General features: G+C 43.8%; 2 protein-coding genes and 1 long non-coding RNA gene across 12 annotated transcripts; 1 reads left to right on the top strand and 2 right to left on the bottom strand.

Moving 5' to 3' along the window:
- Positions 1-1,730: 1,730 nt before the first annotated feature.
- On the bottom strand, positions 1,731-9,576 carry LOC142597179 (uncharacterized). The gene is made up of 2 exons (XR_012831995.1): positions 9,540-9,576; positions 1,731-1,940 (listed from the first exon to the last, which is right to left on the bottom strand). It is a non-coding gene; the product is annotated as an uncharacterized LOC142597179 (long non-coding RNA).
- A 491-nt stretch (positions 9,577-10,067) lies between these two features.
- AAMDC (adipogenesis associated Mth938 domain containing) lies at positions 10,068-20,536 on the top strand. Of its 6 annotated transcripts, none has more exons than XM_075727875.1 (4): positions 10,068-10,098; positions 13,804-13,954; positions 17,960-18,055; positions 18,815-20,536. In XM_075727875.1, exons 2-4 carry the CDS (start codon positions 13,823-13,825, stop codon positions 18,953-18,955), a joined length of 369 nt encoding a protein of 122 aa, XP_075583990.1. In that variant the 5' UTR covers positions 10,068-10,098; positions 13,804-13,822; the 3' UTR covers positions 18,956-20,536. The 6 variants fall into 6 exon arrangements, with proteins under 6 accessions (XP_075583990.1, XP_075583988.1, XP_075583989.1 ...); XM_075727873.1 differs by having other exon boundaries at positions 10,082-10,098; positions 12,072-13,954; XM_075727874.1 differs by lacking the exon at positions 10,068-10,098 and adding an exon at positions 10,384-12,729.
- A 5,406-nt stretch (positions 20,537-25,942) lies between these two features.
- Positions 25,943-68,848, bottom strand: INTS4 (integrator complex subunit 4). 5 transcript variants are annotated; one of them, XM_075704906.1, is made up of 23 exons: positions 68,783-68,848; positions 67,915-68,109; positions 65,609-65,726; positions 58,259-58,365; positions 57,865-58,050; positions 56,152-56,202; positions 55,409-55,497; positions 55,020-55,140; positions 54,444-54,515; positions 53,235-53,409; positions 50,252-50,457; positions 47,548-47,690; positions 46,403-46,518; positions 44,307-44,440; positions 43,377-43,534; positions 40,358-40,451; positions 38,124-38,204; positions 35,685-35,815; positions 34,655-34,714; positions 31,047-31,206; positions 30,585-30,728; positions 30,172-30,292; positions 25,943-26,621 (listed from the first exon to the last, which is right to left on the bottom strand). In XM_075704906.1, exons 1-23 carry the CDS (start codon positions 68,834-68,836, stop codon positions 26,428-26,430), a joined length of 2,910 nt encoding a protein of 969 aa, XP_075561021.1. In that variant the 5' UTR covers positions 68,837-68,848; the 3' UTR covers positions 25,943-26,427. The 5 variants fall into 5 exon arrangements, with proteins under 5 accessions (XP_075561021.1, XP_075561030.1, XP_075561057.1 ...); XM_075704915.1 differs by having other exon boundaries at positions 67,915-68,106; XM_075704942.1 differs by lacking the exon at positions 30,585-30,728.
- Between the last annotated feature and the right edge of the window lie 542 nt (positions 68,849-69,390).

The raw sequence follows: 69,390 nt of genomic DNA, 5'->3' as shown, positions 1-69,390 counted from the left end.
TCACATGGCCACTTTAGGCCAGCTTAAGCTAGTTTCCTTTCAACTACCACCTCTAGGCAATACTGGGGGTTTTTTGGGTGGTTTTTTTTATTGTTGCATCCTGCCACACAGCTCTCCACCTTGGATGCTTTTCTGCAACTTAGTGTTTATAATTACAAGAATGCCACACCACAGGCTCTGGAATCAAACTAAAATTTCCACACTTCTATCATCCACTAATTAATACGGCTTTTGTGAACCATCGCAGTTTGTTCTCAGGAGGAAACCATTATAATCCTGGTAGTCATTAATACTAAAAGGCAACGAACGTGCCCTGGCACTTGCGCTACTAGATAGATGTAGATGAGTTGGAAAATAGCCAGGGCAGTACCAGAGGGACACTAAGTGGAGCAGGAAATCAAGCGATTACTCGCACACAAACTTTAACAACCAACTTCATTCAGCATACTACTGGTTCAGGACTTTGCCAACCAGAACTGACTGTTAGGATAAAAAAAAAAGGGTACAGCCTAAGACAACCAAAAAAAGACGCAGTGCTTCACGCTGATAGCCACCATTTTTTTTGGAAAAAGGGATTTGCAAGGCTGGGACTGGTGAGGTACGACTTGCGTGTTATCTATTCTTCAAATACCAATCAAGCCTGTGAGTTCAAGGGTAAGCAGCGCTTTTCTCCAAGGTACTACAAGATCTAAATGAACATAATGGGAAGAAATCTAATACCAAAGCACAGCTGCTGAAACACAGGAATCTTTAGAAATAGGCCTTCCTTCACTTTGAGAAATTGTTTGTTTTCCCCAGACCATTACAGACATCAACAGGGTCACAATTTCTACTGTAGTTCTGAGAAATTCACCGCTGCTCGAGCTTTAAGAGCTTTGTTTGGCTCTTGGGGAAGAGAAATAACTGTATCAGGCTGACGGCAAACTGCATATATGAGAGACTGACAAATGCTGGAGGGTACTAAGAAATACTTAATGCTAAAATGTTTGTCAAGGTTTGTAGAACAGCTGAAGCAAAGGAGAGTTCAGTGTTTTGGGGAAAAGAGGGGAGAGGAGAAAGGGTAATGAAACAGGGTAGAAAGATCATCTTCATGTTATGAACAGTCACAGACCCGGCTATTCCACAGCTGAAACAAACTGTGCTCTTACTGCAAGGCTGGAGGAAACAAAAAAAATATACACACCTTTGTATGAGTTTTATTATTGCTCAATGATTTTCACATTTGGAACCAAACAGAAGATTTTATTGAACGCCACAGCCAAAGCCACTGACACGTTACTCTGCCCCAGCACCGGTGCCCCAGCAGGGAATGATGACGAGAGCCTGCAGCGCAAGGGGAAGGTGCTCCCCACCGCTGGTCCCCAGGCAGGCAGTCAGCAGCTTCCCCGCCATGGGGTGGGCGATGTCCGCAGCGCACCGGTGCAGACTCTGCGTCAGGAGATGCTACTGGAATGCTTCAGCTCTCTCCCCAGCTGCACGCCTGCATTTCCTCCCAGAGCAGCAAAGCAGAGGTTGGCCTGTGAGGATACCAGAGGACGCTTGTCCCAGCTATGGCAGATACAGGTGAAGTCCTGAGTATCTCCATCAACTCCAACTGCCATAAACCTGGAGGAAGGCAGCTGTACCGCAAAGAAGCGTTGCATGGCCCGGAGAGAGATCTTAAAATGGATGCTTTCAAAGAACTGCAAAACAACTGGCTTCGAGGCAGCAGTGAGCACATAGCCACAATATTCTTCAGCAGGATCTTTATTCATCATCTTCCCATCATCTGCCCCTTCTTGCCAGTTCAGTCCTTCAGTAGCTCCTGTCCTCTCCTTCACTCCCCACAAAGGAAGTCCTTCTGTCATTGTCTTCTGCCTCCGGTAGGATATTACCAAGTCACTAAGTAGGTTCTCTTCCCCCCCAAATCTACCAGGTTTCTGCCTGCAGTCTATCAGCTACTGAAGAGCAAAGAAACACCACAAATAGTTACTTGGTTTTAATCTTCATAACCACAATATTGAGTTTTCCAGAAGTTCCCATGAGCTTCTCTGTTTAGTACAGGCCATAAACAAGCTAATCTAAATGTCAGCTTTGGGGTGGGCTCAGAAGTGTGTGTACCAGGCAGTGGGCACTAGTAACTGCACACATGTATCTGCTAACTGATCTCACACTAGACAATATTAGCGTGAAGTAATCCCAAGCAAAAAAAAAAAAAAGCTGCATTCACGGAAGGCGTGGAAAACTCAGGAAGCCCCTGAGCAACAAACATGGACGCAGAGAGAGTATTCTGAGAAACTCTTACAGCTTCTGCAGACCTCTGAAGTTGGCTGGGGCCAAGGACAAGGTAGAGCGCTGATAGATTGCTGGACAAAACATAATGTCCAGTTTACATGTGATGATGGTGTCACACACAACTCTGACATTTCTAAAGTTCTCTGACACAGATAGACCACAACACAGCTTCTTTCAGTAAAGATCATCTCACATTGGCCAGAAAAATGTCCATCAGCATTCCCGGATCTTACATGCTTGTCCTGAAATAAGCCTTAAGACTGTGATTTGGAAGTAATTTCAGAAGTTTTTCCTCCGGTTCTGTACCATCCAAAGCGCACTAAAATTCAACAAAGCCGCCTACCAAAAGCTACCATCCTTCCTCGACGGAGGCACACGGTGCAACAGAACCTGCATAATCCCTAGGAGGGCTGAGCTTTGGCAGGGGCCTCAGATGCCCTGCCATGGCTCATCCGTGCCTGGAGAGCGGCATCCCGAGTTCCTTTTTTCCATTCCACGTGGCATTTTGTCATCTCTTTCAGAGGGGCAGTGTTACTGGAAAGAGACTGGACTGCTCGTCTCCCCAGTACAGTGTTTTCCTGTCTTCTACGTAGAATCATAAGATGATGCAGAGTCTAGTTAAAACTGGCATTGCCAGCCTAAATACAAGAGCACGCTCAGGTGAGCTGACACGCCAGCTCAACGCACATAAAGATACGAAGTCTCGCCATGGAAAAACTAACAAAATAGGAGTAGTTAAAAGAAAGATATGCATCCATACCCTGAGATAATTAATTCCAAGGTAAACTTAATTCATTTCTTAGATGAATAACTGAAAAGCACATGTGGATAAGGCATGCTGACCGTAAAGTCATATTAATCTAACCTGACTGAAGTGTAGACAAGCGGAGTTTGTTCTGCATTAGAGACTTATTTGCCATGAAGTCGGTACAACAATGATTACCCCTGCTACTTACTTTCTCAGAATTTAACCCTGTTATGCTGCTTGAGAATTTCAGCTCCGAGCCACTGGAGTCTACCTTCAACAAATCGGTTAATTTGATGGCTAGAAACATTAGAGGTGTAGAACTTCCATCGTACTCAAAAATGAAACAAGCACAGAAGTAACACATCATGTTCTAAAGTTTACTAGATACGCTTTTATTTTCCAACAGTTTGTTGCTAAGTTAAAAATACTGCCTTTTACTAACAGGTGGTAGATTAATGGCTTTGACATAAATGTTTTGGTTCAGTCCCTAGGTGCAGCAGGAAAGCAACAATCTACTTATATTCTTGTAGCACACAAGTAAGTTCAGCCTGCATCCAGGTGGTAACTACTTGACTGATTCAGAACAGCAGTTAAGTTTCTTACTCATAAAGGAAAGGGTGTGAAACGATACGAATGCTCAGACCTGCAGAGCAGATGAAAAGTGTTACCTCTGACTAGCTGATACAGCTTTATGGAAGAAGCAAGCTTGTAATATTGCTATATCCACACACTTCATGTGTTTAATGAAGAAGATTCGGCAATATATACTGTGTGAATAAACTCCACCCACCCAGCATTACAGACACTATATCAGATGTCAGAACTTGTTCATTTACATAAGAGGACACCATGTGAATTTATCTTTCTGCACTGAAAACAGTTAATAAATCTCAAGTACAGTATCAATTATTAAATTTTAACTGAAATAGCCTTTGACAGTACTTCCATATCACATTTATCGCCTACTTGTAACACTAACCAATCTACTGTGGATATTACATGTTACTGCAATGTATCATGACTTTACCTAAGAGTCGCATCAAACCCCCTAACTTCTGATCAACAGTACGCAAACATGCCTGATATCAAACGTTAAATAAAAGAAAAATCAATCACATTAACAGAACACTCTGCTTCACTACCATCTTCACTAGCAATATACCTAATCTTGAGCTTGAAAGTCTGTCAAACCCCTTGTCATTAGATATGCTTGGCTTTTGCTTGCTCTATTAAACAGCTACAAAGCTTCAGGTGTGTTTCTCCCATACAGATATTCAACAGCAGTTTAAGTCAACATTAATTGTTAATTTCTTCAGAGAACAGCAAGAACCCTTAAGCTTAATGCTGTAAAGCTTTCCAGAGGTACTGGAATGACAATTAAAAAAACCTGACGCAACCCACTGAAACAAAGGACTTCAGCATCCGAATTCATTTGAAAAGAGATGTTCAGTGTCTAGAAGATTTAGAAAAAATACAGCAGCTTGTAGAACACAACTTACTGCTCTGAAGCATAGCAGCTCCAAAGACTATGTTTTTTCAGTTCTACAAAGCCATATCAGGTATTCTCTACTAAAAAAAAATTAAAGAAACTATAAATCGCTTGCACAGATTTTCCACAGCCTACCTGCTGCTAACCTCAGTTCTCATACAAAGACAGAAAAGGGGAAGGGGAGAAAAGATTTTAAAAAATGGGCCTACTAACCAGGCATCTGCATCTCACCATGTCTTTCTTTACACCTCTTAAACCCGAGCCAAGACAGGAACTATTTTTATTATCAAACCCCAAACAAATGCAACACATTCATGCTGTAATTAAGCGACAAACTTCTAGGCTGGGTCAATCTGTCAGGGTGATTGTCAAGAGTCAAAGGAGATAATGAAGTTTGAGCTGTGGTGAGGATACAGAAGAGTGCCTCAGACTGGAAATCCACACACCAAAACACACTTGCTGTTTTCAAGACCACCTTTAGCATGATCACTACTGGCAAGATTTTGATGCAAGTTCACTATTTTGCTGAAAGAATATGCAAAGCATGCATACTTGTTACCATTTCAATCAAGAACAAATCAAACCCCATACTGCTACGAAAAGCCTGCAAAAATTGATGAGCTAAGACAGCCTAACACACTTTGGAAGATGCCATTCACCTCCGGGAGAGGTTCTCCCATTCACACACTAGGGAACCTGGCAAACCAGCAAGCGTTTTGCGTAGTCATGTGTAAAATTAGATCTCTGTTGTGCAAGCTAACATTCTACTAATATTTTCATTCACAAGAGACCAAGTGCTTAATTAACATTTATACTGATTCTCAAGCTATTTACCGACACAAAGGAGGTGGTGATTTGATATCATGGTTCCTTAAACACAGCCCTAAATACAGATATAGTTCTTGCTCCCCTCTATCACATGCATTTAATATTTAAATTTGCAACTGCTCTTCTGTAGCAAGTAAAACTCTTTGTAAAAAAGACAACGTATATTTGTTAGAACAAGGAGAACAAGTATGGGTTTCCTCTGATGATTTGTTCCAGTTTGCACAGTTCTGCCTTTGGAAGCAAGCAGAGGCAAAAGAGATATGGTACCACGGCACGCTGTAGGATGATCTGTACTGTTACCTTAGTTTTGCATCTAAGAGTGCAGCAGTATGGGGGTAATGACATCTCCCAGCCCTCAAAATTTCCAGTTAAAATCATATATTGGGCTGCTTTTTAACAAATCCCACAAGAAACAATTTACTTTTTGAGGCATATCAGCTAGCAAATTTTGTGAGTTACCACTGTCACCATCTTGATCGACACTCGACTTCATTCTTTCCAAAGAAGCGTAAGAGTGTCGTAACTGCAACCCAAGTCACAACAGGGGTTATCCTTGCTTTACGTACATTCTCAAAGGGACTGTAATTATTCTTCATAAAATAAAACCTTCACTAGATCACCCCAGGTCTCATTACTTTGTTTGAATAGTTGCAACTTTCAAATAAATTACGAGCAGGAAACGTTATGCTATTTTATCGTACAGCCTTCCTAAAAATTAGACTATTTCCCTGGCTTCCAGTTTATCCCACCATTCGATAGTGATGGGCAAAATCAACACCAAGCATTCTTATTTTCCTATTCAAACATGATTTACATTACCCACCAAATCCCAAGGAACATTTTAAATTGGTTTGCACATTTTAAGACAAGACCGTACCTGCATACACACAGCTAAAACATCTAACCCGCTACTAATACAGGTTCGTTTGATATCTAAACTAGTCAGACTTCTAAGTAAAACCATTCATACTCGAGCGCTGCTGTCATTACTATTTGCCTTGAAATTCTCACGCAGGAGAGGTAATATGGCAAATTCAAGTGCTGTCTGAGCATTAACAAAAATCTAAGAAACATTTGATAGCTTCCTAGCTGTCAACATCCGCTCAGCATCCATGCAGCATACCTTCCTGTAAGGGAAGGCTATACCTTGTTTCCTTAATAATGAACAAGCTCTTTGTTCTAATTATTAATAGGAAAGAAACTACGACTGTTATACAACTACTGAACAACATTCACACTTGAGCTCCTAGTTCTCCTTGAGGCTCCTGCTATAAAGAAAATAACTTCTACTGGCATCTTCCAAGAGTAACTCTTCAGACAAGACAATACAGGCCATGTTTTTTTTTTAAAAAAAAAAAACCCCAAAACAAAAACCCCCACAAAAACCCACCAAAACCACTTTTGCAACTGCTGAGCATCAAAACAGTGTTACTCAACAAAACCCCCAAACTACTGATTCCCTTCCTTGATTGCAAAATGAATATGGAGTGGGGTTCCAAATAGCCGTTACCTGGCAGTTGAGATTTAAAACTTGGTCCAGATTCTAAGAAGTTCAGAAAAAAAACACTTCGAGGTTTTGTAGCCATTTGCTTAGATTTTGTTATGTGTTACTGTCAATGCAAATCCACTGTCAAGCAATGCTGGTATCAAAACTGAAACTAACTGTATATAACTGAAATCAAAATCCCTTTTGCAATCCAAGGAAAACTACATACAGTTGGCAAATAACAGATGTGCAGGAAAAGAAAAGGACCACTTCAGTTTTCAATCAATGTTTAGCAGCTTTATGACTTGTAGTCTTAAAAAAACACCGCTTTGGGGACTAATTGAAGTAAAAATCATGTAGAGAAATCTAGTCACTGCAACTGTTTTTCCAAAAGCATAAAATACACCAGGTAACAGCTACCAGCACCACAAACCAAACCCTACAACTTGGTTGTATCACAGGAAAAGAAAACCCCTGCCACCCAAGTTATCACACAAAGCGTCAAGAAATCACCCAAGTTTATTCTTCACACCTCCACACTTTTTTTTCTTAGAGATGAGAAAATGCAAGCAAATACATCATCTACACCAGCCACCAGCAAAAAAACCCAAGTAATTTAGAGATGACATTTTCAGAAGCTAAAACTGCTCCCATTTGGGGGGACTGTTCTAAAGCAGTGACAATAACCTGTCCCCTGCCAAACAGGAAGGGCAATGCAGAGAAAAGTTTAAAAATTTGGCAAGTACCAAATCAAACCGTATTGCAAACTCTATAATGCAAGTCATTTGAAAGCTTTTTAGAAAAGCATTATGCAGTAATCATTGTCCTATTGGTAAACCCCTTCGCAGTCATGCAGTTAAAGTCACCAGGAATTTTTTTTAATCAAATGCATATACTTAAAGCACAGGTCAGTATCTCGTCCTTTCATTTTAATTTATTCTGCAGTTCACACAATTACTCTTAGACACCCACTTACATTGTGTCACACAGTAAAAGCATTAGTTTGCTTTACAGACATCACTTTAAAAGGAGTATTTTCATTAAAAATTGCAACTTCTAAGTGCCTTGGTAGTTTCAATGAATAAGTTTTGCAACAGTTTAACAAAACAATGCTTTTTCTAATGAGCCCTTTATATAAGATAAGAAGTACAGGAGTGCTGGGGAACTGAACAAAAATACCTCTTTTGCAGAAAGTTAACCCTGTTTTTAAAAGTTACCAGATCTCACCTGTCTTTTTCATACTGATTAGGTGCTGGACAACATGAGGAGACAGTACATTAATCTCATCTCGTTACATTTCAGCAGCAGCTGTTGTGAACTCACAGATAGGACGTCTGCACTTTGCAAAAAGCAGCTTCCTTTATATGAGGAAGTACCTACACGCCAATTTAATCGCACAACCCCCCTATACAGGGTGGGTTTGGTGGGGAAAGAGGTGAGAGTGAGTGCATTTGGGGGGAAAAGCAGGGGCTGTTGGGCCAAAAGCAGCCCTGAGCTGGGCTTCTCCAGCAGCAGGAAGTTTCTATGGGGCCTTGCCGAGCATGCGCCGTGAGCTCCACGGTCTCCCTATGTGGCAAGAGTGCAGAGGCAACAACCAAACCAATAATAGAGACAAGAGACCAAGAGCAACAAGCACCTTCCCCTCTATATTCCTACCGCCGCCTCCACGCAGCCCTCCCCAGGCTGCTCTCTTGGCCCCGGGCCCTCCCACATCCATTGCACAGAGCAGGAATTAGAGAGTCTGGCAACCAAATCTGCTACTGGAGAGAGAGGAGAGGAGGAGCAGCTTGAAAGAAAACAGTGGAGTGCATAACCCATCCCTCCACCTCGCACAGCTCAGGTGGCGGTGGGGAAGGAGGAAGCAGCGAGCTTGTCCCCCCCCCCGCCCTAACTACAAGAAGGGGCCGAGGGGGAGGAGAAGAGAGGGATGGAGGTGGCACACAATGGCTGGCTGTGTCTGTGGGGAGGAGATGGCCTGCACCAGCAGCCGTGGGGAGAGCTCAGGGCTTCTCTATGACCCCCCCCCCGCCATTCCTCACCCCACACACACACAGAGGGGAGGAGGGGGGGTGAAGGAGGATCAGGACGGTGCCTTGTGTGTCTGTGCGTGTGTCTGTCTGTCCCCTTCTTGTTTCAGGGGAGAAGGAAAAATGGACATATAGATGAGGCGGGGGGAGGGGGGTGGGTGGGGTGGCGAAGCGACCCCCAAGCTGGGTGGAAGGGACGAGATGGAACAGCCCTGCTGCCAGCGTCAGGCCGAACACAGATAGTTATTTCAGCTTATCCCCCTTTCTGCAGGAGTCCCACCAGCACAGAGCTGGGGAGCAAACCCAGGGAAACGGGGCGGGGGGGCGAGGGGGGTACACACAGCCGGCACTGAGAGGGAGGGAGCACGGGGGGGGGTCCCCCACCTCCTTCCCGTGCTCCACTGTGGGGGAGGCAGCTCCCCCACACAAACAGCTGCTCCCCCCCCAAAAAAAAAAAGACGGGCCGTGCTGAGGGGGGAGAGAGCTCCCCCCGCCCCGGAGCGCCGCTCCGGGAATCCCAGGCCCCTCCTCTCCCTCAGCGCGCTCCACCCCCGGGGCCGGGAGGAGGCGGGGGGGGAATAGCCCCGGCCCCCCCTCCGCCCCCCGCACCGCGGCCCCCCTCAGCCGGTCGTACGGGGGAAAAGGGCCGGGGCGGGGGGTGGGGGGGGAGGCGTCCGGGCCGCTCACCCTGGTCTCCGGGCTCCTGCGGCGGCTGCAGGACGCGCTCCAGCTCGGGGAAGGGCAGCTCGGGCAGGTCCAGCAAGGCCCCGTAGCGCTCGAGGAAGGAGCAGACGACGGCGAAGTTAGGCCACGAACCCGGGCAGCAGGAGCCTGCGGGAGGAGGGGGAGGCGGAGATGGAGCCGGAGGAGCCGCCGCCGCCGCCGCCATCTTGGACCTGAGGATGGAGAAGGAGCTGGGGAGGGGAGGGGGAGGAGGGGAGTGGGGGGGGGGGGGGGCGCCGCCGAGCCGCCACTATCCCACAATGCAACGGGGCGGGGAGCGGCGCGCGGCGGCGGCTCGTGCGGCCGGGGGAATGAAAACAAGGCGGAGCGGCGGTTGCGGCGGGGCGGGGCCAGACGTGACGGGGGAAGGGGGATATGCCGCCGGCCTGGCCAATCGAAGCGGGCGGAGGGGCGGGGCCGGCAGGTAGAGCTGGCCAATGAGAGGACGGCGGGCGGTTTCCTCCCCCCGCCCCCCTCCCCGCGGGAGGTGGCGCCCGGCGGGGCAGGGGTCGCGCGCGTGGAGGTGAGTGCGGGCGCGTAACGATCGTAACGGATCCCCTCAGCGTGAGGGGCGGCGGCGGGAGGAGGACGAGGACGGCTCGGCTCGGCTCGGCTCGGCTCCGCTCCGCTCCCGGCCCCGCTTCCCTCCCGGCGGGGGAGAGAGGCGTGAGGCGGCGGGGCCTGGGGGCGCGTCATGCAAGGCCTTGTTTCGGGGGCGGTTCAGGAGCTGTGCCGCCCGCCCCCTGCGTCCGGGCTCCTGCCGCCCCCTGCCCGCTCGCGGTCGCACCCCCCCACGATGCTTCTCTCAGTTCTCCGTATTTTCCTTCTTCCCTTCTTTCCCCCCACGTTGTTTTCAAAATGCTGTTACTCCCTTCACCTCTTACAAGCACCCCACTCTCCGTGACCTCCCCCAATAACTCTCCTCCCTCAGCTCCCCAGCAATATTAACCTACCGAGTTCCCGAAAAATGTTTTCCTACTTCTTAAACTCAACATCTTCCCCCTCCCTACCCGGTTCACTTAAGCCTAGCCTGTCCTTTCTACTTGCCTTTCTGCTGTGAGCTTTTCAATCCCGAATTGCTTTTCTAGCTGCTATATTGCTTCTGAAATTGCAGTGGCTGCAGGGAAGTCGCCCACCTTCACCTGTTGACCCCGCTCCCAGGCAGCGCTGGAGAACTACGTTGTCTTTTGATACCTGACAGGAGTTGTTCTGCCCGAAACTTGACATACACGCATCCACTCTTTCACCTTTATCCTCTTCCATCTCAGGTTGTGCTTTGGATTTTATGAAACGCTCTTTCCTTTGCAGTCTCTCAATAAAATATTCTCTGGTGCGCTGCTCTTGTTCACCTTTTTTATTCTATTTGTTGCTGGTGGCTGCTGCTGTGGAACAACGTTTACCTTCACAGAAGGCAGGTGTGCTGGCAATTTTGAAATCCACCCGCCTGCCCGACCACACTCCAATCTCAACTTTCTTCCCTTTCGTTCTCAGCTATTTTTTTTCTTCCGCCATCCTGAGCCACTGCCTCGTTTCTTTCTCTCAGTATAGTCTTTTTGCATAGACTTGTATTTCACCTCCTTTTTAGCTCTTCTGCTTCCTTCATTTCCTATGTTTTTAAACTCTCGTTACTTTGCATATAGATTCCTGAACCATTTCTCCTCCTCGTCCCTTTGTGTTTGGACTGCTGCGATTTACAGAAATTGCTATTTTATGTTATACTTGTGAGCCGTATAGATATGGTGTCTTGTTGATCTTAAGTGGTACTGTACATTTGTCATAGTGAAAAATTAAAAAAAACCCAACTGATTTGTTGGGCAAATATTTTCCTACTCCGTGCTGATTGGTGATTGGACCATGCCCTGCATCAAGAATGTTCAAAATTCCTGTTAAAAAGTTCATTCTTATGCCAATTTAAGATACTCTTAATTCAAATAACCTGACCTTACTGATATTCCCTGGCAGTGTTATGGGAAGTAGTTTTAGATTACAAATTTTTACTTACGGCTTTTAAGTTTTGTTTCTCTGTTTCTGCTATTTACTTATTTTTGTGCTGTTTGGAAACAATAGTATGGAACCCTTGCTCTCCCATCTGCAGTCTGTGCCCATTTGATTGTGCAGTCCCAGCCTTGTAATACTGTTTGGGTTGGGAAATCTGATATTCCTAATCATTTTATTGTTTGTTCACCTCTGTCTAACCTCGAGGTCTAATTCTGCCGTTTCCTCTCAAAACTAGCACAGGCCAAAATTGTTTTCATTCTTCAGAGCCAGGTTCTGGGTGGTTTATTCAGCCTTTACACTTTGGTTGATGGGTGATTTCAGTCTGTTGGTTATTTCTTCCGCTATAATCTCCCTTCAAGCAGATTTTTGGAAAAATAGTCTTACAAACCCTTGTTTGAATCCACTGCGGTGCGGATATGTAATGAGAGAATCTAGAATATATGAATCCAGGCAAGTTTCGCTCCCCTGTAGCTACTTGCCTGCCTTCCTGTTTGGCAGGGCACATGTGCCACTAACTTGTAAAGGAGCAAGAAAGAAAAGAATCGCCCCGCTGTTCTGTGGAAGCAGTGCCTCTGGCAGGCTTAGTCCTGCGCCGAGTCCAAAGTAATGTGGCTTTTACTTCATGCGACGTTTGCAGCGGGATGCTGAGATCTGCTCCTGGCGATCGGAGAGGAGCATGTCCTGCCTGGCCATCCCTGTCTGGTTTGCTGTAGCGCGTGCAAGACAGGAAGGGAGGATTCCAGGAGGAGTGGAAGCCTGGTAATGCGAAGATTTCTCTTTTGTGAGGACTTTGTCTTTATTCTGTGCCACCAGGGTTCCTATGATCGATTTTTATTCCCCCCCCAATGAATTTGAACAATTAAAAAGATAACTGTGTATCTGGAAGGATCTGCCACTGAGGTTTTCTGCATCAGCCAGGAGCAGAGCTCTTCTTACTGCAGAAACAACCACTTTTCTTTGTAATGCGGATTTTGGACCATCTTCCTCCTGAACTGGAAGGGCAGAAAGGTGACTCCACCCTTGAGACGCATCAGCTGACTGCCGTGCTGGTCTAACGCATTGCCGGGGTATCGCTGCGTGATTCCTACCTTGCCACCGAGTGCCAGAACCGCACCGGCGATCGGATTGCAGCCACGTGAAGGACTGTGAGGCGGGCGTAAGCTTTCACGGTGCGGTGAGGCAGCACTTTCTGAGGCAGAGGCCCTGCCCTACTGATGCCCAGCTGTGATTGTGATGGCAGATCTAAAAATGACTGCGCTTAGTACCAAAAAGCGGTTGGTCTGGAGCAGCGCTGATGAGGCCTCAGCTGGAGCACTCGGTCTAGTTTTAGGCAACAGACACCAAAGAAAGATGCATGCCAGTTGCTGGCTGCCAGGGAAAACGGAGAAAATAAGCAGAGGTGTAGGAAACACGACTGAAGGGATGTGAAGTGTATCTAATCTAAAAGAAGGGGGAAAAAAGACTTAAGAGTTAAGTCCTCAGGAAAGCAAAAGATGGTAGAAAAGACAAAGATTAAGCCGTTCTCCTTGCCCACAACAGAAAGGATTAGAAATAATGGTTTTAAGTTGAAACAATTAAGATTGAGATCAAACATTAGAAAAGATATTTTTTGGGTGTTTAACTGTCCTGAGACATTACATAGGGACACTTAGCCTCTGTAAGGAGTGACCAGGGAAAGAAGGCTTCACCCCTTTAGGTCTCTGAAAGTCTTGTTTGCCATAGCAATATGGTGATGCCATTGTTTTGTTGATGGCTTTTCTATTGGCTTGGTTTGTTTGGGATTTTTTTTTTTAACCTCCTTTACTGTCTTAATAAACCTATGCATGCCAATATGGTTTAGAGGGCCGAAGAAACAGTGTCTCTCTCGGATATTTTAGGAAATTATTATCATCTTCGTTGTAGGTTTTAGGGAGAAGATTAAAACCCAGATATGAGAGGATATTGTGGGACTTGATCCCTGTTGATAGTTTGAAAAGTTGAGCACCCAATATGTGTACAGATTTAGCATGTAAAATGATTTGCCCAAAATCCTGCACAAAATCCCCAAGAGGACTGGTAATTCAACAAATCTGCTGATCCTCGGTTCAATTCTGTTGTCACAAAATCACGTGGATAAAGTCTCTAATAGCGTTTCTTTCCCAGCTCCTTGGGGCAAGGACAGAATTTTCGGGTTCTATTAACGTGCTGCATATGTTAGCCTGATGTTATCTATTAAATATCCTTTTTCCAGACTTTGCTTCAACTTTGTGATGTCTTCACCTGAAATTGCTTCCCTTTCTTGGGGTCAGATGAAGGTGAAAGGCTGCTCTACAACGTATAAGGACTGCAAGGTATGGCCGGGAGGAAGCCGAACCTGGGATTGGCGAGAAACTGGGACTAATGTAAGTTTGCTGTTTACTGTCCATCCTGCATTTTAAATGGGACTCTGAGAATGGTCCAGAGAACAGTTGTTAAAGTTCCAGCCAGAAATTCAGCGGGCTGCTTTTTGCTTTCATCTAATCGTTAGACTTTTCCTGGTGAGAACCGAGCGCGTGTTTCAGAAGTGAGTGTGTGGAGAGGTCAGGGCACTGCGGACGCACAGTGCCCTACGGGTGACGGGGTGTAGCGACTGTTGCCACCCGTCCTCACAGCGACCCTGGCCACACTGCCTTCACACGCCTTAGAGCTCTCAAACAGCATTCTGCGTTCCATTAAGAGTGCAATTGTCATCAGATGCTGGTAATAACCTCTTCTCAGGCTGTGCAAACAAAAGTTGTCTTGAGCGAGAGAGGAAAAAAAATTATGGGAAGTTAAAAAAAAATGACATAACTGACCTTATGCGTTTGGAAGACAGCAACGCATGTGGGCTTAGTTTACGTCCTTTTTCTTGGGGTCCCTTGTACTTATTTCAGAGGAAAAATATGGAGATACGGTGTCATACACACTAGTTTCTCCGTGAAGAGCTCGCGGTCTGGCTAACCACACAATGACTCCTCTTGGTAGCCATATACTAAGCACTTGCCCTCACAATTTTTCAACTTTTATCTGTAAGTGCTATCAGAATTATATTAAAGTATATGGAATAGTACCGATGTTCCAGATTTAGAAGCAGCGCAATGTCTATTGCATTAGGAACACGATGATAATTCTCCCCATGTTAGGGCTCACACTAGGATAGCCGTATTGGCTAGAAAAAAAAAAAAAATCCATACTTCCTAAGCCAAAGTTAAAGCACAAAAGAACTACATACCGATCAGCTCTTAGACCCAGCACCCGCAGCTGCATCTGCGCAGGGGATAGAGCTCTGTTGAATTCATTTTGACACAACTGAAAGGCAGAACCTTTGGTTTTGGAACTTCATCTATAATCTTTGGGGGAATGCAACTTTTTAAGCTGTCAAAGTTCAGTTTATGCAGAGTATATAACGCCAAGAGAAAGGTAGTGCTGTCATGCAAAGATATCTTTACCTTGCAGAGAGAAAGATAGCTGTGTCTGTAACCTTTTTAAATGTATTTCATTTATGGTCTGATTATAAAAAAAAAAAAAAGGAGTTTTCACTGGCTGTTCAGAGGTGGGGGTTGTGTGGTGAGAGTTGCTTTTTGTTTGACAGTATTGTTTTCCTGGTTTGTATGCACATATGACTGGAGAAGCAGAACAGATACAGGAGCTGAAAAGTTCCCAACTAGTTCCCAGCTCAATCACATTTTGATATTCATTCCGACCACTTGAAAACCTGGGTTTCAAATTATAACTGCCTACTAGCATTTAGGAGGCCATGCTTTCCTTTTAAAGTTTCTAACAAGGGATATCTTCAGGTGAGAGATAAAAGCTTTAAGTCCATTACAGTCCTCAGAGGAGTCCTCCAACTGAAACAAGAAAAACAAGTCTACGTTAAAATAACATCCGAGGAGATTAAAAAAAAAAAAAAAGTTGGGTTATTTGGAGAGATAGATTTTTCTGGCATCCTTTTTATATCATCAGGAAGTAAAAAAAATACCTATTTAGGTTTTGCCTTACATAAGTCACTTGTAAAGCTCTGGCCTTAGGTCGGTTCCGTACCCTTGCAGCTGTGAGGAGTTAGGTGATTTGGTTTAAAAATGATTAGCAAGTGATAAATGTGAGAATAGAACTAAGCTTTTCTAGACTGCATCCCCAACTCTAGAAGAACTATAAAAAAGTTAATCCGATCAGCACTGGGAATAGCAGGATTCACCAGGTGCATTTTCAGCACGTTTCCTCATGACAGACTGCAGTGTGCCTACGTTCTTTGAGCATGTTTTTCCTGGGGGTAGGTGGAGCTGAAGTTTGGGGAACAAGCAGTGCTGGTCATGTCCCACACTCTAGTTGGAAATAAATTACTTCCTTTCCTTCTCTGCTATCAGACTGCTGTCTAGTACGTAATTCTTTCATCGGGAAAATTGCATAACTGGCTCTGCAAGATTCTGTAACTAAGCACTACTAGTTCTTACGGCCTTAACCCTTGGGGATGAAAGGCAGCCTCCCTGGCTGGCTGCATTTCGGTGCCATCTGCTAACGGGAGAGAAGAAGTAGGAATCCCGAAAGGAAGACCAGAGAACCAAAAAGGCAAGCAATTCTGCTGCCCTTTCTCTTTCCCTCCAGCTGTGAAATCAGCATCGATACAGTTATTCCATCATGTTACGTGTTTCCTGTAATGACACCGGTTTCCTACAAACAGGTGGAAGCCTCCGCTTCAGAATGTCTTGTGTAACCGAAGAAAATCCTTTTGTTCCATGGCTTTAATGTCTCAGGAGTGCTTATCACATGACAGCAAACCTTCCCCAGCAGCCTAATTATTGTCACTGCAGTAAACTGTACCAGTTCTTTTTGTCTAAGTTTTGAGTCTACTTTAAAACCCCCAAAGGAAAAGCATTACCTCTTCTGTCACACAGATGTACTTGCGGTGACTTGGTCTGAGGAAGCTCTGCATATTGAAGTGACCTCTGCGTTCTAGGTGTGGATGTCAAATGTAAATGGACTAAGGGGAGCACGACTTGGAGAACCGTAAAGGTGAACCGTCTCTCTTGCTGAAATTCCAGATACCAGCCAGGCTAAAGACTTCCTGGTGGGATAAATTTAATCCCCTTATTGGAAGTGGTACCCTACCATGGAAGGTTTCCCTCACCTGCAACTTCAGGAGCTCACGTGTTCATTTCAGCTTGAAAAGCCTTGCTTGCTCTGTTGTGCGAGCCAAGGCATTGATGGGGCTGAGAAGAGAACTCTGACACCTTGTGAGAGGCTGCAGCATCAGCTGCCGATGACTTGGGCAGGGAAAAAGAATAGCAGAGGACCCGAGGACATCGAAGAGTAAAGCTCGCTAGCTAATGGAACAGCAGAAGCCAATTGTTAAGCTGGTGCTTTGACCTTAATTCATTAGAAGAATGTAGTATTTTCTGGAAGTATAAGGAATAAAGATGTATGGGCATCTCCATAAAAATAACATTCTCCAGGAGTCACCATGGCGTTGCCTACTTCAAGTGAGAAACTCATCTCGGTCCTCTCAAAGAACTTAAGAATCCTACCAAGAAAAAAAAAGGGGGGGAAGTAGTATTTATGGTTTAAAAAAAAAAAAAAAATGCACACCAAAGAGGGGCCCGTACAGTGCAGTTGTACAGTATCTTACTCTTGGCCATATAGAGATACATAGAAATTGAATCCAGGAGAAGAATTACTGTGACATAATGTTTTATATTAACATTACAGGGGTATTTGTGGATTCATATGTTTAAAGCCTACTAGTAGTAAATGGGCATACTTCTTTAAAAGCTCAATCAACGTGCTGTTAAAGCTCTTCTTTTTTTCTTTGAGGCGTTTGCTTTCAAATATTCCTTTCTCAAAATTAAGAATAGTTCAGAAATTGAAACTGTTGACTGAAATGAAGCTAACCAATATGTTTCAGCCCTCTTTGGTAAATGAGATTTGCAAAGTAAACAAGAAAAGAATTTAATAATTTTAATTATTTGAGGAGCTCTTGTAATTAAAGTGAGTAAACTTTGGCTTTATTACGAAAAGGTTTTGTTCACTTGAAAACAAATGGCAATATGTTGCAACTTACTGATTTCACTTTAACTTTTAATATTTATAAAATGGTAGTTGTTAGACATAAATGCTGTGGAAATGTGTAATGCATCTCTTTATTTTTAACTGTTTAATAAAGAATGATAATATTGCCATCGATTGATTAACTATCATCCTCTATCTGGATATAAAATACCTTTTTTTAATCACCAACGTTATCTACTCTGTGTATGCAGAAGAGAGGGTTGTGTTACATTTTGGTACTGCTAATTTACCGGCTACTCCGTGGACAGTTTCAAAACACACAGACAAAGCTTTCCGGGTTGATGCTGTCAGATCACAGACTATTATTTTCTTCTCCTGACACTCAGCATTCTCCAGGAGTGCAACCAGCTGACCTTGAAGAAGTTGTCAAGAAGGGTGTCAAAACTGTGGTGATTGGTCGTGGCATGAGTGAGGCTTTGCAGGTAGGTTTTTGTTCTGTGATAAACGTAAACTAGAATGGTTTGTTTTCCCTCTCCTTCTGATTGGGGGTGGGAACAAATCTATGAGGCTTTACTAAGAGGGGAAAAAATTCAGGATGCTGAATTAGCATGACTGCGCTCCTGCCAGGAGTCACTCTCTTCCTGAAAGAAACGTCATTTGAGCTCCTCTGCGTGAGTGTCAATGTCAAGCAGTAAACAGGTTTACGTTCTGCTTACAGGAACAATTTAAACAAGGAGAATTTTTTACAGTGTCGTTAGTCCCCCTCTTAGAATAGGTTATGGACTAGCTCTCTAGCCTGCTGTAAATACTTTGATAATTAGGTATTTTTGTTACTAATGTTGGCAGGGTGTCATTTCAGCAGATAAACTAGCTACAGAAAGCTCAGAAGTGCTGAGTTTCACTTCACAAGAAATATTTCTTTAGCTTTTTGGTGAGGTGAGCAACACCTTACTGAGATTAATTACGTTTAGCTCCCGTTCTATTTCCTTTCCTAAGAAAGGGCTGCATTTTAAACCGTGTTAAGGAGAGATGGGGGTGTGTATATAAAAGTAGCTTTATTGAAGAGAAAAAAAAAATTATATCAATCTTAGAAATACCTGAGCACATTACCAGTTTGGCTACTATCAGTTTCTTCAGTGCATCTGCTAACAAATGTCGTCAGTACCTGTTCTTCAGGCCTTGCAGTGTGTGGGGGGAAAGAATCTAATGCTTGCTCTTCTCATTTCCTTTTCTCTTCTGAGGTTCCACGAGCTACTGTGGACTATCTGAAGAAAAATGGGATCGACGTGTTGGTCTTGCAAACGGAGAAGGCGGTGGAAGAGTACAACGCCCTGGCTGCTCAGGGTGTCAGGGTCGGGGGAGTCTTCCATTCAACCTGCTGAAGCGTTACAGCTCATTCCGCCCTCCTTGACCGCAGCCAAATCACGGACACGCCTCTCCGCTGAATCAAATTACAGTCAACAGAGTGTGGACTTACGTGCCAAGGCATTTGTGCGCTGAGGAGCTAAAATAAAAGGACAGTTTATTGGTTCAGGATTTAAACAACTGGAGTGCTCACAAAAGGGGGCTGTTAATGAAATCATTTAATTACAGAACCATTTCCATACGTTCTTGTGATTGACCTAATCTTCATCTGAAGATTGTCCCTATTCTGGTTACTTAACTTTTCACCTGCTGGCTAAATTAAGATACTATGTTTTGAATACTTTTATTAGGACATGGCCTGAAATTACATTATTGGCTATCAGAATGCAGCCATAAGATAGCTGATGAGTACAATCAAGTGGTAGATACAAAGCTGTGATAAAGAAGCACTTTACCACCACTGTATAAATAAGTTAAAAATTGAAATAAAATGAAAAAGCGAACAACTTTGTACAACTTTGCCTCCTGCTGGCAACTTCAGTCAGGATATTGGCTATGCAGATCTGTTTGTGATGATTCAGGAGCATCACATAATTTAGCACTTTTAAATTTTACACTGAACCTGGAAAAAGGAAAAAAAAAGTGTACAGAGAATAAACATAAAATCTGTGCCTTAAAGAATTTTCCTATTAATTGTAAAGATTGACTTGTGCAATACATCTATTCAAAAGTCCCTATGTGCTTAAAATCATCAGGAAGATTTGTCACGAAACTAGAGTTTGCAGGATAAAGTGTTGATCTTTAGGCAATCAGTCTAAATTGCTGCTAGAAAGCTGGGGATGGATGCGAGAGTTCTTACTTGTCATTGTTATCTGATGATTTAGACGTTGTGCCAACCAAGCATACTATTACACTGAAAATTTAAAAAGTTCTCTTAGTTGCTGTTCTTGGTGGGCTTCTGTTAATATTACCAGTTAAAAGTTACCTACTGTAGATTTTTTTTTTTTCCCCACCAGGCTCACTAATCCTTGATCTGTGCATATTAAGTCTGTGTCTGTTAATGAAAGTACAGTGATGAGGCTATAAAAGCCCTGAGACGCTTCGAGCTATCCAAGTAGTAGCAGAGAGGCTTAGATTGGTGTGAGAACACACCGACTTTCCCAAGACCCACGAATAACCCTTCACAAAACACTACGTTCTTTTTCTGTTCGTTTGCTCTAGCAATCATTTAAAACCTTTTATCTGATAAAATACAACGTGGTGTAAAAGCCAAGGGAAAGTGAGCACTTGGAAGTTTTATCTTGCAATCTAATTACAGCAATGCTTTCTATTAGTGTAGCTATATTTGAGGCAACATCTTACCTAAACCAGCCAGAACTGCCTTTCCAGCTGCATCTGCGTTCTCTGACGCAGCAGCGGGTATAATGCTCCTCGCAACTGCTGTGACGTCGTTCTGAATGACTTGCATGGTGTGAAGTAGAAGATGAACCACTGACCCAGAAGACCGTCGTCATCCCAAGGGAATGCCGGCAGAACCAGTTCCTACCAATCTGCAGACTGTGAAGACTTTTTGCATTAAATGTCGTTATCGTATAGCAGAGCTGGTTTGACTTTCTTGATCGCAGTCATATATTTGCATTATTTCATGAGCTTTTGGGCCGTAAGGCAGCTTTAAATAGGAGGAGGCTTTGTAAGGCTTTTACTGAGAGGACAAGTCCTTTTTTTTAAGTACTGCAGTATGCGTGTTACACCATTAGGAGAAGTTGAGCAAACAACATCTTTCACTTGCAGGGTAGGGTTTTTTTTCCTTTTTTTAAAATATATTTTCATATTAATCTGGCACATTAATAACAAAGCCACATTCAACAAAACTGCTCAGCCCAGGTCCTGCATTCAAGAAAAATACCGTGGGCACCTCACACTCAGTGCCACGTGTCGTGTCCTCCCAAAAAGCACGAGAGGTGCACAGCCCGTCCAGCAGCATTGCCAGGTGACTTTTAGAGGTGCGCCCTACCCAGCTTTGTCCTGCAAATTGTCCTCTTAATTGTTCCTTTCATTTGGCAACTGGTAGGATATAGAAGATTCCACTCCTAAAACGGGGAGCTGCAGCATGTGCAGAAAACAGATTTCCCTTTTTGAAGGTAAACTGCTAAGTTTTGCTACCATCAGGACAAAATTTCGGTGTCAACAAGGAGATAATCTGCTGCAAGTCTTTTCTGTCTGTATCTTCTATTACTGCTCTCGTCACAGCTTCCTGAGTCAGCTTTGTCAGTTCCCACAAAAGCGTCCGCTCCACTTGGGCTGCTCCAGGCACTGAAAGCCCAATTTCCTTCTTGGTGCCTGAAATCGCCTTGCTACATGGTGGAAACAGCTGGGACTGATTCATCAAAACATTCAACCAGAGCTCAAAACGGTATCTTTGTTACATCGCCGCTTTCAGCTAGAGCCATAAATAATTTGTTAAAATTACGGGCTTGTCGCCTAAATCACGGGAACGCACTTTTACAGGGCAGGATTTCTCACGTACGCCGCTTCTCTGCCTCCCACCAGGAAAACGATCTCCGGGTAGGCAGCGAACTCCCACCCTGATGCTCTCATTAAAGCAGAGCCGCGGCCGGGCTGGGTGCCAGGAAGATTCCACCCCAGCTGCTCCGCCGCCGAGCCAGCGGGTCGCTCTCCAGCCCTTATCTTTGTGAAGCAGCACGCGCGAGCTGGCAGCCGGGAGAAACGGGCCGTAAAAAGGCTCACAGACACACCGAAAACACCACCACCCGTATTTTTAAGGGACATCGGGCAGCGTTTGTGCAAAGCCTAGCATCTGTGAGCCTTCAGAGTTTATTTTGAAGTCCCGTTGATACTGCGTTAGCAAACTGGAAAGTAAAAAGACAGCCTGCTCCTGCATTCCTAGTGCCTGCTACTAAGAATAAACTGGAAGATGCAAATAAAATAAGATGAAAATAGCAGTTGGATCTCTGACCTGGTCAAAAGATTTGAGAACTCAGACGAACAAGACAGGCATCCAGAGGAAACCCATGTCTGTGAGCTGGAACCCAAGATGATGTCACACGGTCCTGATTTAAACGCATGCCCTGTTCGTTCATCTTCCAAAGAACCTTCTTTGTACTTTTTGCAGTGACTGTACCCGCCCACTTAGGTTTTCTGTACTTTTTAAAATAAGATACATGAAAGCCACACCAGGTTTGAGTTAATATCTCATAATCTCCAACTCTGTACCAAATATGTTTATGTATTAAGCATTCTTGACTAGATCATTGCATTATTTACTTTCAAAGTTCTAAGAATTGGCCTAATGAATTTCAATGGACTTCAGCAATCTGATGATGAATTTCACGTTAATAGCATTCAGTGCTAGGCTTCCCCCACACACAGATGCCATGTATAATTAGAATCGTTTAGGTTGGAAAAGACCTTTAAGATCATCCAGTCCAACCGTTAACCTAACATTACCAAGTCCACACTAAACCAATTAAATCTGAAGAGTTAACGGTAAACACAACAACACATTTTCAGACCACTAAGCTACACCCCTTTCATGAGTTCAGCCTTTTCCTCTCTCTGCCAGATTCTTGACCCTCTTCCCTTATGTCTAACTAGGACATAAAATGCAGAGGCGAGGGGTGCTTGAATATTGGTAGTTTTTAGCAAATTATTTGCCCTTCTAGATTGCTCAGTCTCCCTGTGGCTGCAGCTCTGTACTGGCACCATGTTCCTACACTTGCAAACATCTGAGACAAGAGAATCTCCCCCTGCTTGGTGATTGTGCTCTGAAGGATCTTCAGCAGAGATGAAAGACGCAAATTATCTTTGTGCATGCGTACAGCCCTTTGCTTCTCTTTTCATTCTAAGATCCATCACCTTTCAGGCTACTGCAGTGCAGAAGTTCAACACGTAGCCAAAATTAAGGAACAACCCTGTGAATGGGTAGAGATGCTTCTGAGATGACACAAAGCCCTGGACCTCCCCAGAGAGCATGAATACTGGAGTATTTCTGAGAGCAGAAAAGCCTAAATGTCCAAACCTGGGGGTGGAAGGAAAAAGTCAACATCTGGATTTAAACAACTACAACAAAGTCTTGGAATACTTACCTTTTATACAAATTTCAGATTTCCTGTATGTTGGAACATGGTGTGAAAAAGCATTTAAAAGAGAAAGTAAGCTAAAAGAAATCGGAGATCAAGGTAAGCAGTTTAAAAAAAAAAAACAAACCAAACTACAACAATAAAAATAACAAAAAAAAGCAAACACATTCAGTAGTAAGGGAAAGGGTAGAGAATAGCAGCAAGAAAGTGGTAGTGTACTGTACAGAAAGACCTGCTACAACATGACATATTTCTAAGGGATGTTTTAGTAGGGCCTGTAGGGACAGGACAAGGGGCAACGGCTTTAATCTAAAAGAGGGGAGATCCAGACTGGATATAAGGAAGAAATGTTTTACGCTAAGGGTGGTGCAGCACTGGCACAGGTTGCCCAGAGAGGTGGTCGATGCCCCATCCCTGGAAACATCCCAGGCCAGGTTGGACGGGGCTCTGAGCACCCTGGTCTGGTTAAAGCTGTCCCTGCTCACTGCAGGGGGTTGGGCTGGATGGCCTTTAAAGGCTCCTTACAACCCAAACTATTCTATGATTCTATGTTTACTAGTCTGCTTACCCACACAGCAGGGAAATCAAAGGTAAATTTGAATCTTGGAAAGAGTACAGCATTAAGGAAATAGCATTTGACATTGAATTTTAAGATCATCGGTGTTACAGAACACTGTTTTTTCAGTTCAGCTAAAATGATGATGAATTAGTCATCTGCTCGAATAGATGAAACCTAAGAAAAGGAGAACCTATGATTTCTTCGAACTAGGAATCAGAGAAAAAACGACAGGACAATATAAAGAAGAGAAGCCAACTACAGAATACTCTCATTAGGAGACTGGAAATGTTCGTAGCAGTCTTAAATTTTCAAGTGGTTTTAGGCATTTGAAATTACAGGTGAAGAACTTTTCTATGGCCCTTTGGTATTTGATTCTCCGTGGCAACACAGAAAGCGAGTGATTTTTGTCTAGTACGTTGTATGAAAAGAGCTCAAGCACAGCACGAGGGGAGCAAAACAGTAGAAATTTCTTCCAGTGCTCAGAAAAAGAGAGAAAGGTGCCAAGATTTTGATATTGAAAATAAAAAAAAAAACCCAACCAAAAGAAAAAAAAACCCACCCAAAAAACCATGTCCAGAATGGAGTAGCTGTTTGGTCATCTGTGGCCTGGGAACAAATGATAAATCATTAACTCAAACACCGGATAACCACAGAGCAGCCAAACTACCTTGAGGAAAAGCAGCGTGTATGCCAGAGAGCTGGTTCACACTGGGACCTGGAGCGTTTATCTGCAGGCCCGGGAGGAGCCCAAAAGCTTGGCCGTGCTGCCCATCAGCCCTGTGCTGTGCTGGCAGAGAAGGGCGGCATTCGGGACCGAACAGGCGTTCCCTCGGCCCCTGGTCTCTGCTCTGCTACCAAAGCATCGGTCCTGGCCTGGAGCCTACGGACACCCTTTAAATTGGAAGTCTTTATTGGGATGACAAACTGCAGAAGTGGCAAACTGGTGAAGTGTAAAATTGAGAGAGGGGAGTTTAAAAAAAAAAAAAAGTGTAATGAGCTAGCTCAACTCATCAAGTACCTGCCCGGTCACAGCTCCGTAGTAAGAGATGCACATCAACCCCTGTCCATGGGGGACGGAACCGAGGGTGCCAAAGAGAAGTCAGATGGTAACAACTCAGCTCTTACACGTGCAGGAGGTTCTCAAAGCAGTGCCCTAAAGGTGAAATACCAAAAACCAGTTTGTAAGAGCGGTGGCAGTAAGAAAGGATATTTAATTCAAGAATACCTAAAGCAGCTGAACAGTTTTATGGTTACGAGTCTTTGGACCATGGTATGTCAGTGCTAAAAAACTGAAACAAAATCACAAAAAACTTGCAGTAATCTCTTACTGGCCCAGACCGTGCAGGCCTGAATGTTCACTCATATAATAAAGAGGAAACAGATTAGCGTGAGTTTTCCAAATTTTATTGTAGGAAAGCACATAAGGGGTTATTATTTACACTAATCTCTGTACAACTGGAAAGTGTTTCTTCGCAGCTTTGTTAACTTTTTTTTTTAAAAAAACCAATTGATTTATGAACACAGGTAACATTTGGCTGCCGCACTATAAAGTTTCGCACATTGAGTGCTCCTAAAAAATCCTACCGAGAGGTTGCTGCAATTCACAGGAGGTTCCTCAGTCCGCTGAAGCCTTGCACAGGGGAGTGATGCACAGACACCCTTCCCAACAGGAATGCCAGAAGGATCACATCCTTAGTAAGTTCCTGTCCCTCCGTACTCCCAGCTCACCCGCTTAGGGGAACACCGACCGACTGCCGCTTACCCGAGAGTGTGTTCGGCTACTTCGGCCGATCAGAAAGACTTTGGATGCCAAAACGGCTGCTGAATTGAAAAACTAAACAGATTTTCTCATCTCAGTTAAGACTGGTTCAGGCCAAGATCACCACGCAGAAACAGATTCTGTAAAACTCAGTGGGATGGGGTTAGCAATTTTTCAACCTGTGGTATTTAATCGCATTGTTCTGAAAGGCATACAAATGTGCAAGAGACTTGGATTACAATTCAGAGTTTGACTCCATTTTATGTAAACAAAGTAACATACTGTTTTCTTGCTATAACTCAATTAAACTCCATGTCCTGCTAACTGAAGTTCTGCTGCTTGCACCAACAGGTTCCTCCTCACCCTGCACCACAACGTGAACAGCCTGTGCCCTCCCCAAAACTGTACTAGCTTCAGTACAGCTGTTCGGCACGTAAAATAGCTCAGGGTTTAGCCTATGGCAACTGGCAATTTCACTTTGAGATGCAGTTCCTACACAAGAACGATAGCACTTCAGATTTTTTTTTTTTTTTAATGAAGAATTTAGGTACCCAATGCACAAATACAAGTTTTAGACATTAGGAAAAAAAAAAAACCAAACCCCATAAAACCCCCCACAAAACCCCCAAACTCCTTAGCTTCGTTTCAGAGTACTGTAAAAATAACATTGATTTATGTGCCTAAGCATTTACATAGTAAATACCTTAGTAAATACAGAGCAGAAAACCTAGAGGGCTTGAAGAGAAACTTTTGATAAGTGAAAAACTGAAGATACGGCCCAATGAAATACTACTGGAATGCTGACTGAGAACCGTCTTGATTTTGCCAATTCACTATAGAAACTCCTGCATTTTCTCAGAACTACTCTTAACTAGCTGAATAACTCCTGTATCGGTCTACCTGCTTCTTGACAGAGGAGGCCAATCATTCTTCAGCAGCTTGCTTTCTACGGTTGACTTTTTTTTACGTAAGTATAAAACTGTCTTGGTTTGGTTCACTATCTTGGAACACAGTATATTGTTTTCATGTAACCCAACAATCCCATAAATATATTTCTTTTAGCAACAGACTTCACCGTCTGGCAGGTTTGGGCATTATATAAACTTTGACAGGTTTGCTGAAGGGTATGGTCCCCTCTATGCCGTTTTCAGATTGTGGGAGAGCCTCCAAGCTCTCACTCCAGCCAGATTTAGGAATTTTAGCAGATGCCTTGCTCCTGTTGGAATTGTAGGCCAGCAGCAACCGCACTTCAATCTGACATGGCTCTGCAGAGAAAAAACAGAACAACCCAAACATGACCGTCACCACACAGCAAACAACCGATACTGAATGAAATTTTACTTCACGTATGCTGGGTAAAGTACAGAGCTGTTCTGCGCTGACCAGAATCCAACCTGGTGTTCGAAAATACAACTTTGTCGTTACATTCAGTGTGGTAGAACTAAGCACTGTCCCTCTCTTTTTGTCATTGCTTAAAAAGAGAATCTCAACTAGCTGACAAATAGCAACTTTCAGAAGTAGCTGTTAAAAGTTATTCCAACCAAATAATAATAAAATCATAAAAGACCACATAACTAGCAGGTCTTGCTACCAGTATTTTTATGGCAGGATCAAGTAAATCCAGATGATGTCTGATAAGCCTCACGGCACAGATTACTTGAAGACTCTCTTCTGTTGGAGGTTTTTATACTGCAAGATAGCCTTTTCCCCTCTTTTACCATCTCAGCAGCTAGACAGATATTCCTAATACTGTCCATAACATGACTTCACTTTGTTGTTCTCCCAGTGGTCATAACAAAAATGGGCTTTCAGTCTGCGTAGTATGACTGAGCAGCATGCTGGACCACATCCCCATCAAAATTTTCCTTTCTAGACTGAAAAACATGATTCCTTTAGGTTTTCCATATGGACTTGTACTGGTTTTGGCTGGGATAAAGTTAATTTTTCTTCACAGTAGCTCGCATGGTACTAACTTTCGGATCTGTGACTAAAACAGTGTTGATAACACAGGAATGCTTTAGCTATTGCTGAACGGTGCAATACCCACGAGATTCCTCACTTTTACCCTTCTGATTCTCTTCCCCATCCCACTGCGGGGGCAGTGAGCGAGCACTGGGGGGGTGTGGGGCTTAACCGTACACACCGGCTTAACCAAAACCAGGACCACATTACTGAAACCTAAATGAAACCTACTGAAACCCACATAATTTTAAGACGCGATGCCCAGCACTGCAGTGGTACTCCAGCTGAGACGTCCGCACCAGACAGAACGCAAGAAATAACCTTTATTCCACAGCGATCTGACAGTCTGGCCAACACCTCCCTGAGACTCGCCATGCTGTCAGCTCTTCTTTAATTTGTAGCTTGCAGTCACCTCTACCGCTTCTGCTATACACCCGTCAGTTAATCCGTGCTTTGTATTTGGGCATTCTCCTGCCTAAGCACACACTTTTTACTGGCCTTCCATAAGTTTCATTGTCTCGAATTAAGGCAATTTCTCCATTTTGAATTCTGACCCCGTTCCCTGAACCCCTCCCAGCTTGGTGTCCCCCCCACATTTTACATGCCTAAGTGCCAATATCAAAGTTAATAGTTAAAACAATGGCTAGGGGAGACACCAGAACAGAATCCTTTGGGGCCGTACTTAAAATGCCCTTCGAGCGAATGCTGCAGAAGCAGAAATAATTGATTCAGCTCCCTCTGGTACAGGATCAACCTTTAAACCCAGATAGTTCCAGTCGTAGAAACAATACCATTTTTTCTTCTCCAAAACAAAACAAAGATCGCAGGATGAACGAGTACACCATGGAAGTGCTATATAAAAGGAGTATGTGAAAGAACATTGCACTAAACAAAACTCTGTTGGTTAAAAAAAAAAAAAATCACCAAATCCTACTAATAGCTGCTCAGAAAATAAACTGCTCAGGAAAAAAACCACATTTGAATAAATGCGAAGGGATTAAAAGAAAACAGGACAAAGGGAGCTGCAAACAAATACTCTCTGCCTTTGTTGTTTGAAGTCCACAAGCCAATTACTGAAGCGCTTTCATGGGGAAGCGTGAGTGCCAGCTGAGACTGAACGCGAATGCTGGAGTCGCATATTTCATGAGAGCTAAAGGGTGGTTTTTAGGGCATTAAAAGGGTGAAAGTTTAATCAGCAGTAAAGTCGTACTGTTGAGTACACACAGTTCCAAAGGTTCTCTGCCCTGCTCAAATACCTGTCAGATCCAAAACAATGAATTACAATGAGTCAGTTCACCAGGACTCCTTGCCTTTCGGTAAGGACGCAGGCCTGACTCCTACAACTGATCTCGCTCCGCACAGAAATGGGCAACCTCACCTTGAATATGTGCTCCCATGTAAAGGCTCCCTGTGCCAGAAGACTGCACGCACAGCTCTGTACAGGGTTTGCATGGCAAGGTTTTGGGAGCAGGGGGGCTACAGGGGTGGCTTCTGTGAGACACTGCTAGAAGCTTCCTCCATGTCCAATGGAGCCAGTGCCAGCCGGCTCCAAGATGGACCCGCCCTGGCCAAGGCTGAGCCCATCAGCGACGGTGGTAGCGCCTCTGGGATAACGTATTTAAGAAGGGGCGGGGGGGGAATGGGCACAAACTGCAGTCAGAGAGAGGAGTGAGAGTATGTGAGAGGCAGGACTCTGCAGACCCCAAGGTCAGTGCAGAAGGAGGGCAGGAGGTGCTCCAGGCACGGAGCAGAGATTCCCCTGCACCCCTGGTGCAGCCCATGGCGAGGCAGCTGTGCCCTGCACCCATGGGGGCCCACGGGAAGCAGAGATCCACCTGCACCCGGGGAGGAGCCCACGCCGGAGCAGGGGGATGTGCCCCAAGGAGGCTGTGACCCCGGGGGAAGCCCACGCTGGAGCAGGCTCCTGGCAGGAGCTGTGGCCCCGTGGGGAGAGGAGCCCAGGCTGGAGCAGGTTTGGTGGCAGGGCTGGGGACCCCGTGGGGGACCCACGCTGGAGCAGGCTGCTCCTGAAGGGCTGCACCCCGTGGAAGGGACCCACGCTGGAGCAGTTTGTGAAGAACTGCAGCCCATGGGAAGGACCCACGCTGGAGAAGTTCATGGAGGGCTGTCTCCCGTGGGAGGAACCCCACGCTGGAGCAGGGGAAGAGTGTGAGGAGTCCTCCCCTGGGGAGGAAGGAGCGGCAGAGACAATGTGTGATGCACTGACCCCAACCCCCATTCCCCATCCCCTTGCACTGCTCAAGGGGAGGAGGGAGAGAAAATGGGGAGTGAAGTTGAGCCAGGGAAGAAGGGAAGGGTCAGGGGGAAGGTGTTTTTAAGATTTGGTTTTATTTCTCATTATCCTACTCTGATTTGATTGGCAATAAATTAATTTCCCCAAGTTGAGTCCATTTTGCCCATGACGGTAATTGCTGAGTGATCTCCCTGTCCTTATCTCAACCCAAGAGCCTTTTGTTATATTTTCTCTCCCCTGTCCAGCTGAGGAGGGGAGTGACAGTGCGGCTTTGGTGGGCACCTGGTGTCCAGCCAGGGTCAGCCCACCAAAGCCCCAGCAAGCACCTTCTCCCCAAAGACAGCAGCCCCTCCAGTCACCTACGGAGCAGTAGTGCCCTGTCAGGCAGGGAGATGTAACTGCTCAAAGGCTGCGAGAACAGAAATCTGAGCAGCACTAAGGGTAGCACCAACGGCAGCTGTAGACTCCAGGATCCCCAAAGCCCCCAAGACTGTGGGCATGTACGTCTTATGTGCAGGAGACGGGGATCAAGCAAGACACACTCTTATCTTATAAAAGTGCAGCAATACAATCACATGAACTTGTATCGTTAACTTTACCTGTCCAGGCTGTGTGTGAGAGGTAAACCTGAGTTATCAGCCTGTGCCTTCCAGGACCAGGATTTCGGAAGTCAGCTGGTTTAGGATGGATTAGCTGTGCTTGTCCATCTGGATACAATACCTACAGGAGAAAAAAAAAAAAAAAAAAAGGAAACAACTGAATGACAACTGGGCTGAGGATTTGCACAGAGTGAGTTATTTTGGTGTTGTCTGTTCGAGTTTGGAAGGCAGGCAGGAAGGCGTGCTTTATCTTGGAGCCAGGAGCCCAGCTGCCCTAGATTTAACGGCCACACTCCGGCCATTCAGACCCACAGCACAGGTGGAACAAGAATACACTGGCATCAGCTTCTTCCTCTGCATTGCAGACAGAGGTTTTCATTTCTTGTTTGTATTTATGTCAAGCGACTCCTTACCTGAACTTTAACGGTTCCTTGGGGATCCTGCACATGTTCCAGAGTTGCATCAACATCCAGTGCCACTACCAACCCCGATGTAAACCTCAGAGGATTATCAGATTCACCGGTAGGCTCAATTATATTTGCAGTAGCTTTATGGAGCTATTAGGGGCAAAGCAGTTGGCAAAAATAAGGCAGGGAGAGGAGGAGGAAAGAAAAAAAGACAATCATTACTGTTCTTTAAGGAGAAATTGTGCATGAACTTTGGATTCTTTTAGATACTGCCAGGAATACTTAAGTCTTCTGTATTTTTAGCAGTAGTCCTGAGGATGCTAGGTAAGAAGAAGAAAACCCTTGAAGAAATAACACTTGGGACTGACCAAAAACCTGAATCCTAAAAGCTTCATGGTATATTAGGAACTAGTCAAATGCCGAGACAGTCTGCAAGGATACTGCATGTTAATTCTCTGTTAAACTGACCTGCTCTGGAAGAGGAAGGTGGAGGAAGGTACTTTGTCGCAGTGTTGTCTGAAGAATCTTGACCACTTCCGAAGGCTTGGATGTCACGAGTCTGGGCATTAAGTCCAGCAATTTATCTACAAAACTGCCTTGCATATGTGGGAGCTCAGAGATGAAACATCTGTGTTAAGAATAAATTAGAAATAAAATACTTTTTTCATCATTTTCAACAGTATTGTTATTTTCAGCCAAGGTACTTAATCATATTTAGTTATAAGGACGGAATCAGATACGTAGATTCCTCTTCTGATGCACGTTTCATACAGAAGATAAAGACGATTTTGGCTAGTGGTGTTAGGACCATACCTTGTGCTCAAACTGACAATGTCAAGGGCTATTCAGGTCTCACCTCTTATGTCCTTCATCGATACAGAGCCCAGCAGGCAAAGGAATCTAGATTCACAAAAAAGGTGCTAGAAATGCTGAGGTGCCCATCAGCATCACATTCATGAGAAGCAGATACTGCAGGGATTTGTCTGCTCAGAGTGCATGTGCAGCTGTAATGCTATTTAGATAGTAAGAGTGCTAATGAAATGAGACTACGGGCGATTCCAGTACTCTGCATTCAATCTCAATGTCTCAACAAGGAAACACAGCTGGATGAAAGAGCCATTCCTGCTGTAGTTGCCTTACCAACTTTTGAAATTGGTACTTTTCTGCACGTGCCTAATTCTTTACACTGTACACTTTCATCTGGCTATTTATCAAACATATATGAAATTATACATGTTCCTTTTCTGGGTTAAGGTAAGGTGGCCCATCCACCTCGGTAAAGACCAGTAATTGTTAACGTCTTCGACAGGAATTTAAGTAACACATCATGATTACCGAGCCCCTTTATTCCTATGTATGATCGCACCCTATCAGAGAATCACCCTTTCACACAAGCTTGTCACCCTTTGACACTCTGCAGTGGGGTCCGGCTCCCGCCTTAGACAGATAGAAAGGAATAGTCAGTTTATTAACATTCAATTAAACTGGTTACAGTTTTAATATGCTAAGATCTAATAACAGTCTGAGACTGACTTACAAATATATGTACACTGTCCACAGATGAAAATAGTGCTCGATTCCATAGATGACGAGCAACCTTTTCCTGTCAGGAACTGGAGAGTCCAAAATCTTTCAGTAGCTCGTAGTTGCCCTCGTACCCTTTTCCCCATGCTCCCAGTGGAAATCGCATAAATTTAACGTTGCTGGCATTCGTCAGATCTTGCATCTGCTCTTTCAAATGTTGGTATTTCTTAACTTTTTCCGCTGCTGTGTCCACCAGAGATGTCAGCTTACTTTCATATCTAACTGTGATGTCAACTACTGCTGCCTGGTCTCCTTCAACAAACACCAGGTCCGGCTTGTATAATTCACTCCGTTCATCTTTCAGCAGTGGAACACTGCTGGAATACTACCCAGTCCTTCTTTTTTGCCTCATTTGCCAATAGTTCACATAATTGATTGAACCTCTTTATCCTCGCATCTCGTACTGCTCTGCAGTGTCCAATAATATGTGAGCAGGTCTCACTTTCTGCCTGACAGTGCCAGCACAATTTAATACAAGTTTCTTGCCTACCCGTTGCTAGAAATCCTCTCATGAGGTAGACATTCGCTCTCAACTCCAATGCCGTAATGAGCTTCCTGTGAGGAATGCCCCTGTAAAATTCTAACCAGTTGTTCCTGATCTTGTCTTTCTCAAAGCTGGAAATTCCACGGCCCTGGGATACCAACTTCACCCAGTTCATAACTTCCTGTTTCCTCCAGTTACAGGTCCAACTAAATAGCTGACTCATTACAGGATCTAACATACCCACACACGCAATACACGAGTTGTCTGACCTGCTGCTGCAGCAATGTTTCCAGAATGGTTTTTCTCTACCAATATTTATGAGAGTATTACTTACTACATCTGAGGAATGAGATTTAAATAGCAAACGACAATCAGTAGGGGAAAAAAAAGCAGCTAGTTCTGGAGGTCAAGAACAGAGAACAGAATCCATTCTATAGCTTGGTACAACAGCCTCTCACAAGAAGAGCATTTGGTATTTCTTGTTCTTTATATAGAAGTAAAATTGCGCTACTACCCTACATCCCTGCAGGCAGAAGATGCTTTGTTAGACTGAGTCATTGGTGGCTTATCTGTTATTATCAGAAACATTCCCACTGTGTTTAGCAGTTTTGTAAGCCTACTAAATACTCGTGCAATTTGGTGAAAAAAATGCACGATTTCTGGAGGTGAACAGCCTCTTGAACAACGGGCTCTCCTCCCCGCTTGTCAAGTCCCGTGTTGTGCTGTATCTTCACCTACAGCTGAGTCTATAAAGCCCGGATCAGAATACCAGACATGCCTGAAACAGCGTCAGGTCCCAAAGCTGTAGAAGTGAGATTTTTTTCAGGATCCTGGTGGTGCTCTACAGGAGCTCATAATCCATAAACGGAAGGCTCTGTCACCAGCTGGGCAAGGGTGGATTAAAAACACACTCTCCTCTGCACACGCTAAGAGGGCTACGCAGGAATACACATCCTCGTGTTCCTATGACTGCCGCTACACAGACAGCGAATTTCAACTACTCTGTCACGGGATGCAGCTAAAATCTGGCACGCTGAGCCCGCACAACCTAGCCATGGGGATTTTACATGTCCGAGCATTCGTAGGAAACCTTACAGCTAACTGACAAGGTCTACCATCATCCAGACTCCCTTTTGTGGAATTCATCACTGCCTGTAGGAGTTGCATTCCTGAGAAAAAGTGATGAGTTTTGCTGATCCCGAGACTCAGTGTGAAGGAAAGATACAAAGCAAATAAACAGTTCTAGTCATTAGCTACCGAATAAGCTAAACATTAGGGAATGGGTAGATTTGGCTCCCTTTTCTCATCACTTAACCAGCCACGACTGCCAAGCATATGGACCACAAATAAATGGGAATTTAATCAGAACTAGAGACAGAATTCTGCTCAGCCAACTCTGGATACCTATGTCTCTGGGCTAGCTATCCAATCACCTTCTGAGTTGATGGAAAAAACCTGAGCATCCTTAATCTGACCTATTTTAGACATCTAGATTAGAATAAGGTGAAAGAATCATAGAATCATAGAATGCTTTGGGTTGGAAGGGACCTTGAGAGATCATCTAGCCCAACCCCCCTGCAGTGAGCAGGGACTGAACCCATGACCTGGGCATTATTAGCGCCACACTCTAACCAACTGAGCTAACCAGGAAAGAAACACCTCTCCAGTGAGAGGAGAGCTGGGCGAGTGCTTCATAAGCAGTGGTCTTACAAAGCAACTGTCAACATCTGGGCAAGATGACTCCCACCTCGAGCATGTAGACAGTTCGCTCTCTCTCTCATTTACAATTTAGAAATTTGTGATAAAGGGAAATTTTTTGTCATACTTCCAAGAAAGCTCTTCCATTGATCCCACATTTAGAAGAGAGTTTACTTCTTGCTTTATCATCATCTAGGACAGCAACAAGGGAAGGAAGAGGCGAAGAGATGAAAAACAAACAGAACATTCCCTGATGACAATGGTGAGGGGACTTTCTAACATAAAGTGAAGAAGCAACGGAGTTTCTCACCTCTGAAAGGAATCCACTTCCTGTAGGAATTTTTCACACATCCCAAAAAGGGGCTCCACTCTGTAAGGAAGATAACATTCCTCGGTTTAGTTTTGAATAAAGAAAATTTGCTCTATGGTTATAAACATTTAGGTGTTTTGGAATCCAGTTCAAGCTCCTAAAAAATAAAAGATCTTACAACGTTAAGGCCAGAAAGGTGTTCCCCACAAGAGAAGAAATAGAAATTAATTGCCATCTTCCTCCCCACATCCATATCCCCCTCCCACAAAAAATCATTTGCATAAGGCACTAATTAAGGTCCCAAAGCCACTGCTAGAAAATATTAACTTCCCACCTATAAAACAGGAGGTTAAGAGGCAAATGTATCACAGACCTCTATGGCAACGCAGTAAATTGACGGCAACAAACCTGAAGCAAAACTAAACAAATTAGGATACCAACCACCTTGCTCTAACTCCACCAAATGAAGTGCTAATTCTACAGCCATCCAAACCCACATGTAACTGCACTGACCTCAGCAGCCAAAACGAAGCACATAGAGCCTCTCCTGTTACCTAAGCCATGCATACACGTGAGCATTTTGTGTCCAAGTCACACAAACATCAGTTGCAGGTCAGTCAAAAAGACAATTCTTTTCTGATGCTAAAAACTCAGAAACTAATACTTAAGCAGACACAATTAGTGCATTCTTTGATACATGACTTTTCCTCATTTAAATAGGTCCCAAATAGCAACTCTAAGATATACTCTACAACATTTTTAACCTATTTATATGTTCATAGCTGAGAGAACTCAACCCCCTAACCATGTCTTCCTAATAATTTTGTCACATAATTTAGTATTATGCCACTCTACAGCTACACCACAGGCAAAAGAAGGCTCTTCATGCTGAAGTAGTTTAGCAAATGGTTATTGGCATGCCATGATGTTTTATGGGTCTAATTCATCCTTGCTGTTTTTTTAAACAAAGCTTGAGGAAACTAAGCTGACAGTTAACCCAAAGAAGGTCCTTCTATCAGGTCATCCTTACCCTCTAGTGGTACGTGCAGTCACTATAAGCTGTAACGCCTTTGCTTGCAGTCTCATGTGGTGAATAATGACCACTTGTCTACTTTCCACGCCGCTGTACATGAACTCCATTTTATAAGTTTCTTCCAAGATCTGTCAGACAGACACCACAGGGGTAACAAACCGTCAGACTCTGTTGAACTCTTGCACAAGCATGATCACAAGATTCTGGTATTTTTCCTCATTCTGAGGAACACGTTAATCCATGAGACTCATTGTTTTGGTGAAATTCTTCATGGCGTAAAGTGGCACCTCATACTAAAAGGTTATCTTGGCTATACTAAAGAAACAATTCATGAAACATGGCCTGAAATCAAGCACCCCCTTCATCAGCAGTCTCTTTTGACATTGCATTTTACATTTCTAGGGATAGAGCGCTCACCGACTCCCGCTGACTACTCTGGAATACAAAACGTGAGCAGCACAACAGAGCACCCTCAGTGGTCCTGCTCAGGTTTACATTTTTGGAGCTATATTTGACAAAGTTCTCTTGGAAACAACTTTACATTCAACAACGCTTCACATACTGCAGCTGAAGATGGGAACTATCACAAGATAAGTATCATTCTGGGTTATTTTAGGTACATGGTTAAAATCTTAGACAGCACATTGCAGTTTTACTCATCGTACTTTATCTGTCGAATAGGTGGGCTTAAGTAGACAAGAGAAGTGCTCAGATTAATACAGTTGAGTTCAGTATGACTCTATAGAAACCAAGAACTTGCAAGTTATTTAATAGGAAAACCTCCCTCACTTTGCATTGACGGAAGTGTTCCACATTCACAATCACAGCAGATAAAACTTCCCAGGGGGTTTGCATGCTACTGCGAAGGGCACCCAAGACAGACAGTTGAATTAGAGAAAATGTAAAAAGCTGATACGCTTTTGTTTCTACTATCCCTGGGGACAGCTGTCAACAGCACAGAAGGTTTTGATGCACAGCAGTACCTGTCTCTTATTACATCTTAATTAACTGAAGACTCAAAATGTCAGCACAGTTTCCCAGCAGATCCATGAACTTGCTTTTACCTTAGATTTGTTTCCAGATTATTTAATAGCTTGGTTTCTCTTTTACCTTTTCTTAGCGCTTAGCTTCAGTTTTTCCAGGATCAGATCATTTATACATCACAGAATCAGAATAACTCAGGTTGGTGGGACCTCTGGAGGTCATCTAGCCTGATCCCCTGTTCAGAGCAGGTTTAATTAGATCCAGTTACTCAGGGCCGCATCAAGCTGTGAACACTTCCAAGGACAGAGATTCAACCCACCTCTCTGGGCAACCTGTTCCAGTATTTAACCGCCCTTATAGTAAATTTTTTTACCCCTTGTATCTAATCAGAATTTCTCATATTCCAACTTGTGTCCGTTGTGTCTTGTCCACAGCAGATGAGACAGATCCAGACTATATCCTACAATGAGGCAGTGGTAGACAGCAGGAAATCCATCCTGAAGCCTCCTCTCCTCCAGGCTGGACAAGTCCAGTTCCCTCAGCCTCTCCTTGCAGGGAATGTGCTCCAGCCCCTGACCACATCGGTGTCCCTCTGCTGAACTTGCCCCAGTTTGTCAGCATCTTTCGTCTGCTGGGGAGGCCAAAACACAACATACCCCTCCAGACATGTTCCCCACAGAGCTGAACAGAAGGGAAGGATCACCTCCCCAGACCTGATGGCTACGCTCTTGCTAAGACAGTCCAGGATGCAGCTGGCTTTCTTTACTGTCTCATGTTCAACATGTTGTCCACCAGGATCCCCATGCTGAACAGCATGAGGTTCCTGTCATCTCACTTCCCCAGCATGTCCAGCCCAGCCTGGACAGCAGCCATGCCCTCCAGCATATCAACTGGCTCTTCAATTTGGAGGAGCCTTATCACTCACTTATTCAGCCAGAATCTTGCTAGTTTGGTGAAAAGGAAACAATGGGATGCTGCATCAAAGGCTTTTCTAAAGTCAAGAGATACAATGTCCACTGCTCTTTCCTTGTTCACAGCAGCAGTCCCCTCATCACAGAGAGCAATGATGTTGGTCAGGCATAATTTGCCCTTGGGAAATGTATTTTGGCTCTTCCCAATCACCTTGTTGACCTTCACTTGTTTAGAAATGGCTTTTAAGAGGATTTGGTCCATAACCTTCCCCAGGAAGGGGAAGGTTCCAATCTTCTGGATCTTCTTTCTTGCTCTTCTGGAAGATGGGTGCGATGTTTGCCTTTTTACAGTTGTCATGAACCTCCCCCACTCACCACTCATCTTTTGAAGATGAGAGAAATTACTCCACTTTCAGGAACTAAGATTTACTGGGACAGACTACGGCAGTGGAAGGTCAGAAGTGTATTATTGTTGCATGGCCAAGGAAGGGCTCGTATCTGAGGACTTGCCTCCACGCAGACCCAGCTGCTTCTACCTCACCTGTTTTGCTGCAGCAGATGCTAACGCATTCTGTTTCAGGTACAGAGGAGCTGCCACGTTCCACAGCTTCTCCTGCAAGGCCTACAGAAGAAAACCATGACATGATGACAAATACCCAGTCCAGTCTAAACATTACAACGCTGAGCTAGATGGGCTTGGGAGCAGGGAAGATGCCCTGTCTCTCAGCCGTACACCAACAGGCTGGCTGAAAAAGCAGACCAAAGTTTTCTTTTGTGCTTTTAAATACAACACAGGGAACAACCAAGCATACAAAATATGTATTGGTCTATAAATACACAGAGATACCTATACAACTATAAAATATAAACCAGAAGTTGAGAATAATTTTAACAAAGCTATGAATTAGAGACTGGCTGAGCCAAAGTCTTCAGTACTTTTTAAGGAGAACTTTACACAGAATGAAATCACTTATTAGAAAAGAATAGCCCACTGCTTTACCACCTCCCTGAGACCAAGATCAGGGCAATCACAGATTGCAGGCAAAAAGTGGAAACAACAACAACTGTCCCCAGAAACACACCTACACAGTCATATTTCTGAACTTTCCTATTGACAGTCTCTGCCCCACCAAAGATCCTGGACTTACTAAGAATACTGAGTGTAAATCAGCTACTGATATTGGTATTAAAAAAAAAAGAAAACAGCAAAAACAACCCACCCAACCACACCCTATTTGCTTTTTGATTTACGTTTAAAAAAATTAAGAAAGCTTGACTGAACAATTTATATCACTGCCTCCTTTTTGAAGCTGCTTGTCCCAAGATACAGCTAAACACAAAGCTGGCTCTAGCCAAAGCTCAAGAACATACAGATTATATCCTTCACCTAGGCTGGCCCCAGAATCCCAGTTAACCACCCCTAAAATCACAGAGCCTTTAGAGGTCTGCAACCTTTTGAGCCTCAAGAGGCTGGGAAGTTAAGATACTTGTTTCCCCCAACAGCTTCCTTCTGTTGGGGAAAGAAGCAATTGAAAAGAAATCTACTGAAAAGGGCTGCTCTGACATTTGGGTTCTCTCTGCCATATCGGAATTTCTAATTGTATGGTATTATGAGTTACTTCTCATTTCAGCCATATTACTGACTCCTCTGCATCACAGATGCATTGACTGTTCTACAGTTTGAGCCAAGAATGGCTGATGCAGCTTTTGCCCCCTTCCTCCAAACAGAGCACTCAACAGATACACAGAGCACTTGCCAGATACACAAACCATCTGGTTCACTCCAGTCAAACCCTGGAGAGGGGCAACAAAGCCACCTCCAAACGCTGGTCCTCTGCCTGGATAGCACATTTTGCTTTGGCGAAAGTTTTGGGTTCAGTTAGGAATGTACCAAACTGTAACACCACTCATGTAAAATACCTTCTTCGGGTGACAAATATATTCCAAAGATTTGCGGACTGCCACGAGATATGCCAGCTGGCAGCTACACATTTAGCAAAGAAACTGAAATCCCTTCTTGGTTTTACATAACAAAGCTTTTATTGAGTTCCTTCTGGAAACCTGTCTGTTGCTTGCTTTAGTTCTTGCTTTATGTGTGTATAAATTACATTCAAACACCTAAAGAATGCCAGGAGACTAACTTAAATACTATTGCCAGTTGATAGCTTGAGAAGAGAAGTAAAAAACTAGTTCCTGTTTACAGCAAGAAGCTGACTTTGAAAAGGGTTGCTGCCATGGTGTCAAAGTAACCACTTCATCTGCTAACACCGAACAGATAGATCATTTCAGCACTGTAAAAGGAAGCATGACTGATATTTTGCTCAATCAGGTCTAAAGAATTCCTCTGGCATTGGTGCCAAAAAAGCTGTCCACAAAACATCGTCTATAAAAACTCCACTTATAGCAGCCATATAGCAAAAAGCATTCCAGTGGCCACTAGCAAAGAAAAGTTACTCTCATAACATAAAAGGCTACAGAGTAGTTGCCTCCATTGTGATTTGTGTCAGAAAATAAACTCTGCGTGGGCAAAATGCACGTGAACCAACATAAGCCGTAGGTACAACAGCAGAGATCTACACTGGCGTACTCATTAGCAAAGTTACTGCATAAATTATTTGCCACAGAAGGGGAAGCAGGAATATCACAAATCCACAGAACCTGCGCTTTCATCATACATCAGTTTTCAGCACAAACGTCAAAATGTGAAAGTGCACCACTAAGATGGACTGGGGGCATTTTTGAAGAACAGCCCAAGATACCCAGATGAAGTCAAACCTTGATGAGGAGCAGCTGACACTGAAGGTAAGTTGCGGTGAAATCTGCCATCCCTGCCAGTTCTGACTGCAGTTCTCCAAGCCTCTGCAGATCACTAAAGCATGCGGAAAATAAAAAGGAAAAAAAAAAACCCCATTGAGACAGCAAGTTAATCTAAATGCAGTCGGAATGCAGCAACAACAACAATGAAGCCAGCTATTTCTGCATCTTGTTTTTTCTTATCCTTAGAACGAGCACCAGAAACAGTAGCAAAATACGCACTACAAACCAGTTTGCACCTTGGGATGTAGCATCTCCTTTCTTCCTGGAGGCTGACAAGAGCACAGCAGTGGAAGCAGTAAGTCTGTCAACCCACATTACTCTGCAGCCCTATGGGAACCATAAGGCATAGCAGTTCCAGATTTAACTTAAAACACTCCAGACTTCTACAGCAGCTAACAACCCATTTGCGTTACACTGCTGGGAAATCTAACTATTCATGTTGGCTAGGAAAGGTTGTTTGGAACCATGTCGGGCTCATGCAACCAAGCATATTTGAAATATAGCTGCCTTTTGAAAACAAGCTGAAATCTGATGCACTGATATCTGCCCAAGTAGCTGTTGTGTGCTGTCTGGTCTGTATTTCTTGTAAATCATACAGCAACAGAAGTAGCTTTTAACTTCACAGAAAAAAAAAAAGACAGTTAATGGAATCCAAAAAGGCTTTAGTTCTCTACTCTTAGATATGTTTTAAAATCAAAAGTGTGTATTAAGAAAACAAAACTCATTTTTCATTATAGAACTGAAAATAGGGTGGATTCAACATGTCTCTGTTCTTCTCTGTATTTTGCTTTGATCCAAAGTGTCACTAAAATCGTCACTCTACTTCCCTGTTTCCTACAGTATTATCAAAAAGAATGTTTTTTTTTTTTCAGATGTCCCTTTCCTTTTGTTTATTTTAGATTTATCTTTGCATTTATGATGCAATTCTGAAACTTCGACTCTGCCAAACCAGAAGGTTGCTGAGCGCTGACACATTCAAAAAAATCCGTGAGATTATCTCTATAATTTGCAGCCAAAGAAAATCTCTCCTAAGCAGAGGGGCTGTGCCTTCCTTCAATGCAACAACAATAGAGCCAGCCTGAGCCCTACATAGTGACTCCATTTAATCTTTTCCCAGAGAGAAAAGAACAGAACAGACTCCTGGGTGCTTAATTCCCATGTCATACTTAATGCATCACAACACACTAACAGGGAACAGGATGTCATCCCTCAGCTAACAGCTAGGCAGATACTCTGTTCCCCAGTCTCCTATGGTTCCCAATTCCACTAATGCTATTTCCTTACAAATCTTAAACAGATTTCAACATCCCTGCAAGACAAAAAAAAAAAAAATGCCGTCGTATAGACGGAGAAACTAAACCACAAAGACCGATTTGCTGAAAAGCCTGTCCTGCAGTTTCAGCTGCAGAGCCTGGGGGAAGAGCGTCAGTCTTGAGCGTGGTTAGAAACATTAAGTCCCACGTAGACACCAGCTCCACAAGGTCTGCTCTGCTTCCCCCGATGACAGTAATGATAAAGGAGGAGGGAGTTACATCCCACTGCAGAATCCACTGCTGTGAGCTTCTTCTATCCCTCTCCTCTCGGCAACCAAACTGTTGGTGCAGGAAACTCTTGCCCTCTGCAAAATAACCTTTAACACTTTTTTTTTGGTTTTGTCTTAAATCCTCCTTTCTCTTCAGGGTGGAAAAAAGCAACTGGTTTAGTACAGTTCCTGGGTGGTGATCCCAGCAGGAAAAAAGCCAAGCTAATAACTTCCATCAACGCCAAAGCACTGCTGTCCTTTACCGCATATAAGTTACGCATGCAGCCATCTCTGACATGATTCCTACACTCAAAATAGAAAACATTCATAGCCTGTGAGGTTTCCAGACCTTCATCGTGCCTGTAAGATTCTGGACACTCTGCCAAGAGATTACCTGTTTTGAGCATTTAGTGCATTCAATGCTTTGAGACTATGCTTCAGGCCACGTATAGTAGCTTCAAAAAAAGCCGAGGACAAACCATTTAGTTTTCACAGTTGGGTTTTCAGTGAGGGGCACACTGTTTATTCTCCACTGCAGGTGGGTATGAAAGCGATTTACCGCTACACATACAGAAGAGGCAGCTATTTTGGGAGAAGGAAAAAAAATAAAGCTTTTTGGAATTCCATACCCCAAACAAAGCATTTTAGATTGTTTTTCTAACTCTCAGAATAAGGCTCTTTTCCCCTTTCCAAGTAGAAGAATCATATTGAAAGGATCCTTTCAAGTGTTTTGTTTGTGTAAATCAGTCCGGAGATGAAATGGAAGAGGCAGCATAAAACCCACGTTCAGAAGCTATACCGTACACCCTTATCTATACAGCAGCAGACAGCAACACACAATAATATTGTCTATTCCCAGAAAATCTCCCTCTGATTTTCAAAATGATGAAGAATGCCAAAGTCCTTTATAAGTAGGACTGGCGCTAAGAACCCAACAAAGCACCAGCAGCAAGTCCTCTCGTGCTGAATGAAAGGCCACAGGACATGGAAATTGGACGAGAAAAGGGGACCACCTGTCTCTTCCCACAAAAACGAAAACACACCCACCCCCCTGTGCACGTACATTAAAAATAATACAATCAAAATGAGGGACTCATACAGGGACAGAGAACTAACAATGACACACAAGGCTGTCATCCACAAAAACTGAAAGTGTATTTTGTCCTAAGTGAACAGTCCAAGAAGAGCACCCTTACCTGACTCTTACCATGCTCTGAAAAGGTGTTCCCCCAAAACACACCCTGATTATTCAGTGGGGCAGAGCCAGAGCTGAGACTATCAGTTTTGTTTCAAATGCCATGAATGCTGTTTTTTCACAATGTTCTCTAGAAGAAGGCTCAGGCTAAGTGCCCGATAGCAAAGTACGGCACTGATATTCAGAAGCAAAGCACCTGCTTCAGAGAAATTTGGAATCCTAACCCATGTTCCCATGAACAGGTCAGCTTGCAACCTTACCGGATGGTAAATTCCAGCAGTTCCTGTATGCCCTGCGGGTCAAGGTGCTGAAGGTTGTAAACCCTCTCCAGGCTCTGATGCAAGAACTGCTGGGAAGGATCTTCATGTGGTGTAATACTGGGAGAGACAGGGGAGGACACCAGCTTTCTACCTGGCAACTAAGCAAGAAGAAACACATGCATACAGAACAGTCTAGCACAAATAACAACACTGCAAAACGCTGCCATGTTTAACAACCACCAACTGAAAGCTCTGATTTATTTCTCAAATTCAAAATTTCTATCAAGGCTTTCAAGTCTGCATCTTTGTTATTTAATACTCTCCATTTTATAATCCACTTGCAGAGCTCTTCAGGTTAAACTTCAACATCCCTTTGAGGGAAACATCTTCCTCATCTATTAAGTATGACACTGTGAAGTCAAAGGAAGTCCAAGACCACACAAACCGCAATTCATTTTATGAGCTGTAATAAGACTTATGACCAACTTCAGTCCCACCTGTACTTCCATGCAATTAAAGCATGCTTCAAAGCAGCAGGGAACACATCTCACCCACAAGTAAACCATTTAGGTAGGACACAAGTCAAATGTTGGAAGATCTACAAAGGCTAAGCTCCCCTTCCCCACACAGTCAGTGCTACAGAAAGCTCCCAGGACTCACGCCCTCCCACTATTCTTTCCTAACCAGCAAACCATGTGCTGTTCTCACTTGAGAGCAATAATGTTATTATTCTCCCCAAGATATTACAAAATCCATACTGTAACAATTTAATATTTGGCTCTCCTTACTTAACGTATGTTTCAATATTCATTCACTGGGTGTTTGGGAGAAAAACCTTTTAGAATCAGTGTTACACACGGACAGACACAGAAGAGACCAGCAATATTCTCAACAGAGTGGTGAAGTGCAAACCAAAGTGGTTCAACTTACTCTTAACGGAGGGACCAGATGAGACAGACTGTCACGAAGATAGGCGTAATGTCTGAATGTATGATCAGAGAACAGGGCAGGCATTGTTGGGCAACTTTTAGCAGCATTAAAAATCAGAACCAGAACAGCGATGTCTATTGAAATGGATTGTTAAAGAAAAATAAACAACAGCAAGAATTGCTCCTTGGGGATGGCAAGTTAAAACAGCAACAACAACTCAACAACCCTTTCTTTGCTGGAAGTTTTTTACAGTTGGAGAATGCTGAGCAAAACCCAAAGAGGCAGCTGTCTGAGCAGATGAAAACAAAGCACAAACATTACAGGACGGGCCATATTGGAGGAAGGATGTTACTGCCAACATGGGACGGCTCAGAGGCGACAGGGATTATAAATGCAGAACATTCTCATGAGGTGGAGTTTCACTCTTCCTCAAAGCTTACACTGTGCTTACCAGTTTGGTACCCAAACACCACCTAAAATTAAACATTTACCTCTGAGTCTTTGAAAATGGCTGCACTTCCTACGATGCCCTGAAAAACATCCCTCTCACAAAGACTTAAAACAAACCAAAGAATCAAACACAGGAAGATGATTCTGGAATAGAGAAAACATTTTCACAGTCTGAGAGCCCGAGTAATGCAGAGGGCAGCCAAAGACTTTAATCAGCTAGCCCAAAGGCTGGGGCACTCACCTGCAACAAGGCTGACCCCAAGTGTAAGATCTCTAACAGGAGAGTGTGAAAGGATCCCAATGCAAAGCTTATAATCATCTGGGCACTTGCCTGCATGGGGAAGAAGTAGGTTCAGCCACAGAAGGGACTGAATCCACTCTCTCACCTCCTGAAAAATCCATGGGCTGCCAAGCACAAAGATTTTGACTTGACAAAACAGCTTCTCCCTCTTTACCCAAAATCCTTTCCAAATTTTCAGCTGAAGCTATTCAGCTAACCTGATTCAAATTTGCTACGTGCTTTGAATCCAACAAAACCATGTTTTTAATTAACAGTTTACACTGGAAACATACCATTCAGGTCTACCTTGTAGTTTCTGGCACCCAAGGCCTGTCTTCACGTAATATAGCTCCATAAAATTTGGTGGCAAGTTACCTCCAGAACATCCTCTAAAATAGTAATTTTTTGGTTCAGGGGAGGAAGGTGCATTGAGCTAAATAACAGCTTTCTCCCTGCCCCAATGTTCCTTCAATTCTCAACTCATAGGACAAAATTACTCAAATTATTACTCAATCATCTGATTATGGATTAATCTTGCTCTCCACCTGATTCTAGCCCTTTTCAATTCTCACAAGGTATTTATTTAATCTGTGTAGAATTTCTAGCTGATGGCCTGTGACTGGTGAGAGAAATAAGGAGTAGCTTCACAGAGGAAGAGAGTTGTTCCAGTCTAATATGTCTCAGCATGCATCAGAAATAACATGACATTCTGCAATCGCACAGAAGGGAAGCAAGGAGAATGAACAATGGAAAAATGGTATTTTGCATTTCCAAGGCATCTCCTATTGTTAAGGATAATGGTATTACAATAATAGTTTGTATTCTAAAGTGCTAGAAGAGCTAACATTAATATAAGGATTTCTGATTTCAAATTATTTCAAAACGATGATAAATTTATAGCATTATGGGGATTCAGCCACTGCTGTACTAAGAGACGGTGCTGTTCTGTACGCTCCACAACAGTGAGGATAGGAGACGTTTTACCTAAAAAGAAAACAGACAAGGAAAACCACTCTTCTTATTTAAAAGCTAAAGCATCTTCAAAATTAGCGCAAACTAGACAAACGTTTTCACATCAAAGGACTCATCTGCAACGCCTAAACCTTGACAAATTGCTTGATAAACATATTATTCAACACAGCATAAATAAAGGCCAATTATACCACATTGGTATTTATGAAGATGGTTCCAGATAATAGTTATTCCATCACCTGCTGAGTAATAAAACTAAGCAGCAAAGGAATTCAGAAATAGCTACAGGATTGTCTGCTACAGTTTGAAATGGTTTAACAAATGTAAGCATCAGGAAAATATGAATAAAATCTATTACAGTCAAAGTGATCAACTGGCTTCATTAAAAAGATACAGGCTGGGTCATCCATGTCTGGTTCTGGCGTGTCAAAGAACGGATGTGTGCTCAGCAGCTCTGGGACTAACGGAAGCACCAAAGTGGGATGCCTGCTTCCCAAGAACTTCAAGCATCTGAAAATACACAGATTGAAATATTTCTTAGTAAACGTGCACATTGCAAAATACATTATTTTAAAGCATTATTACTTCATGTTGCAGCGGCACTTTGAGGTGCTGGTCAGCATCAAAATCCTGCCGTCCAAGCATATGGGCAAACTCACGGCAACACTGTCTCTTCACAGCTGAGTATGTGCATTAATATTTGATAGGATCCAAGAAAACTGAGAGGACAGCTTGAAAAAGCAAGCAGTAATAAAAATTGTTTATTTAAACTGAGAAATACTTAACACCTAGAGCTATACAATCCAAGAAAAGCTTACATACTAACAAATGAGTGTATTTTTTTTCTTCAGAAATGAGGGAGTGAAGAGGTAAAAATCCAACCAAATAACAAAACCCCAAACTCCACCAAACTCCAAAACCAATGTAAGAGTACACTGGAAGACAGAGAAGACTAAAATAAGTGTTTCCAATAATACCCAAGAATTCCATCTCAAACCATGTGTGCTGGAGTATCACTTCCTTTGTTGCTTCCATTAAACAACCAAAAAAACCCCACACAAACGTTGCTTATTTTTGCTCAGACAGAAAAAGTCCCTCCAACAGCACAATGCCACATAGCCAATCCACTTGTCACAACTCATATAATCAACTGCTGGTAAATATTACTATTTAATGCAGTGTCAAGTAAGCACAAAACATTAGTTACATAGAAGAGATGAGGTTTTAAGCTGAAGGTTGAATCCATCTTTTCTGGGAATGCTTTGAGTGCTTGTAAGAGAGGGCTATTTCCAGGAGTGGTCATCAGTTCTGGATTCCCAGTACAAGTATCAACAAGCAAGAACAACACAGAGTTTCTACATCAGTCATGATTATGTACAATGCTTAGTATAGACACTATTCCAAATATATATATAATAACAAGATTCTATACCTGCAATACCTGCTACCTCTTTAGCTAGCTCAGTATTTGCCTAACACCTCAATTACTAAAAAGAATAGGAAAATAAGTAGACACACAAGGACACTGAACGCACTCACTTCCATATGGATTCTCTGTCTGTGGGATACTTAGCTAGGTTTTTCAGCAGCTCCACCAGTGCAAGATGGATGCCTTCTTTAGTTGAGACATTGGTGCAACACAACAGTTCATGAAGCGCTTCCCGAATGTCCCTTGAAGAATCCTAAAAAAAATGACCCAGACACCTTTGAGTGCCAAGACAGAAGATGTGCCTGCATATACAGTTCCTGTTCCTCAGCTGAATTAGTACTAGAGGCATCTGAAAAACAGCGCACGTTTCTAGTTATCATAGCTAAGATGAAGCGACAGACCAGGCAACGGCTGCAGGGTCTCCTGCTGGTCCCATCCACCCACGTGCTTCATTTACTGGAATGAATGGGAACTGCTTCACCGCTGACCTTCTCAAGCAGAGCAAAAATCACTGTTTGGTTTGGGTGATGTCGTACCCTTAGGCATAGGCAATAACACAAAAGGAAAGCACTGGGTAACTCAGCAAAACAATCACTGAAAATTGTTTTATCGTCTTTGGAGAAGCCTTTTATCATTCAATAGCTGCAGCGCAATTCCACAAGCCTTTAACCCAGTCACCAGCCTCCAGGGGGTTTGCGTAAGCATTGAAGACATGTCAACGGCTGGACAGACCTGATGAACAGTGGTCATCTATAGGATAAAGGAACTTGACCTAACTACGGGTTTATAGAAGGACAATTAAAAAAAAAAACAAAACAAAACACACAAGTTCGGTCAGGAACTTTGTTATGATCGTATGGGATCCCTAATGCACCACTTCTCAAGGCACATTGCACCCATTTTATTTTTTAGGCCAGGGTGATGTTGTACAGAGGAGCTTAGGCAATCTCCAAGCAGTATTTTTAGAAGTGCCATGGCTGAACTCCAGCTTAATTAATTACATTCCTTCTGCCAAAAAACACCTTGCTGTTCCATATCAATGTATTATACTTCCTTGCTATCAGCATTTGCGTGGCACTGCCGGATAGAGTGTGGAAATTTGACAGGATAGAAGAATGGGATACATTTCAATGGTGGATTTTTTTTTAAATTATAATTTGCTAAGTATAAACAGCAACAGTCATTCATCACTGTCTTACACAAAAGAAGAAAGAGCAGTCCTCTTGTAAAGGCTCTTAAATGACGGCAAACACACACAAATCATCAAAGGAGAAAAGCAGAGCAGGGCTGCTCAGCCATTCCTTATTTTGATGGTGGAAGGCAGACTATGACCAAAAGAGAAGATGTACTCTAAGGACTGGAATGAAATGACCACGGAGACAAAATACTCCAGGTGAGTTGCATGGACCACTGGAAGGGCAGTACAGAGACAAGCGAGGCAGAAGACTATGAAGGGACAGAGAGGAGCACAACTCAACAGAAACTGAGATCAAGGACAACAGGAAAAGCAGAATCCAAAGCCTGGTCAAAAAAGCAAGGAATACCTGGTAGAGTTATTCAGATAAAGTCAAAGCAGTAGGGTGAAAACAGAAGTTACCCCGTCCCCAACTGTTCCATATTTACACTCTCAGAACAAACTTAGGCACCAAAGTTAATGCTATTTTTCCAAATCCTTTATGTTATTTTATGGAATGCAAGCAAGCACCTTTCAGAATCAGAGAAACCCATTAAAATGTCAATCATTCTCACACTTTAGCTATCGTAATACCTGATAATAATTATGATAACGTAAACCATAATACATGTATGATTTATCACACATGATACATCAGCACAGAAGTGTAAGACAGAACCCCAGTCTAACTAGGATGTTTTTATACGTTGATGCACAAATCCCCAGCTTGAACAAACACAAATCAACTACATAAAAATTTGAGGTGCCTAAAACTCATTGCTGCATTTGCAAATTCAGACCATATCCCATAGCATTTGTTAGACTGATAAAATAGGTTAGTTAGTTTGCTTCTTCCGGGGGCACAACTGAAAGAAGCCACTGTTGCCCTGGGTCAAGCAAACAGCAGGTGAAAAGACAGAAATAGCAGATTTGCAGCACCACCCAAGGCTGGCAGATGACCCAAAAGAAGCAGAAACTTGCCTGCCACATGCAGCAGAATCAAAAAAAACACGCCTTAGGGCCTATAGCTCAGCAAATAAACCAGGTCTGAGGGGAAGCAGTTTGGGACAGCACTGTTCATACAGGTGAAATCTCTTCCCCTTCCTGGATCAAAGCCATCAACCAGGAACAGCAGCTGACTCATGCTGTCCTCTGGCTGAGCACTGACTGGTTGGGAAAGGCCAAGTCTATACTGCAGAGCACGCTAACAAACCCCCTGAACAGTCAGAAGAGAGATCTCAGGTCCGTACCCTGTCTCTGCTTGGTGAGCAAAGGCATAGCCAAAGCAGCTGAACAAAGGAAACAGAAAGGAAATGAAGTTGTATTCAACATGAAGTGATGCAGAGTGCTGGACCACAAAACAAGACAGAAGGAAACACACATGAGGCAACAGCACAGTGATCAAGGGAAGAGTTTTTATCTCAAATTCATCTATTTCAAAAGTATTCTGTTGTCCTGGAGTTTACAAGCTACTAGACCTTAGGAGTCTTTGGCGGTATTCAAAGGAGAGGAAACAAAAACCAACAACAAAAAAAGGTGGACAGTTTCAGCTCAGAGGAAGGGGCTGATTGGCTTTATATAATTCTAACACCTCAAAGAAAACAGGAATGCAATTTTTTCCCTCCTCAGGAATTTCTTACCTCCAAGACGGCTAACACAGTATCCAGCTGGTCTTCCCGCAGTGTGATGTTGTTGGAAATTTTTCTCATTGTGTGTATTGACTGCAATCTCACCTCCTCAATTTCATCATTAAACATGTCAACCAAAAAATCCAGGCATTTCTCCGCAAAAGAAGGCGAGGACTGAGCCAACATACAGAGGGCTTCAACCGCAGCGATCCGAACCTCTATTAAAAGAGAGGGAGGGAATTAATTGTTAGTGCTGTTTAAAAGGACATACCACCCAACAGCCAGGCCTCATATAGTTCAAGGACTGGACTAAGGGCAGGAGATGCCAACGAAACCCTGAGGATGATGGAGACTAAGCAAGGACCCATACCATTAGGGACCTTTTCACCAGCAAGCCTTCAAATCAAAAGCCTCACCTCTAATACAGCGCATCCTGCTGTGGTAAGCACCTGCAGAGGGACCTGCAGGTGAAAAACAGGTCTCCCATGCAGCAATAAATATTATGTATTTCATAGTGCACTTTGCAAGTGTAGCTATAACCCTGGTATCTTAAGCAAACTAATTTAGATAATTAAACTCTGCTTGTTTTATCCTTCCTGACATTTTAATTGCCCAGAGCACTCACTGCATTTTTAACTTGCTACGTAGCACTTCATGAATTGCTGAAAGGCCCTAGAGTATGCATTTCAACAGTAAACAGAATGAAATTCCTCTGCTTCGTGACTTTGGATTCCTCAAAAGAAAGGAAAAAGGTGCCACCTAATTATTAAAACTACTCAGAATTTAAGCAAAAAAGCATCAAAAAGTGTCCAGAGTGTATTCATGCTGTAAAACATAGCAGGAATTTGAAGAATACCCAGATATAACAAGCTTAAGTGGAGATGAGATTCTCTTCCCTGCAGCCATCCTCTCTAGCTTCCATAACATTTTTATTATCCCAGCACATAAATAAGAATTAATCTGCTGTCTTGCAAACATTATTGTTTTAAACATACTTTTATTTTTCATTCAAATTAGCTCATCTCGAAAACATTTACTTAAACTCATGTGTAGCTTTTAGACCTATTGTTCTTAAAGAACATACTTGATTCCTGATGATTCTGATTAAGTAGAAAAATGCAAACACAGCAAGACCCTGCTTATTCAGTAACGAAGCTTTTGTCACAACTACGAGTCTCCGTGGTCATTAAGACCAAGGTATTAGAGAAGAAAAACATTGTGCTAATATTGCTTTCATAAGCTGACAGACTAATTTAGATTTAAGTGACAACATGGAATTCAAGAAATGAAGCAGTGCTATGAGTAAGGAAGAAGAGAGCTCAGCAGTATTTAAAAATGCTGCAGTGGGAGAAGACATCTACATTATTTAAAGATCTGTGTATATTCCACGTCTGTCCATTTTATCAACATTCCCAATAGCACCATACTGCTACAAGACCTACGGCACAAGAAATGGGAGAACGTGTTTCACAGGTCAATGGACTGAGCCAGTGAAAAATTTTTTACTGTTAGTCGGAAAAAAACCAAGTTGCATTTTCAAGCTTCAGGGAGAGTTTAGCTATTAGGAAAACATGCTTTTATTTGCAGGAGTCATGGAGCAATAAACCAATTTTTACAACACAATCTACAGCAGTATGTTTGTTATGGTGGTTTTGTACCTTCTGATTTAGCCTCATCCTTCCAGTAACATTAAAAGCAAATTCAGGAATAACATTCAGAGCTTGGTATTTTCACGGTTCTATGCAAATACCAGCCATCCTCAATGGCCTTAAGAAATATAAATCTTCATTTTACTCACAGGAAAATTGGGCTGGAAAGGGTAGCACACAGACTTTCCTGAGATTGTCAGCATGGTCAATGCCACAGCCAAACTTAGGAGCTCAGGAATGCGTGTGTTCCAGTTTGACACTCATAATTTACCCTGCTCAGAAGAACAGATCAGATCTAATCTGCTGGAAAGAGACTACAGCCTCCAAATCCATCATAGCAAGACCTCAAGAGATCAAAACAATAGCACCGTAGAACAGGTAAACGTGATCTTAGAACACAGGTATTTGCATTAAAGAAAAAGAATTATCAATAACATTGCTAAAGATGTAAGTAAGACCTCACCTGAAATTTAAGTACCTGAAAACTTACAGATCTAGCCACCAGTTTTCAAGAATAACTCATTCTAGCTGGCGAAGAGTAAAGCTTTTATAGCAGCAGAGACTAAAAGGAGCCTAGCTTGTTTAGCCCCTTGCAAAATGAAAGTTGTCTATTAATTCATTAGGGAAGCCAGTCCCCAGAGAGAAGCAGCAACTATTAATCTGAAACCTACCGCTGACTAAGAACAAATGGGCATAAATTGGCCATGGAAAAAATTGGGTCGGAAATTAAAAGAAAACTTCTGTTTGTTGGAGCTGGTGGATTCTGAAGTATTTAGAAAAATATGTGGATTTGTCTCCACTAGTTATAGCCTTTGTTATGTTTACAAAATGAATGATTACTGAGCTCCATGGACACAGGCTCCTTGAAGTGTTAAGTTTTAAACAAGTTCTATAAAATTTTATTTTCCTTCTTGCAGAGAAAACACCAATTTCAAACAGCAGCAACTTATGTTGCCAATTCAGAGCCATATGCAACTGTTAAATCTAAGTCAATAATAAAAAAAAATAACCCTAGTGGGTTGGGTTTCTGAATAACATAAGCGACCACTTTTTACCAGATATTTTACTAAAACTTTACCGTTTATAGGAAGCTATTTGTTTTTGGCTACTCAATGGAACATTTCTATCCAAAATTCTGTGCAACACTGTTGCAGGTTTGAAACAAATGCTATATCAGGCCTAACAACAGAATAAAAACCCACCATCCTGACATCCATGATTCGTTAAAAAAAAGCCAAACACAACAGCCAAGTGATCTATTTTGACCAAAAAACCCCCCAAGCCCAAAGCTTATTAGCCAGCACACATCTCCTCCTTGACTAATTCCATAATAAGTTAACACTTACCATACATCTCATCTTCCAGGCCATGAACAAAAGCCCCACAAGCTCCCGATTCAATCAAGTTTACAGCACCTGTATCAATTTCTTCTTTGGGAGCATCATCTCCCCACTTTCTGCCACTTGAAAACTCCCCAGAGCTGTAGAGTTCTTTGGCTCGTTCATGCGCAGTGCGTTTCCTCTGTCCAAAGAAGTTTTTCAGTTACAACCAGGGTAAACTTTAAAGATGACCGAACAAAATATTAAATGGTTTTACTGGATTTGAAAATAGATGTAGCCAGAGGCTTAGATATTGACAGAGACAGGCAAATGCTAAGAAAAGCAAATAATACCTTCTCTTCTATGAATAGTTCTAATTGCCAGTAACTCTTTGTACTTTTGATGTTGGGAAAGGATAATAATTAATACATTTTAATTAACATATTCTTAGACATCCATTATAAGAATTAAAAAAAAAAAAAAACCCAGCCAAACTGGGTCAGAGCAAAAGCCCATCTAGTTAAGTATCCAATAACAGATGCTATTACTTTGTAGTTCAACTTGTTAAACTGCAATTAAATACTTCAATGACTATCAGTACTATACAGTGTTCAGCAATGTGTAAAGTGCAGTATTCATTTGGCATGCTCACTAGTCCATCTCCTTTCCCCCCACACTGTAAAGCAAGCTGTGCAGCATTTTAATGGACTTCACAAAGTAGCCCATAAAAACTAGCAGCTCTAGCTTCATCATTCTTTTGTAGACTGAAAAACTGAACGTTATACCTTGAGCAAGTTGCTTAAGGAAGGAATTTTACTGAAAAGTTTTGCTTGTAGGGCTCAGAGCTCCGAGCCTCTAGCTACTCATGTCTCTTGAAATGTCTAGGTCCACTGGTTGGATCTTGCAGGAAATTTTCCATAAGCTTGCTCCTAAAACTAGGATGCAATCTTTCCATACACAATAAATAAAGCTTTTAGCCAAAAGGCTGTCAGAAGAACACAAACATTTACCTCTCATCTGCAAAACCTGAATAGCCTAGAGCTGTTTATTACATGCTCAGCTAATGAAATCTAAAACTAGCAATTGCTTCATCTGAAAGAAAACCTGTAATTATCAATTAACTCTCAGCAGCCCTGAGGCAAGGACATGGTAAACAAACACACTCAACATTAACATACCTGTTGTGCAATTTTAGTACACTACACACAGTAAAAATGAACCCAAACATTTACATACCCTCAGATCTGACATGAGCTTCTTGTCAAGGGTCTGCTCTAAGAAATGGGAGCTAACTTGTTGCATAGAACCCTAAAGAGGGGGAAAAAAAAATCAAAAGGAAGAAACAGGATTATTCTAAACTACATCATATAATTTCCTGATTTATCCTAACACAGCGTCCAATCTTATCCACTCATGCCAATAGCTTTATAGAATGCTCAACACTACTGTATGTCAGAGTCTAAAGAAGTTTACTTAAGACGGTCAGAAGATCTTATTTTCCCATTGAGGTTAACACAGTCTTTCTTGAGTTCAATTGATTTACATGTCCTGTGCTGGAGAAGTAGGGGGAAGGAATTATGACAAGTACTTGTTTTCCTCTTGGGATACCCAACCCTCTACTCTCAAGGAAAGTATCGCTGAGGAGTTCAGCTGAGAAACTTTTGGGTTTCCTCAACACCTCTCATTTCTTCTCAGAATTTTGGTAGAAATTTACCTATATGGTAAATATGCGTTTCTTTTCAAATACACGTGAAAAGTAAAGTAGCATAAGATGAACTATTTTCAGATAGAGAAGAAAAGAATGCAACTTACCAATAACTTAGCAGCTTGTACTCTAACAACCCAGGAACCATCGCTAACCATATGACAAATTTTTCCAAATGCATCATCAACCAAGCGAATTTCTTCATTAGAAGAAGGAATTGGGACAATGCTAACATAGAGAAACAGAAATGAGTATGATGATCTTATGCCATGCTGGATAGCATCAAGCAAGAAATAACTATGCTGAATTCCTACAGATGTGCAACAAATACCAAGAATTAAAAACTTCATCCAGATCAGTGCATTCTTATCAGGTATCAGCAACTTGTCCACATCAGTTTTCTAACAGCTACTCCTGAGACTTACTAGCACAAAACTCTCAGGATTAGGATGATTACTATGCCAACACTTTGAGTCACTTTGCATACAGCACATACCTTTCAGGATAAAGTTGACTGAGGACCCAAATTAGCTGGACTGCAGCACTACGCACTTGCTCATAATCATCTGCCAACAGCTTGCAGGCCTGAAAGAAGATTCACAGTCCAATCTACCTGAAACATCTCCACCAGAGCTGTCATTCACTTCCCACAGCGGATTTAGGATCCTTACGATAAATCAGTTAGGACAGATTATAAATCAGGACAAATTCAGTTCTTCCTCCTATTCCCTAGTATTTCCAAGTTTGATTAGGTAGACTAGTCCTAATAAGGTCAACCATGCACATGCTGTAAAACTCCAGAATTGCCTGTACCACATAGGAAGCACGAAATGCGAATCTGTAGCAGAACTAATTTGATACAGGCTTCAGCTGTGCAACTTTATTGACATAACAAATACAGGCTTAATGCGTACTCTCCAATGAACAAGGGTTTAAGACTTCGAGATTGCCAGATGACAGTAATAATTACATAATGCCCTGTCCTTTCCATGATTATCTCCCCCAATAAACAATATATTCCAATCAAAGCACGTGCTTTACTGCGTTTAAGCACAACAAAATGCAAAACAGATTTTTATTTCCACTGCCACAGGGCAATAAGGAATACAAGCAACCTAAGTGCAAAATACTCCACCTCTGTTCAATGCCCTCCCCCTCTCAAACCACATTGTCACAGAATCTAAAAAGCAAGATATACAAACAAGTACAAAATAAATACAAATTAATACAAGGTTTTACCTGACTGTAAATAGCCTGCTGTAATTTTAATCCTCTTTCATGAAGCTGCAGCTACAGAAAAACACAAGAAAGTGTAACTACAGGCTTAAGTGACACAGACTAAGTTTTCACCTCTGTTTTTTCTGCCTTGAGTAAACTTAGTTGCTTGAATTTCTTGATTGCTGCTATAATTAAAATATTTCATTATCTGGGCCATAAGTATTTTAAAAAATAATCTTGACTTCAGTATAATTTTTTTAAACTTCACAGCCATTCATACTTTGATTGATTAGGAAAATACAATTTATATAAATTTATAAAAAAAAAATAAATAAAAATTTATATAAATACACTGTCTGTCCATTCTCCCAACCTTCAAACAATTGTTTAGCGTTAGCCATATTCAACCACCATTACAACAAAGGTATCTTCAAAATAATTAGTTTACTACCACTCCTGAAACATGGACCCAAAAGTAGCATTGCCAATGATTTTTTATGCCCTGTAAACCTTTCCAATTACTGAACCAGAGGAATACTAAAGATTGTTTCTATCTGGAATTCATTAGTATCGTGAATCTGACTTATAAACAACAGAATAATATCTGGCTGTCTATTGTCAACAAGAAAGCAAACGGTTGCTTTTCTGTATCCACTTCTTCAAAGTAAAACATGCCAGTGACAAAATTCAAGGGAAAAAAAAACCAAAAAGACCAAAGACCCACACACAGTAGCAAGAAAAACCATGATCAAGAACCCTAGAGGCGGTTAGTGACCCTGAATTCATTCAGAATGCTTCTGTGCTTCAAATGACAGAAAGACAGTTGACTTTGTGCTGTAATTATAAATTTAAGGTCATAAATCTTGCTATGGATTTGGTTGAATACCATTGTAAAAGTCACTCAAAAGACTTTAAGAAAAAAATTGTACCAAAAAGCCCAGACTGAAACAAAAAAGGATGAGTGCAGCCTCCAGCAGAGGGAGATCCCAGCCAGATTCAAATGCAATCTGACCTCCTCAAACGCATCCTGCTTCTTTGTTTGGAGTTTAATATCATGAATTCAAATACCTTTGTTCACCATCAGGTTAGATGGAGTATTATTATAAACTTTAAGGGTAACAGACGAATTTCCATATACTCACAAGCAAAATTCTCAAGCGCACAGTCTTTGCTTGCATTTCTGCAAAACTAAAAACTTCTGAAGGGTCCCCACACTCCAGCCCACATGAAAACCAGTTAACCTCATAAACAGTTAGAGAATGCTAATGAATGTGACCATGGAACAAAACATAAACGTTATTTAAAAACAAAGAAACAAAATTCTTTCTGGGCCCATCACACAGTTTTCCAGTGATAAGCAGCTTTCTACTGTGTATTGGAGTCCTGGTGGCTTATTGAAATTGTGGTAAGCAATGCTAAATCAGAAAATACAGATTTCTCAGTAAAAGAAAGAACCTACATATGCCCAAAAAAGTCAACAAATGAAAAAGCTTCTTCAGCTATAGCTGAAACAGAAGTTTTTATGAATCACTAAAATACCCTTTGAGAGCTTGTATTGCTCTCATATTTCACAACCTAGCTTATTTTTCCTGGTAATTTTGATATGCTAAATGGACTTTTACTAATTTAATTAAATAATTTCTAATCTAAACCTCTTTGGATTAGTTTGCAACCCCTTACCAGCTTCCTTACATAACCCCAAACAATTTATTCCACTGTACCAGCAATCCTTACCATGGCTTTTATAGCTGCTGTCCTAACACGAGGGTCCTGGTCATTAAAATGGTCTCCTATTATCTTCTGGACATCTTTGGCAGCCTGGCTTTCAACTTCTTTTGCAACACCTTTTTCCACTGGTCCAAGACAGCCAATTAACTGAAGACATTTATTTCTTACACCATGGGAAGAATCTGTCAGATGCTGTGGAATGGAAAAGAAGAACAGATGTAACTGGATTCTTACTGTTCTTTCACCCCCTCGAAATAACGAATCATCCTAAGATTCCTAGCAGTTAAAAAATGTTAGTATTGTAAGTTTGTTGAGACAAATGAAAATAATTTAAACACTGACTACATTTTTTTCCTGTGGTCAGTGATGAAAGTTTCCTGCCCCAGGGAGGCCACCTTACCTTGCAGGCTACCTCCACCAGCCTCATCCTGACAGACGGATTCTCTGTGAGTTTTGTGCCGATCACCAACAGGGTGTCCAGCAGCTGAGCAAGCACTTGGTGAGACTCTGCAAAACAAAACAGCGAAAGGCTATGTACCTCTTTACTGAGCTTCTCACCAGCTACAGAATCACAGAATCATTTTGGTTGGAAGGTCTTCCTGAAGCTTCCTCCTTTCAAAGGCCAGAGCAAGCCCGGTTCCCTCAGCTTCTCCTTGCACATCACATGCTCCAGCCCCCAACCACCTCAGTGGCCATCTGCAGAACTCACTCAACCTTACCAGCACAGATCTGGCACTGGGGAGCCCAAAACTGGATGTGGTATTCCAGATCTGGTCTAACCAGTGCTGAGTAAAAGGGAATATACCCTCCCTTGATCTGCTGGCTACACTCCTGTTGATACAGCCTGGTACGCAGTGAGCCGTCAAGTAAAAACCAGAAGCAAGGGGTGTCCCTCAAAGGTCCATATTAGGACCAATACTGTTTTAATATCTTCATCAATGACATGGACAGTGGGACTGAGTGCACCCTCAGCAAGTTTGTGGATGACACCAAGCTGAGTGGTGCTGTTGACACACCTGAAGGACGAGATGCCATCCAGAGGGACCTTGACAGGCTTGAGGAGTGGGCCCATGCAAACATCATGAAGTTCCACAAGTCCAAGCACAAGGTCCTGCACCTGAGTCAAGGCAATCCTCCAGTATCAATACAGGCTGGGGATGAGTGGCTTGAGAGCAGCCCTGCAGAGAAGACCTTGGGGGTACTGGCAGATGAAAAATTAGACACGAGCCAGCAATGTGCACTCGCAGCCTAGAAAGCCAACCATACCTGGGGCTGCATCAAACGAAGCATGACCAGCAGGTCAAGGGAGGGGACTGTGTCCCTCTACTCTGCTCTGGTGAGACCCCACCTGCAGCACTGCATCCAGCTCTGGGGTCCTCAGCACACAAAAGACATGGACCTGTTAGAGCAGGTCTAGAAGAGGCCATGAAAATGGTCAGAGGGATGGAACACCTCTGTGTCCTGGTTTCAGCTTGGATAGAGTTAATTTTCTTCCTAGTAGCTGGCATAGTGCTGTGGTTTGGATTTAGGATGAGAATAAGGCTGGTAACACACTGATGGTTTAGTTGTTGCTAAGCAGTGCTTACACTAGTCAAGGACTTTTTCAGCTTCCCGTGCTCTGCCAGGGGCACAAAAAGCTGGGAGGGGGCACAGCCAGGACAGCTGATCCAAACTGACCAAAGGGCTATTCCATACCATAGGACGTCATGCTCAGTACAGAATCTGGGGGGAGTCAGCTGGCGGGCTGCAATCACTGCTCAGGAACTGGCTGGGCATCAGTCAGCAGGTGGTGAGCAATTGCATTGTGCATCACTTATTTTGCATATTATTATTATTTTCCCTTCCTTTTCTGTCCTATTAAACTGTCTTTATCTCAACTCATGAATTTTACTACTTTTTTTTTTCCAATTCTCTCCCCCATCCCACTGGGGAGGGGAAGCGTGAACGAACGGCTGTGTGACGTTTAGCTGCCTGCTGGCTTAAATCACAACAGTCCTTTTGATGTTCTTCAGTGGCCCGACTCTTGGGTATGTGAGCATCTACATGATGTACTTTTACAACCAGGTTCTCTACTGGGGCAGCAATATCTTGCCACAATGCGGCAGCCCAGATTGGTTTGCCTCTGCGCTGCCAGTTGCTCTGCTTCCATTGATGCAACCATCCCCACGGGGCATTTGCCACTATCCATGAGTCAGTAGAGAAAGTACTGGCCACTTTTCTTGTTCAGCAATATCTAAAGCCAGCTGGATAGCTTTCACCTCTGCAAACTGACTCGATTCCCCTTCTCCTTCAGCAGTTTCTGTGACTTGTCGTATAGGACTCCATACAGCAGCTTTCCACCTCTGATGCTTTCCCACAAGACGACAGGACCCATCAGTGAACAGGGCATATTGCTTCTCATTTTCTGGCAGTTTATTATACAGTAGGGCCTCTTCAGCATGTGTCACCTCCTCCTCTGGTGATATTCTGAAGTTTTTGCCTTCTGGCCAGTCCATGATCACTTCCAAGATTCCTGGGCGACTGGGGTTTCCTATTCGAGCCCGTTGTGTGATCAGTGAAACCCACTTACTCCATGTAGCATCAGTTGCACGATGTGTAGAGGGGACCCTACCTCTGAACATCCAGCCCAGCACCGGCAGTCGGGGTGCCAGCAGGAGCTGGGCTTCAGTACCAACCACTTCCAAAGCAGCTCGAACCCCTTCATATGCTGCCAGTATCTCTTTCTCAGTTGGAGTATAGCGGGCTTTGGATCCCCTGTATCCCCGACTCCAAAACCCTAGGGGTCGACCTCGAGTCTGCCCTGGTGCTTTCTGCCAGAGGCTCCAGGTAGGGCCATTCTCCCCAGCTGCGGTGTAGAGCACCTTCTTTACATCCTGCCCTGCCCAGACTGGCCCAAGGGCTACTGCATGAACTATCTCCCGTTTAATTTGTTCAAAGGCTTGTTGTTGCTCAGGGCCCCATTTGAATTCGTTCTTCTTCCAGGTCACTTGAAAGAGAGGGCTTATGATCAGACTGTAATTTGGAATATGCATTCTCCAAAACCCCACAACACCTAAGAAAGCTTTTGTTTCCTTTTTGCTAGTTGGTGGGGACATAGCTGTTATTTTGTTGATCGCATCCTTTGGGATCTGATGACATCCATCTTGCCTTTTTTTTCCTAAGAACTGGATCTCCTGTGCAGGTTCCTTGACCTTACTTTGTTTTATGGCAAAACCGGTCTTCAGAAGGATTTGGACTATTTTCTCCCTTTTCTCAAAAACCTCTTTGCTGTGTTGCCCCACACGATGATGTCATCAACGTACTGCAGACGTTCTGGAGCTTCACCCTGTTCCAGTGCCATCTGGATCAGTCCATGGCAAATGGTGGGGCTGTGCTTCCACCCCTGGGGCAGTCAGTTCCAGGTGTACTGAACACCCCTCCAGGTAAAAGCAAACTGGGGCCTGCACTCTGCTGCCAAAGGGATGCAGAAAAACGCATTAGCAATGTCAATTGTGGCATACCACTTGGCTGCCTTTGACTCCAGTTCGTATTGAAGTTCTAGCATGTCTGGAACAGCAGCACTCAGTGGCGGTGTAACTTCGTTCAAGCCACAATAGTCTACTGTTAGTCTCCACTCCCCATTAGACTTTCGCACTGGCCATATGGGACTGTTAAAGGGTGAGCGAGTCTTGCTGATCACTCCCTGGCTCTCCAGTCGATGAATCAGGTTATGGATGGGAATCAGGGAGTCTCAGTTGGTGCGATATTGCCACCGGTGCACTGTTGTGGTAGCAATTGGCACCTGTTATTCCTCAACCTTCAGCAACCCTACAATCGAAGGGTCCTCTGAGAGACTGGGCAAGGTGGACAACTGTTTAATTTCCTCCATCTCCAAGGCAGCTATACCAAAAGCCCACCGGTACCCTTCTGGGTCCTTGAAATACCCTCTCCTGAGGTAGTCTATGCCAGGGATGCTCGGGGCCTCTGGGCCAGTCACAACGGGGTGCTTCTGCCACTCATTCCCAGTTAGGCTCACTTCGGCCTCCAGTACAGTGAGCTGTTGGGATCCCCATCACTCCAGAAATACAGATGGGTTCTGCCCCTCTAGGGCTTGATGGCATTAGGGTACACCGCGCACCAGTGTGCACTAGAGCCTTATACTCTTGTGGGTCTGATGTGCCAGGCCATGGAATCCACACAGTCCAGTAAAGCCAGTTGTCCCTTTCCTCCACCTGGCTGGAGGCAGGACCCCTCTAGTCCTGGTCATAGCATTCGTTACTCACTTCTTGCAAATACAAATCAGAAGTTCCTTTATGGAGATCAGAGGTAAGATCAGCCCCTCTACTCTGTCTGAGGAATTGCCCACTGAAACTGGAGCAGCAATTTTCCTGGAAGAACGCCCTTTTGTTATTGTTTTTCCTTGCAACTCATGCACCTGTGCCTCTAGGGTCAAGGTAGATTTTCGATCCCACTTCCTCATGTCCTCTCCATGGTCACGCAGGTAAAACCACAGGGCGGCCTGTGGTGTGTATCCACTATATCCTCTCTCTTGGGTAGAGGGACGCTTACTCCTAATGGCTGATACTGGTCTGTACAGGTGGAGAGTAGGACATAACCTCTTTGAGTTGCTGGAACTCTTGGGACAGTTTTTCAAACAGTCTCTCCACAGCTGAGACACAGGCCCGTAGGGAAGAAGAGAGACTTTCTTCATATTGCCAGAGTTGGCCAGCCAATTCATCCACCATTGGTTCTCTCCATCTTTTCAGATCATTATTGCCAATGACTTTGCATGCAACAATGGTGCGCTCCGTACAAACTTCCACCACATGGGTCATGTGCACCTGACTTCATCTGGATCTTTGGATACCTGCTCGTTGTTCAGGTCACTATAAATCACCTCCAGCACAGCTAAGGCTCTCAGGTACTGGATACCTCTCTCCATGGTGGTCCACTTGCCTGGGTGACATAGAACATCTTCCTTGAAGATGTTCATCTATATGATGAAGATACCTTTCCTTCACGCCTGACAGGAGTTGCCTCCAGAGGCTGAGGGCTTGTGCCCCTTTTCCAATCGCTTTGTCAATGCCCCCTTCCCTAGAAAGGGATCCCAGCTGCTTGGCTTCCCTACCCTCTAATTCCAGGTTACTGGCCCCATTATCCCAGCATCGGAGCAGCCAGGTGATGATGTGCTTGCCTGGACAATGACTGAAATCTTTTCGCACATCTCACAGTTCACTCAGGGATAGGGATCGGCTGGTTACCATCTCATTTACAGGTTCTGCCTCTTCCTCCTCTTCTCGTGATGGCCCTGGTTCGTCTTCATCCCTTACTAAACGAGCCAATCTTCTTGTATATTTCTTCTTGTGTAGAAAGGCAACTGATACCAGCACGGGTTGGTTCTCTAGTTCAGCCGCAGTGCCTGTTGCTGGAGTTTCAGTAGCTGCACTGTGTATTGCGGTGGTTGGAGTAGCTGCAGTGCCTGTCACTTGAAGTAGCTGCAGTGTGTGTCACAGGGCTTTGAGTAGCCACACTGCCTGTTGACGAGGTTTGAGTAACTGCAGTGCCCATTGCGGGGGTTGATCTCTGGATGATATTCTTAAATAGTTGTTTAACCCTAAACAAGACCTGAACTGCATACAGGAGACAAAGCAGTAGGAGGATGCTGGTTTGAACATCCCAAGGATATTCAAAATTCTCAAGAGCTGTTGTAACTAGCCTGAAGGAGAAAGGGATGGTGAAGGAGTGGGGGAAAGTGTCCCCCTCTGTCTCCCCCATAGATCGATTCTCTGAGGAGAAGAGGTAAAAAGTGTAATTATTAATAGTTTCTGAGAAATGGCTCCCAAAGCTCCCGAAGTACGGGAATGATGGCAGTGCCGAGTACAGTCTCATGACTTTATCATACCATAAGCCAGTGTTACACAATACAGCAAAGCGGTAACTTTAATCCAGCTCCCAGAGGTGATAAACAGCACCACAGGGAATGCATACAGCAAGTACGGCATTACATAGCACAACTCTGAGAACAAGCACAACAACTCTGAGAGCAAATGAATCAACATTGTGACCACTGGCTGTTAAACTAATACGATGAATGCTTATCACAAATTTGCTTTAACACGCTCTGGTCAGATCTGTCATTATCTCAAACCCTTCGTGCCCCACGCTGGGTGCCAAAAAGGACTGTTGTGGTTTAACCAAGCAGGCAGCTAAACACCACACAGCCATGCGCTCAGTCCCCCACCTCCCCAGTGAGATGGAGGAGAGAATTGGGGATGGGGCGGGGTGGGGGGTGGGGAAGTAAAATTTGTGTGTTGAGATAAAGACAATTTAATAGGACAGAAAAGGAAGGGAAAATAACAATAATATGCAAAATAAGTGATGCACAATGCAATTGCTCACCACCCACTGACTGATGCCCAGACAGTTCCTGAGCAGCAATAGCAGCCTCCCGGCCAACTCTCCGCAGCTTATATGCTGAGCATGATGTCATATGGTGGTGAAGGGTGAAGGGTCTGGAACACAGGCCTGGACTTGGTAGTGTTAGGTTAATGGTTGGACTGGATGATCTTAAAGGTCTTTTCCAACCTAAGCGATTCTATGTGGTATGGAATAGCCCTTTGGTCAGTTTGGATCAGCTGTCCTGGCTGTGCCCCCTCCCAGTTTCTTGTGCACCTGGCAGAGCATGGGAAGCTGAAAAAGTCCTTGACTAGTGTAAGCACTGCTTAGCAACAATTAAAAGATTAGTGTGTTATCAGCCTTATTCTCACTCTAAATCCAAACCACACCACTATGCCAGCTACTAGGAAAAAAATTAACTCTATCTCAGCCGAAACCAGGACACTCTGCTATGGGAAAGGCTGTGAGAGTTGGGGTTGTTCAGCCTGGAGAAGAGAAGGCTCTGGGAAGACCTTACTGTGGCCATTCAATACTTAAAAAGGGGGCTTATAAGAAAGATGGAGAGAGATTTTTTATGAAGACCTATCTGGACAGGTCATGGGGCAATGATTTTAAACTGAAATAGGGTATGTTTAGATAAGGAAGACATTTTTTATGATGAGGATGGTGAGGCACTGGAACAGGTTGCCCAGAGAAGCTGTGGATACCCTGTCACTGGAAGTGTTCAAGGCCAGGCTGGACGGGGCTTTGAGCAACCTGGTCTCGTGGAAGGTGTCCCTGTCCAGGGCAGGGGGGTTGGACTAGATCAGCTTTAAGGTCCCTTCCAACCCAAACCATTATTTGATTCTATAAATTACATTAAAATAAAATTAAGCTAAATCAAGTAAAGCACATACAAACTGTGAATACAACACAGACAATAAAAATGGACTTTAATGAAGTCACAAACAAGTCAACCTATGTTTTACTATTACAAATCCAATGCTAACAAACTAATGGTTTCTTGCATTTGCGCTGATGAGCTAGCCTGCAGCACGGTAAGAAAAAAAACTTCTCTTCAAACAAGATTACACTTTAACCAAAACTGTTCTCTAGAACAGAACACTTCAGAAGCAATGGCTCTCACACGGAGATGCAAAAGCAAACTTTGCACTCCCTTAAAACAAAGGTAGACAGCAGGCAGGTCTGAAGAACATTTTTTTCCTCCTCAGAACATGGTATTGTCTGTCATCATTCACAAAAGCAGAAAATAAATACTTTGAGCAACAATTCCCAGTTATACACTTCCGATGTAAGGCCCTTGCCACTGTCTAAATGCTTAAAGACTACGTGATTCAGCCTTCCTCTCAAGCACCACCTAAAAAACAAGACTTACTCTCATTCTGAAGCGCGTTAATGGCATCATCCATAATGCAGTCTGGGGAAAATCCTGCAGTCTTCGATAACAAGCCCAGCAAGGAAGCAATCTTCAATCTTACAGAGGCATCGTTCTCCTGGAAGGAAACGGCAGACACCCTCATTCATTTTGCAGTTTGTAGGGCATAAAACACTACATACAGGCAGGATCAATACACAATTCAGCATAAGGGTCTGAATTTTACTGTCAGGCTACTTCCTCCTCCATACGTCCACAGCAAACCACACAGAAAATTAATGATACCAGAATGTTTACATGGCAACTTCCAGTACATTTCAAAATTATTCTTTTACTCATAATTCCTGAAAAATCACCTTCTTACGGTTTGAAAATTTGAGGTTTAAATAAATCAGGCTTTCAAGATGCCAGAAAATTCAGTGCTGATAATCATAGAATCGTTTAGGTTGGAAAAGACCTTTAAGATCATCCAGTCCAACCATTAACCTAACACTACCAAGTCCACCACTAAACCAATTAATGGGAGAGTAGCAACCCCATGCCTCCTGGCTTGGTGGCTCGATCATTTATAATGAAAGTAAAAACTAGGAATCATTAAGGTTGGAAAGGACCTCTAAGATCATCAGTCCAACCATCAACCCAACACCACCATGCCCACTAAACCATCTCCCAGAGTGCCACATCTACACGTTTTTTGAACCCCTCCAGGGATGGTGACTCCACCACCTCTCTGGGCAGCCTGTTCCAATGCTTGACTACCCTTTCTGTGAAGAAATTTTTCCTAATATCCAGTCTAAACCTCCCCTGGCACAGCTTGAGCCCATTTCCTCTCGTCCTATTGCTAACTACATGGGAGAAGAGCCCAACACCCACCTCACTACACCCTCCTTTCAGGTAGTTGTAGAGAGCGATAAGGTCTCCCCTCAGCCTCCTCTTCTCCAGGCTAAACAACCCCAGTTCCCTCAGCCGCTCCTCATAAGGCCTGTGCCCCAGACCCTTCACCAGCTTCTCTGCCCTTCTCTGGACATGCTCCAGCACCTCAATGTCTTTCTTGTACTGAGGGGCCCAAAACTGGACACAGTATTCCAGGTGCAGCCTAATATCTTTGCAAGTTTTTAATGAACTGTCCTGGTTTTGGCTGAGAGAGAGTTAATTTTCTTCCTAGTAGCTGGCATAGTGCTGTGTTTTGGATTTAGGATGAGAATAATGCTGATAACACACTAATGTTTTAGTTGTTGCTAAGTACTGCTTATGCTAGTCAAGGACTTTTCAGCTATCCATCCTCTCTGCCAGGTGCACAAGAAACTGGGAGGGGGCACAGCCAGGACAGCTGACCCAAGCTGGCCAAAGGGCTATTCTATACCATATGACATCATGCTCGGTATCGAAACAGGGGGAGTTGGCCAGCGGGGAGTGACCACTGCTTGGGGACTGGTTGGGCATCAGTCACTGGGTGGTGAGCAATTGCATTGTGCATAATTTGCTTTGTATATTATTATTACTACTACTATTTTACTTTATTTCAATTATTAAACTGTCTTTATCTCAACCCACAAGTTTTCTCACTTTTACCCTTCCAATTCTCTCCCCCATCCCACCAGGAGGGACTGAGCGAGCAGCTCAGCTCTGTGGTGCTTAGTTGCTGGCTGGGGTTAAACCACGACATGAAGAAATGGGAGGATTTTAGAAGATGAACTGAGATGGATAGTCTCTTGACCTCTGCTAAGCAACAAGGTATGTGGACTACAGAAAACAACTGTTTCTCTTAACAGTGGGAAGGAGTGCTGTTAAGAATATTTCGTTGAAAAGTTTTTCAGAAGTGTCATTTTAAAAGTGCTCTGTCTGCAGCATAAGCAATAGCTAAAAAGTTTCTCCACTGTTAGAGGAAATTAAGGACAAGGTAAGGAAACATCAGTCAGGAATGATTCAGATAAAGTTGAGCCAGCTTTGGACAGCTGGGTTCCCTGGAAAACTTATGATGTCTTTGTCCCTTCTTAATTTAAGACTAATAGCACAGGCCATCTGCAGGGATAACATAGTCACATCCCTGTCATTGGCTCCCAAAACCATCAGCAAAGGGACCAAGTAACATAGAATCATAGAATTGTTAGGTTGGAAAAGACCAGGAATCGCTTGGGTAAAGGACTACAGTCGCTCACTCTCCTCACAAAAGGCTTCCAACAGCCCAGGCTGTTGGCAACTGAGTCACGACCAGCAGCCTATGACTCTCTATTCCACATCCAACCCCAAGAAAACAAGACCAGAAGGAAGATTCTGGAAGCAGGCTTGGCTCCCAGCTTCACCACCTTATAATAATGCTCCAGCAGGATCCTGACAACCCCTTCCACGCTCTCCACTTCCACAGGCTTCCTGGCAAACTGAAGCAGGTACTGCAGGGCATCTGCAGGTGAGGTGGCTTTGCACAGGTCGACATGGAGCGCCGCTGACTTGCTGGGCTTTGTCAGCCGCAGCTTCTTAGCGGACAGGTCCTCATGCTGCTGCTGTGGGCAGAGAAATGCAGTTCAGAAAAACAGAACAAATCCTGATCCACTCCTTCCCAGAGTGAACACTGTCACAGCACCAAGCCTGAGAAAGCTCCTGTGCCCCACAGCAGCCACTGGCCTCTCTGTTGCCTGCCTTAAGAAGAAACACATCCTCAGCCTCCTGGGGCTGCTCCTGACCTGCCCAGGTAGCCCCTATCCCCGGGAAACACTGCCTCTCCCCACCCCAGCCTGGCACAAATCCTGCCCTTTCCAACCCCAGACAACCACCCCAGGGCAAACATGGCTTTTCCCATGCCCCCCAGCCTAGGGCATCCGAGAAACTCACCGCCGCGGCCCCATCCCGGGCTGGGGGCGGCCGCGTCCTCCACCCCGCGGCTGTCGCTCCCTCCCCACCCTGAGGGGAGCACCATCCCCCCCGCACACACCCTGAGGCAGCCCCTTTCCCTCCAGGCAGCTCCGACCTCCCTCTACCCGGGGCCAGTCCTGAGGGCCCCCTCAGGGGCCGCCCGAGGCCCCCAGCCCAAGGGCGGCGGGCACCCCTGGGCTAGGCCTCGGGCTAGGCCGGCGGCTTTTCCCTCAGCTCCGCCTCACCCGCCGGCGCCACTCGCCGCACGGCAGAGCTCGGAGCTGCCCCCCCCCCGCCCTGCCCGGCCCGGCGGCGGTGCGTTACCTGGACCACCTTGGTGAACTCCTCGTACACCCGCTTCTTCAGGTGCGCCGCCATGTCGCCGCCTGGCCCTCCACGGCCGCCGTACGCGCAACCCGGAAGAGAAACCACAGAGCCGCCCGCAGAGACGGGGTGCAGGAGCGTCCCCTCCTCCCCGCTGGAGGCTGCGCTCTGTGATCAGGCGGCCGCGCCCCGCACGGGGCGGGCTCCCGTTGCCATGGGAACGCGGGTCTGACATGGCGGCTGCGGCCTGGCCCGCCCCGCCGCCAAACCCCGCCCCCGGGCTCACCCCGTCAGCGCCGCTGAGTTTTCCCCAAAACCATAGAATCATGGAATTGTCTAGTTTGGAAAAGACCTTTAAGATCATCCAGTCCAACCATTAACCTACACTACCAAGTCCACCACTAAACCAATTAAGGGGAGAGTAGCAACCCCATGCCTCCTGGCTCGATCATTTATAATGAAAGTAAAAACTAGGAATCATTAAGATTGGAAAGGACCTCTAAGATCATCAGTCCAACCATCAACCCAACACCACCATGCCCACTAAACCATCTCCCAGAGTGCCACATCTACACGTTTTTTGAACCCCTCCAGGGATGGTGACTCCA

This window comes from Pelecanus crispus, chromosome 1 (assembly GCF_030463565.1).
Source record: "Pelecanus crispus isolate bPelCri1 chromosome 1, bPelCri1.pri, whole genome shotgun sequence".
In the NCBI taxonomy this organism is placed as follows: Eukaryota; Metazoa; Chordata; class Aves; order Pelecaniformes; family Pelecanidae; genus Pelecanus; species Pelecanus crispus.
This window is presented reverse-complemented; position numbering and strand designations above follow the sequence as displayed.

What these genes read in the sequence shown, in the direction of transcription:
- AAMDC (XM_075727873.1), top strand. Translation starts at nt 13,775, where the DNA reads ATGTTATCTATTAAATATCCTTTTTCCAGACTTTGCTTCAACTTTGTG. An exon ending in GGCGAGAAACTGGGACTAAT is followed by an intron (nt 13,955 to 17,959) that starts GTAAGTTTGCTG and finishes CCTGACACTCAG; the next exon opens with CATTCTCCAGGAGTGCAACC. An exon ending in GCATGAGTGAGGCTTTGCAG is followed by an intron (nt 18,056 to 18,814) that starts GTAGGTTTTTGT and finishes TTCTCTTCTGAG; the next exon opens with GTTCCACGAGCTACTGTGGA.
- INTS4 (XM_075704906.1), bottom strand. Translation starts at nt 68,836, where the DNA reads ATGGCGGCGCACCTGAAGAAGCGGGTGTACGAGGAGTTCACCAAGGTG. An exon ending in TAACGCGCTTCAGAATGAGA is followed by an intron (nt 58,366 to 65,608) that starts GTAAGTCTTGTT and finishes TTTGTTTTGCAG; the next exon opens with AGTCTCACCAAGTGCTTGCT. An exon ending in CTGTGTTAGCCGTCTTGGAG is followed by an intron (nt 47,691 to 50,251) that starts GTAAGAAATTCC and finishes CATTTTTTTTAG; the next exon opens with GATTCTTCAAGGGACATTCG.